This window comes from Phyllostomus discolor, chromosome 2, assembly GCF_004126475.2.
Source record: "Phyllostomus discolor isolate MPI-MPIP mPhyDis1 chromosome 2, mPhyDis1.pri.v3, whole genome shotgun sequence".
Taxonomy (NCBI): Eukaryota; Metazoa; Chordata; class Mammalia; order Chiroptera; family Phyllostomidae; genus Phyllostomus; species Phyllostomus discolor.
In genome coordinates, this window is record NC_040904.2 from 73,093,614 (window position 1) to 73,165,702 (window position 72,089).

At 34.9% G+C, this 72,089-nt stretch overlaps 1 pseudogene; it reads right to left on the reverse strand.

The window, feature by feature from the left end:
* Positions 1 to 39,670: 39,670 nt before the first annotated feature.
* Positions 39,671 to 40,439, reverse strand: LOC114491107 (annotated as a pseudogene).
* Positions 40,440 to 72,089: the final 31,650 nt, after the last annotated feature.

The window sequence follows — 72,089 nt, forward strand, 5'->3', positions numbered from 1 at the left end:
TTCTCCAGTCCTCCAGCCTGTGATTGTCACTCTCAGTCAGTATTGGGAAAGAGAAGCCTTCCTATCCAGAGGTTTCTGCTGTCTTCTCCTTACTGACATTGTCAGCATAACTTATCCAGATCATGTTCAGTTATTGTTAGTAAGTCCTTCACCTGACTTGATGATTTGAGCTAGTAATTCTCAAAATTAGCATAATTTAACCTTGTCATAAATTAGCTGAACTAGGGACCCCCCAAAATTCATGTACTAAAGCTCTAACCCCTAATACCTCAGAATATTACTGTATTTGGAGACTGGGTGTTCAAATAGGTGATTAATTTAAAATGAAGCCATTAGGGTGGGCTTTAATTCAACCTGACTGGTGTTCTTATAAGAAACAAAGAGAAGAGACACCAAGCAGAGGTATGTACAGAAGAAATACTATGTGAGAGATTGGCAAAAATGCCCCCATCCGAAAGCCAAGGAGAGTCAACAGCCACACCACTCTGAACACATTCAATCCTGTCTGAAAGCCAAGAAGAGAGGCCTCAAAAGATATTAACCATAACAATATCTTGATCTTGGGCTTACAGTCTCCAGAACCGTGAGAAAATAAGTTTCTGTTGTTGAAGCCACCAAGTCTGTGATATTTTGTCGTGGCAGCCCTAGCAAACCAATATGCCTGGGAACTTCTTACAAATGCAAAGTATTAGGCCCATGTAAATCCTATTGAATCAGAAATGCCAAAGAAAGAGTCCAACTATTTTTATTTTATCAAGATCTCCAGATGAATTTGAGAACCACTGATTTACTCTATAGTTGAGGAAGGGAATGGCTCAATCTCTAAGTCAGTTCATTGCAGCCAAGTTCAAAAACCCCAATGCAAGAGGAGAGTATTTGACAAGGGGATCTGATAGAAAACATCATTACATGCAGGGAAAATTGAACAAGTATGGAGGAAGGAGAGCTTAAAGAAAAGTTATAAGTCTATATACACCCTACCTCTTTTGCAGAATTTGATACACCCCATGCTTCACTTTATCTATGCTTTATTTATGGAAATTTTATATTTCATATTTCTGAAATTAATTTATTTATATGCATTTTTGGAAGTCACCCTAGATTCTGTGTGAAGAAGAATTGGAAAGGGGACATGAGTGAAGGCAGAGGGAACAGTGCAGAGGCCAGTCCACAGGGCAGGATGAAGAGAGCCCTGTCTGAAGCTGTGTCAGAGTGATTGAAGACACATTAATAGATTTGAAACATAAGTTGGAGATACAATTGATTGAGCTTTGTAACACATTTGATTGGAGAGTGAAGACAAAGTAAAAGTCAGGAGCTAGGAGGTGTCATTTATGGGTATAGAAAGCAAAGGAGAAGCTGCAAGTATACAGGAAAACACAATGCATATGTTTTAGGTATGGTGAGTTTGAGATGTCTATAAGACATTCAGGAGGAACTGTCTACTATGTTCTTTTACATATAGATCTAAGTATAAAGAAAATGTAATCAGCCATGGATGTACGTATGTGAGACTGAACATATATAATAACAAATAACTGAATTTTTGGCAATAGAGTGGATCCTCGAGTGAGAAGAGTAGTGTAAGAAGAGAGGAAGCCAAGCTCTTAGAGGTGCAATCATTCCATAGATAAGCCTTAACTCCTATTTAAGCATCATCTGTTCAAGCATCTGCAGTATTGCCCCAATCAATTTTTCTAAGCTCATCCCACTTGTTTTCATACAAAGATGCAATACAAGCCAGATTAATCTGTCTCAAACATAAATATCATATTTTTAAAACCTGCATAATCATTCTGCTATGTCCTTTTGGAATTCCACCATTTTCTAAGGTAGCAATTCATTTATTCACATTTTCATTAGGATACCTATTTACTAAGTAGAGTTATTGAGGGCATTCCATAGATATGTCACCAGGCTTTCTATAGCCCGATTCACACATTCCCATCAAGGCACCTTAAACTTAGTAACGTCTCTTTCAGCCTCACAGAAACTCATTCTTTAGCATCATCATTGACTCTTGGCTCATCTATACATACAATAAAGCTCAGGAAACACTTAATTCCATTCTGTTTTTGAATGTTCCTTATTTACTTACTTTTTTGTACATGTATGCCTTATCTTTTAGTAGATTGTAAGTTCCTAAATGGGAGGGATCATGCCATTTCTCACACCACCTAGCAAAGTGCTGTGTTATTAAGTACTTGTTGATTCACTGATTAATTTCCTGACTTATAAAAATAATATTTACTAGTTAGGGAAAGGAGAAAGGCAAGCTCAAAAGGACTATTTGTAAGTAACAAGTTTATTATATTTCATTTTTTCTGTAACACTTTTCAGTTGTATATTTTAAGAGAATTTTCTGTCTAACTTAATTGTAGGATGGCTTTTCCATGCCATCATCAGCTTTGGGGAAACATGGCCATTAATTTCTAACTTTAAATCATTTAGTTCATATTCAAGAAATGCAACTCATTTTAACAAATAAGAAACTGTCTGCTATGGCAGTCACCATCCCCCCAGTAGGAACCGTTAGGAGAGCTCGACTTCCCAAAAGCACCTCATTGAGTTCAACTTGGCCCAGGAAATTGTTGGCAACAGAAAAAATTCCCTCCAACAATGAACAATTCTTTCTTTTTTTGCAGTGTCTCAGAACTGCTCTCTTGCAGCTAGCCAAGGACTGTGAAATATACCTGATGACAAGTGTGAACTCCCTCCAATCCCCACCTCCAAAAATTCTACTTTAATAGAATAATTGCTACAAACAGAGGCTTTATCAATATTTCCTCTTTTTACTCTATAAAACATACTCTTCCCTGTATTACCTCTGAATTCCAGTATAGATGTGATCCCTAACCATAGTTGGCTACTCATAATTTATGAGTAAGTAGCAACTGTTAATTTTGTCTTAAACTTAGTTTGTCTCTAACACAAATACTAATGAGGAAGTAAGTGCGCTATATTGCATTTTAACATATTATTTAAATAATCCAAGTTAACACTAATACAAATTATAAGAAATTATAATTCTTTCCAGGACAGATTTTTATGGTCCTTTTGGTGGGAAGCATCTTGTTGTATATTCATTGATGTACATTCAATATATGTATTACACATTGGATTAGGGCTAAGTTTATAGTTTTTTAATTATTTGCAACGCAGATAAAATTTCATGGTGTTATTTTTCTTATACTATATGCTGATGCACTTGAGAGCATCCCTGGAGCACTTTCAGACTTTTGATGAGCCTTATTACAGTCTCAGATAATGGTTTTTGTTTTTGTCTAGAGATAGGTTTCCAGGCTAAACCGTTAATTTTGTAGCAATTGAAAGGTTAACACTTTCTGTTAAACAACAGAACTATATTGTGGTAATAAGAATCTATTGTATCTCTGCTGGGTAATGTCTAAATATAAGGGGCTTGACATGTCAGTTCATTGTGTAGAAGTTAATAGGAAAGAGTCTAACGCACATTTACCCTTTTATTTTTCTCTAGCTTTTCAACTGTATCCCAAATAGCTAACTGTTAACCTTTCAGGGCCTAATCCATAATTCATGTTCTGACCAACAGCTGATTGACTTTACTGAAAGTTTTGCTGATGTAAGGAGCAGAAGATTAGGCATTTAAAGGATATAGAGCAAAAAACTTGACTCCATGAATTTAAACCTACCTTACATTAGAACTTATGAGTTTATAGCAAAAAGATGTCAAGATGTTAATAAGAATTGGCAGGATTCCATATGATTAGATGACAGAATTATAGCCCCAAATGCCATCTTTTTGTTGGAAGTGTTAGAAAAACACCAAACAAGGTGCACCCAGGAAGATTACTATTGTAAAGACATCTGTCTACACTATATAAATTATTCCTTATAAAGCCATCAGTTACTTATCTTTCTACAATGAATCTTAGGCTACTTTGAAAGCATAGCATCAGAAGACACTAGAGTATTACAACAGGCTGCCCCATTCACTTTTAATGACCCCACATAGGAAAAGAGACACCCTGTTTTCAGATACTAATATACCTACTTTCTTGAAAATTAAAACTATTAAGAAATAAAATACAGATACTTCTTTATGTACTTTTCAAAATGGACAGGGTGATTTTAAAGGGATAGGCCCTTTTAATTTAAATAAAAATTTAAATTTGATTCTTCTGTATCTCCACTAATCAGCCCTTTAGTTTCATTTTTTTCACTATTTGTGTATTCAATACTTATTGATTTTAATACACATTACTTTATTAGATTATTAACTCCATGAAGTCAGGAATTTTGATTTACCCTCCGTTGTATCTTATAAGACCTAACAGGGAATTTATCAGTTAATTTTTTAAAGTACAATGAATAAATAATTAGATTTCCAGCCAATTGGTTTTTTGACTGTGGGAGCAGGAGGTGTGATGGGGGAAGGAGGGCAAAGGGGGGAAATTGTGCAAACTGTAATAGAATAGCAATAAAAATAATTAATAAAAAAGAAAGAAGGAGTTGAAATGCTTGGTAGTTATAACAGAGGATTAAATGTTTAATTTTTCCTGCTATTTTTAAATTTAAAATTGTGAATTTGTTTGAACATGATCTGACTGACCCCAGCAGGCTGACAGAGCCATAAAAAGAGACATAGTTAGGACTCAGAATCCTCCAAGGCCATGTCTGATGATTAGCGCAAAACAGTTTGTTGCTGATATTGTCAAGAGTCCTCTCCACTCCCTCAACTCAATTTCTCGCTTCATTGCTTTGAACCCCTATGGGGCAGCGGCAGTTTAAGGGATGTCAACAAGAATACTCTCGTTCTCTCAGGAACTCAGTACAAAAGGATAAACAGCTACACAGCTGGCCAGATGAATAGGTAGGAAAGTGTATGACTTAAGTGTTTAATAAATGCATGAACATTTTACAAGGCCCAGTGGACCTTCTTCAGAATTGTTGAATTTGATTGGTATATGTAGAATTCACTTGGAATAGGTCCAGTTTAAAAATAAAACTATAGATTTTTTATTAGTCACAAATATCATGTTGATGTAAGGCTCCAGATATAAGGTTATATTTTATCAAATATTTCTGTAAAAATAAAAAAAATTAAAAAGAAACTTTAGAGAAATAACTCTAACTCGGTCCTTTCTGTCTTATATGTTTGTGACACACTGTGTTTATGAGTAGTTCAGGGCCTGTAAACAGACAGTCAGAAAGCTCTACAAGCATTTTTTGTACTTCTCTTAATGTTTGTTTGTATAACTACTGAGTACTGTCTTAGTTAATAGCTATGCATGCTTTAAATAAGTATTGAAGAAGAACAAACAACCCATAACTTGGGTAGTAGAAATTTATGGGACATTAATTCACTATTTCTACTCTAGAGTGTAACCAATTACACTTTATCTTGCCAGCACATGCAGCTATAATATTCATTCATTGAATGGACATTATTTTAATGCCACAGAAATTTCTACTTAAACCCATGAGAGGCTCCAGTAATTTAAATGAAAATCAATGTGGTTGAATTACCACTTCTGCAACAAACCTGCCAAGAGCTGATCATGGTGTGTGGTTAAGGTTTGGCATGGAGCTATGGATGCTGGCTTTATACCCATACTCAGGTCTCTCAGATTGAGTTTATTACTCCAATTTTAATCATCATTCACGTCTTTCTCTTTTTACTAGTAACAGTGGTAAAACGTGCACCTGAAAGGCACAGGATATATGACACGGAAACCAGATGCAATGTGTTCAGACCTACTTGGGACTGTCTGCTTTGGAGAAAAACATTAAAATGAAAAAGTGAACATGACAGCATTTTGCCACTTCAACTTAAACTGTTAGAACTGACTTTGAAAAATGCAATTAAACAGGACTCCGCCTTAAAAATATGAAAAAGCATCTATCTTATCAATTAAAAACAAATCATTTTCTGAACTACAGCTGGTGAATATTATGTAGATACTATCTTATACTAATTAAACCCACGGGCAGCAGCAGATTCATTTTCTCTGGAAACATTACTTAAGCTTATTTATAAAGTATTGGAACATTTTATGAGATCAGGAAGAATTAGACTGTATATTTTTAGTTTCCTCACTCCACATATGCTATTACCATTACCAATGAAATCACATAGACTATGTCTAAAACACTTAAGGCAACCTACATATAACTTTTGTTTATTAGTGTATAGAATAAAAACCCTTTAAGCTTATACTATAGTTCACTTATCATTTCTAAAAGAGTTTTGAATTGAGTCCTAAAACCATAAAGTAGCCTAGGAGTAGCCTTCAGCAAAATTTTTGATAAATATAAAATTGTTCTCCCTTTTCTCTCTCTGGTACCCCTTTCACTAATTAGGCATACATTTCTCCAAGCAGTCCCCTGGCTTCTCCAAAGCCAGGTCTAATCTCCCATGATGTGCTCCATTTTCTGAAAGGACTTCTCTTTCCTTCCCTTTGCTATTGTGACCCCTATTAAAATGTTCATATTCTCAAAATACTTTTTACTGAGTCAGGACAAAGGAACTGGATGTTAAAAGATGAATAAATAATCTCTGGAAGTGTATAATTTTAAAAAATTAGGACAGGTTTTCTTTGAATATAAGACCTCTCATCAGTGTGGGTAATAATTCTTTTGACAGAGAGTTAAATTACTTTCTAATGCCCTTTTCCCTCAAGATACTAGAAAACAAAATGAAGTGAGCTATTAAACAATGAAGATAGATTTAGATAAGATATCTGATAAAAGTTAACAGGCATCAGTTGCAACACTTAGGAAACTACCCAGTTATCTTCTGAAGAAATCATACCTGCTTGGTGTGTTGGGATAAATAATAAGACATAAAATAAAAAGTGGGCAAATCCTGAACAGGAAAAAATGAAAATGAGTGAAAACTTCATATGAACACAAATAGACCACACACAAATGTAATACATTCTATTCTGGAATTACTAAAACTTTATATTATCTAGGCTCTAAGTCTGGATTCTGAAGATGCACTTTCTGTTTTAAAATGTTTTTATTTAAATACTTCTTAAATGTGCTTAAATACTTAAATGTGTTCCTTTAAATGTGGAGCACATGTTATGTTCAATATGTAGAGAGTGGTCCAGCTTAATTTAGTATTAATAATAGATTATTCTTGCTCTGGTAGTGTGGCTTAGTTGGTTGGAGCGTCTTTCCATACACCAAAAGGTTGTGGGTTCTATCCCTATTCAGGGCACATACCTAGGTTACGGGTTCAATCCCTAGTGAGGACACATGTGGGAGTCAACCGACAGATGTTTCTCTCCCACATCGATGTTTCTCTCTCTCCCTTCCTTTTTTTCCAAAATTAATAAACATATCTTTGGGTGAGGATTAAATAATAATAATAGTAAGTTCTTCTTATTAATGGAAGTTTTTCATATTGAGGAACCATTCTAGGTACATAAGGGAAAAAAGCAAAAGATGCCCAACACCATGCTTCACTGACTGCATATTTTTTTCCCTTTGCCCTGGCTGGTGTAGTTCAGTGGATTGAGTGCAGGCCCACAAACCAAAGTGTCACTGGTTCAATTCCCAGTTAGGGCACATGCCTGGGTTGCAGGCCAGGGTACCAGTATGGGTGCGCGAGAGGCAACCATACATTGATGTTTCTCCTTCCTTTCCTAAAAATAAATAGATAAAATCTTTAAAAAAAGATAAATGTTGCTGTTTATAAGCTTATTATTTAACTTTGCAGCTATTGTGTACTTTATGTACAAGAGAAGAGTGAAATGTTATACTCTCCAATTTCCCACAGGCTAGTGATATAAATAGCGTATTATTGCTTTTTAAACATATGAAATAACAAACACTTCACGTTACTTATCTATTTTGAAGCCACATCATTATATCTCATAAGAAACCCACAGTTGAATTGCTTTGTTTGTATTTTTAAACCCATTACCCCACCCTGCCCATGCCGACTTGCTAGGCAAAGTACATACCCATTTGAATTAGCATGTAGAATATAAAGTTTGCTATTTGGAATCATAATTTGGTTTGGATTTCTATTAAACATTGAAGTTAAAAATAGTTTCTCATAGGCCCTGGCTGGCATAGTTCAGTGGATTGAGTACAGGATGCAAACCAAAGCATCACAGCAGTCAGGGCACATGCCGGGGTTGAGGGCCAGGTCCCCAGTGGGGGCCACATGAGAAGCAACCACACATTGATGTTTCTCTCTCTTTCTCCCTTCCTTCCCCTTTCTAAAAATAAATAAATGAAATCTTTAAAAAATAGTTTTCCATAGGTGTAAAGATTTAGTTTATTAGCTTCCAATTGGTTGTTTTTATAAAAAAATAAAGTCAGAGTTAACTCTTTGAATTCTAAACAATATTTTAGCCATGCATAAAAATACTTGGTAGTACATTATTATTATTATTATTATTATTACTTGAATATATCTTGGTATTTCTTCAAAATTAATTTTTCAAACACTGTTGATAACTTCCCAGAAGATTTAACATTTCATTTGTTTTAGGGTACTATTCCATATTGCATCAATTATCAGAATAATAATTTAATTACTGGATAATATTTTTACATTTGCTTTATTTTCATAAGTGGTTTGTCCTGTGGATGTACTGAGTCATTGACTATTGTAAAATAGAAACTAAAACTGTAAAATTAAAAATTCCTAAAATAGTATCATTTGTAAATGAACATAGTTCTTCAGTTAGAAAAAGCAGATTCAATTTTCATTCTGGATCTGTAGACCACACCTTTATAATTTCAAATGTTAATTGAGAAAGATAATGAAAATCTGAATCCCTCCAATCTTGTTGGAGGCTTTAAAATTATGACATATAAACTTGTGTGAAATCCTGCATAAATAAAGATTAGAATCAGTGATGGCCCATTAGAAATAGGTATAGTAAGAAGTCACTGTCAGTCAGCCCCCAATATCTGAATGCTTACAGTGTGCCAGGCACTTTTCTCACAGCTGGGAAACAGTGATGACAAAGACAAAGCCTTTCATACAAAATCAGGTACAACCACTAGAAAGAACACTGTGGAGTTCCTCAAAAAATAAAAATAGAGTTGACATATGATCCAACAACCAATTTTCTGGGCATGTATCCAAATAAATTGAAAACATTTATTTGCCAAACTATATGTACCCCAGTGTTCACTGTAGCACTGTTCTCGGTGGCCTAGACATGGAAACAACCACAGTGTTGTTCAGTAGATAGTAGGATAAAGAAGATGTACATATAGGCAGTGGAATATTACTCTGTAATAGGAAAAGATTAAATACTGCCATTTGTATTTAATACTGCCATTGTGTCAAGATGGATGACACAGCTCCATCTTGAGAATATTTTGCTAAGCAAAATAGTCGGACAGAAAATGTCAAGAACCATATAATCTCACTAATATGAGGGATATAAAACTGAAAGTAACAAATAAACAAAGGAAAACAAAAAAATCATAGACACAGACCACACTATGGTGGCTACCAAAGGGAAAGGGGTGAAGGTGTGGTACAGAGAAAAGTGGGGCAAATACCTTCAATATATGGTGACAGAAGATGAGTTGGCTTTGGGTGGTGGGCACACAATGCAATATACAGATCATGTATCATGAAATCATATACTTGAAACCTATATAATTTTATGAACCAATGTCATATAAATTTATGAACTAACTTGTTAAATTAAAAAGAAAAATCAAATTAAAAATTATAAAAAAGAAGCTTACACAAATAGAATAAGGCTCAGATACAGTCAATAAAAATAAAGGAAAAAAGATTCTTTTGTTTTTTCTTGTTTTTTAATTATGCTATTACAGTTGTCCTGATTTCTACCCCCTTACCCTTACTCCCCTCTATCCAGCACTCCCCACTCCCTCAGACAATCTCCCCACCATTGTTCATGTGCATGGGTAATGTGTATAAGTTCTTTGCCTACTCCATTTCTTATATTCTGTTTTGTATCCCCCTTGGTTATTCTATAACTATGTATTTGTACTCCTTAATCCTCTCACTTTTCACCCATTCTCCCAAAGCCCCCTCCCATCTGGAAACTATCAAAATGCTTCCTGTATCCATGATTCTGTTGCTGTTTGTTTGTTTGTTTGCTTGCTTAGATTTTAGATTCAATTGCTGATAGATTTTTTTTGGCCGTTTAATTGTACATGGTTTTGATCTTTTTTTTTTTTAGATTTTATTTATTTATTTCGAGAGAGGGAATGGAGGGAGGGGGAGAGAGAGAGAGAGAGAGAGAGAGGCATCAATGTGTGGTTGCTGGGGGTCATGGCCTGCAACCCAGGCATGTACCCTGACTGGGAATCGAACCTGGGACACTTTGGTTCGCAGCCCGTGCTCAATCCACTGAGCTATGCCAGCCAGGGCTGATTTTCTTTTTCTTAAATAAGTCCCTTTTACATTTTATATAAGAATTGTTTGGTGATAATAAACTCCTTTAGTTTTTTCTTCTCTGGGAAGTTCTTTACTTGCCCTTCCATTCTAAACAATAGCTTTTCTTGGTAGAGCAATCTTGGCTATAGGTCCCTGTTTTTCATGACTTTGAATATTTCTTGCCAGTCCCTTCTAGCCTGCAAAGATTTTTTTGACAAGTCAGCTGATAGTTTTGTGGGAACTTCCCTGTAGGTAACTAACTGACTTTCTCTTGCTGCTTTTAAGATTCTATCTTATTCTTTAATCTTTGGCATTTTAAATATGATGTATCTAGGAGTGGGCTTCTATACATACATCTTGCTTGGAACTGTTTGTGTTTCCTGGACTTGCATGTCTATTTCCTTCACCAAATTAGGGAATTTGTCTTTCATTATTTTTTCAAATAGATTTCCAATTTCTTGCTCTTTCTCTTCAGAAATAAAAATCTATCAGCAATTGAATCTAAAATCTAAGCAAACAAACAAACAAACAAACAGCAACAGAATCATGGATACAGGAAGCATTTTGATAGTTGCCAGATGGGAGGGGGCTTTGGGAGAATGGGTGAAAAGGTGAGAGGATTAAGAAGTACAAATACATAGTTATAGAATAACCAAAGGGGGATATAAAACAGAATATAAGAAATGAAGTAGGCAAAGAACTTATATACATTACCCATGCACATGAACAATGGTAGGGAGATTGTCTGAGGGAATGGGGAGTGCTGGATAGAGGGGAGTAAGGGTAAGGGGGTAGAAATCAGGACAACTGTAATAGCATAATTAAAAAACAAAAAACAAAAGAATCTTTTCTCCTTTATTTTTATTGCTCTTCTGTCATCCCTATAATATGAATGTTGGACCCCTTGAATTTGTCCCAGAAGCTGCTTATACTATCATTTTTTGGATTTTTTTTTCTTCTCGTTGTTCTTATTGGCTGTTTTTTGCTTCCTTATGTTTCAAATAATCAATTTGATTCTTGGCTTCATCCATTTTACAGCTGTTTCCCTATAAATTGTTATTTCTTTTTTTAAGATTTATTTATTTATTTATTTTTAGAGAGGGAAGGGAAGGAGAAAGAGAGAGAGAGGGGGGGGGGGGGGGAACATCAATGTGCGGTTGCTGGGGGCTGTAGCCTGCAACCTAGGCATGTGCCCTGACTGGGAATCGAAACTTTGATGCCTGGTTCGCATCACGCGCTCAATCCACTGAGCTACACCAGCCAGGGCTTGTTCTTTATTTCAATTAGTATATCCTTCGTTTCTGACTAGATCTTTTTTTATGATGTTGAGGTCCTCACTAAGTTCCTTGAGCATCCTTATAATCAATCTTTTGAACTCTGCATCTGACAGATTGCTTATCTTCATTTTCCTTTAGCTCTTTTTTGAAGTTTTGATCTGTACTTTCATTTGGGCCATGTTTCTTTCTCTCTTTGTTTTGGTGGCCTCCCTGTTTGTTTTTATGTATTAGGTAGATCTGCTTTGACTCTATGTCTTGCTGGTGTTGCCTACAGAAGTAGGTATCCTGTAGGGTCCACTGGCACAGCCTTCCCTATCACCAAAACTGGTTACACTGGTTACTCAAGGTACACTTTTCATGTGGGCTGAGTACACCCTCCTCTTGTTGTTGAGCCTTGATTGATATTGTCAGGTCAATGGGAGGGACTGACCCAGGCCAGTCAGCTGCAAGGACTGGCTGTGACCACTTACCACCAACTTGTAAAGGAAAGTTCCATGTTAGGACTTTTAGAAACTACTATAAAAATTTATTTGTCTAAAATGTTTTCATTTCTAAGTGTGTTCTCTAAAGTCATTTTGCAGGCTTAACCATCCACTTATCAAAACAGGTGTAGTCTAATAAATCTTATTTTATAATTATAATGTGACACCAGTTCAATACAAAGAAAATTCGAGTCTCGCAAATCAAATCTGTAGTGAATAGATGAAGATGGCTCTGTATACGGCTGTATATACAAAAACAGGTAGAGTAGAAAACATGGGCAGCCTCTTGACTTTTAAAAAACAACATCTTTGCCTAACAGTTTGATTAGAAAAAATAAAATGCTTGCTGCTGGGTTATTTTGTTTTTCAACTAATCTAAAATCAACTGTTTAAATAAATGATCTTGCTTCACCTCCTCCACCATTTTAAAGACAATGACTTTTATTTTTATAATAACCATGTTATGAACATAAATTCTCAAAGAAAGAAAAATCAGTTATTTCTGAAAAAACCCCAAATAACTCTAGTTAGAACTCAAGTTTAGCAATATGTTAATTAGAAAAACCTATTCTCTTTTTTGAAGATGGCATCGGAGTAGGAAGGAGCAGATTCAGCTTTCCTCTGCTCAGGGGAGAAAATCCTGACCGATCTATGGAGTAGAGAGGCAAGCAACCAACATACTTCAGCATTTTTGAAAATAGGGGACCAAGGATTGTGGCAGAACCGAAAGACCAAAGAATAGACCCTAAGAAGAGTGCTGCAACAAGGTAGAGTCCCAGGACCAGCGTGTGGTCCCGGGGCCCGCTGCTGGGTTTGCCATAGGGTCCTTGGGAGAGAGCCAGGTCAACTGCTCCCTCCCCAGCCAAACAAGGTCTGAGCGGCTCTGGGAGGAATCCAGGTGCTGGCAAACACACCGGGGCTGTGAGAACCTTTGGAGGTGGTGGACAACGGAGGGGCTGAGTTGCGCAGCGGACCCGGACCCCTGCGGTCACTGGTCTGGCTGGAGCGTTTGGCGGTGGGAAAAGCCAGGCCACTGTGGAGAGTGGCAGGCTTGAACGGGAGGAATTTCTCAAGAGGAAGGAGTGAATAGACACAGACGCTGTTAGGGGAACTCTCCTAAAGTGGTCAGTGGCTCCAGCCTCCCCGCTACCCAGCCTTGGGCGCGGCAGCACACGGGGGCACACCGGCACGGGCGCACAGGCACGCAAGCAGGGAGAGCATCCCTGCACCCCAATCCACAGCAGTAACCCTGGGGAAAGATCTGATTCTCACACCCAGGGCTCAACGCTGAGGAGCCAGTGCGAGCTCCGCTGGCCAAGGAAGAAAAGCCAAACAAATCATCCTTTAGCCTGCCTCAGCCAGCAAGAGCAGAAAAACCAGTTTGGCCACTTCGAAACCAAGAGAATTTTTAATCTGATTCTATTTTTTTTAACAATTTTTAATTTTTTAATTTTTATTGTTTTTATTCTCTTTTGATTTCTTTTTCCTCTCTCACCTGATTTCTTGTTTTATTCCTTCCTCCTTCCTGTCCTCCAATTTTATCTCTTCTTCCTTCCTTCATCTGCCTTTTCTATTTTTACTTTTTAAAATTTTTTCTAAATACCCACAAGTGAGACAAAATCCTGGATCTGTGAAAAGACCAAAGTTGAACCCAAAGAAGGGGCATCACAACAGCTGGGACAGTGAGATAAATGTCACTCTGCTATTACAGAGAACCTGCAAGTTATTGCATATTTGTATTATTATTATTTTTCCAGTATTCCTACATCTTTTTTAATAGAATTTTTATATCCCTCTTCTTTTTGTATAGTCTGCTTTGCTAGGCTGGATATATTGTATTACCTGACAGCTTTGCCCTGATATCTCTTTCCATACTGTATTACTAATCTACTGTCCTTTCACTCACCTGTGTCCCATTAGCACACTACTCGAGGTTCTGTACTCCCTATTCTTGTTAACTAGATCTCATAGACTCTGTCATATGATTGTTGCCATAATATTATTGTAAATAACTGCTGTTCCATGCAATTGTAATTACTTCACAACACCCTACCCCCCCAGATCTTAGCCCATTTCAAAGTTTCCTGAACTCTATTACTGTAGTGGTTAACTCTATTCTCTCACACACTACACCTATTTACTATTGTTTACTCTCACCTTACCTCAGAATCTGACCTCCCACAACCTCCCTGCTTTCTAGATCCAACTCACAATCCTTCTTTCCCCAACAAGAGTCTTATCTTCTTTCCATCCCTTCTAAAAATCAGCTAGCTGGGTGGAAGATCACGGTTAACTCTATACATAGTCAAAGGATCTCCTATATCTTCCCTACTTGCTACTACTGTAAATAGCATAGAATTCTCTGCTGCTGTCTTAAACCATTTTGCCTTCCCCCTCCAACTGATGACAAAAAAGAATAGGTGGAGGAGGTGAACGCCAGAATACCCACTGGAAGAGGAAACCCAACAACAAAGGAACCACTAACTGATAACAATAGAAGAAGGTGAAGGAGGGAGTAGTTACCACACAAACCTAAATCCAGGACCTATCTGGAAATACAACTAAACAGTAGAGATAGTGCCCAGTACAAATAACTGAACAATAATTTTTTAAACCTTATACACACAGAAGAACCAGCTTCAACACAACCTGCCCTCACCAGCACAACAAAATACAGGAGGTGGTGGACAGAGTGACCCTCATTTAACCAGCTGGTGGGAAGGAACCACCAAAGAAAGACTCAACAACAATCAAAACACAAAGGCAAACACAAAGCCAACTTAAACAACAGCCCAAGACCAGTGAGCTTGGGAGATCAAGGAAACAGCACCACTGAAACTCACTGCTATTCTACTAAAGAAGTTCACAAGATAAACCCAGGGAGCCAGAACAGATCAATATAAGAAGCTGAGGCTAACAAGAAGAGTCTCACAAACAATGGGAAGACAAAGAAATAATCCCCAAATGAAAGGAAAGGAGGAAGCCTCAGAAAGAATGCTAAATGAAATAGAGGCAATTCAGCTATCAGATATTGAGTTCAAAGCAATGATTGTCAAGAAGCTCAATGAGCTCACAATGAGCTACCAGAAACTACAGGGGAGCTACAATGAACTCACTGAAAACTACATCAGCATTAAAAAGGAAATAGAAACTCTCAACAAGGGCCAAGAGGAAATGAAGAATACAATTTCTGAACTGAAGAACACAGTAAAAGGAATGAAAAGCAGGATCGATGAAGCAGAAGATCGGATCAGCAAGCTAGAGGACAAAGTAGGAGAAAACACCCAGAAAGAGCAAGAAAAGGAAAAGAGGCTCAGAAAGAATGAAGAGGGATTAAGAGAAATGCAAGACAATATGAAACGTAATAATATCCGTATAATAGGGATACCAGAAGGAGAAGAAGAACAAGGGATAGAAAACCTATTTGAAAAAGTAATGATGGAAAACTTCCCTAATTTGATGAGAGAAAAAGTCACACAAATCCAGGAAACACAGAGAGTCCCAATCAACAGGAACCCAAAGAGAATCACCTCAAGACACATCATAATTAAAATGGCAAAATTTCAAGACAAAGAGAGAATATTAAAGGCAGCGAGGGAGAAACAGGAAGTAACATACAAGGGAGCCCCAATAAGGCTAACAGCTGACTTCTCAATGGAAACACTCCAAGCCAGAAGAGAATGGCAAGAAATATTCCAAGTAATGAGAACCAGAGGCCTGCAACCACAACTACTTTACCCAGCAAGGCTCTCAATCAAGATAGAAGGCCAAATAAGAAGCTTCCCAGACAAAAGAAGTCTAAAAGAATACACTTCCACTAAACCAGCTCTGCAAGAGATGCTAAAGGGACTGCTTTAAGGAAAGAAAGGAAAAGAGAGAGTGAGAGAGGAACACACATACATAAAAGGCAATGGACAAGTACCTATCAATAATAGCCTTAAACGTAAATGGATTCAATGCTCCAATCAAAAGACATAGAATAGCTGAATGGATAAGAAAACATGACCCACACATATGCTACCTACAAGACACCCACATAAAAGGATAAAAGATCTGTACAGGCTGAAAGTGAAGGGCTGGAAACAAATTTTCCAAGCAAATGGACAGGAAAAAAAAGCCGGGGTAGCAATACTCATATCTGACAAAATAGACTTCCAAAAAAGGACCATAAAGAGAGACCCAGAAGGTCATTTCATAATACTCAAGGGAAGAATCCACCAAGAACACATAAATATTGTAAATATATATGCACCCAACATAGGAGCACCCAAATACATAAAGAAAATCTTAAAGGACTTCAAGAAAGATATGGACAGCAACACAATTATTGTGGGAGATTTTAACACCCCACTATCAAAAATGGACAGATCTTCCAAACAAAATATCAACAAAGATATTGTGGCATTGAACAATACCCTAGATGAAATGGGCTTTACTGATATATACAGAACACTCCATCCCAAAGAAGCTAAATACACATTTTTTCAAATGTACATGGAACATTTTCAAAGATTGACCACATGATAGGACACAAAACAAGCCTCAACAATTTCAAAAAAATTGAAATCATGCCAAGCATTTTCTCGGATCACAAGGGACTGAAACTAGAAACCAACCCCAAGGAAAAAACCCAAAACACTCAAATTCATGGAGATTAAATAGCATGCTATTAAACAATGAATGGGTCAAGAATGATATTAGGGAAGAAATCAAAAGGTTTCTGGAAACAAATGAAAATGAACTCACAACAACCCAACCCAAAACTTATTGGACACAGCCAAGGCAGTCCTGAGAGGGAAGTTCATAGCGATACAGGCCCACCTAAAAAAGTTAGAAACATTTCAAAAAAACAACTGAACCCTATGTCTACAAGAACTCGAGGAACAACAACAAAGACATCCCAGAGCAAGCAGAAGGAAGGAAATAACCAAGATCAGAGTAGAATTAAATGACATAGAGACTAAAAGCACAATTTTAAAAATCAATGGATCCAAGAGCTGGTTCTTTGAAAAGATAAACATAATCGACAAGCCTTTAAGCAGACTCATCAAGAAAAAAAGAGACAAGACCCAAATAAACACAATCAGAAGTGAAAGAGGAGAGATTACAACATATACCACAGAAATACAAAGGATTGTAAGAAATTACTATGAAGAACTGTATGCCAAGAAATTTGAAAACCTAGATGAAATGGAAAATTTCTAGAAAAATATAATCTTCCGAAACTCAAAAAAAAAAAGAAGCAGAAAGCCTGAACAAACCAATAACAGCAAAAGAAATTGAAGCAGTAATCAAAAGACTCCCAACACACAAAAACCCTGGACCAGATGGTTTCACAGGAGAATTCTACAAAGCATTTAAGGAAGAGCTACCCCTATCCTTCACAGACTATTTCAAAAAATCCAAAAAGATGGAAGACTCCCAAACGCTTTTTATGAGGCCAACATCATCCTAATTCCAAAACCAGATAAAGACACAACAAAGAAAACTTCAGGCCAATATCGCTGATGAACATTGACGCTAAAATCCTCAACAAGATACTGGCAAACCGCATCCAACAATACATTAAGAAGATCATACACCATGACCAAGTGGGATTCATTCCAGGTATGCAAGGACGGTACAATATTCGCAAATCAGTAAATGTAATACATCACATAAACAAAAGCAAAGACAAAAACCACATGATCATATCAATAGATGCAGAAAAAGCATTTGATAAGGTACAGCACCCATTTATGATAAAAACACTCAGCAAAGTGGGAATAGAGGGAGCATTCCTCAACATAATAAAGGCCATATATGAGAAACCTAAAACCAACATTATACTCAATGGGCAAAAATTAAAATCTTTTCCACTAAGAACAGGAACAAGACAAGGATGTCCACTTTCACCACTTCTATTCAATATAGTACTGGAAGTTTTAGCCACAGCAATCAGACAAGAAAAAGAAATAAAAGGAATCCAAATCAGAAAGAAGGAAACAAAACTGTCACTGTTTGCAGATGACATGATTGTGCACATAGAAAGTCCTATAGACTCCACCAAAAAACTGCCTGACCTAATAAATGAATTTGGCAAAACAACAGGATACAAAGTCAATATCCAGAAATCAAAAGCATTTCTGTACACCAACAATGAAACAGCAGAAGCAGAAATCAAGGAAAAAATCCCATTTGAAATAGCAAAAAGAAAAATAAAATACCTAGGAATAAACCTAACCAAAGAGGCAAAGAGGCTGAAGACCCGTATTCAGAAAACTAAGTAACACTGAGGAGACAAATCAAGGAAGACACAAACAAATGGAAACATATACCGTGTTCATGGATTGGAAGAATTAATATCATCAAAATGTCCATACTACCAAAAGCAATTTACACATTCAATGCAATACCTATTAAAGTACCAATGGTTTATTTCACAGACATAGAACAAACACTTCAAAAATTTATATGGAATCATAAACGACCCCAAATAGCTGCTGCAATTTTGAGAAAGAAGAGTAAAGTAGGAGGGATCACAGTACCTGACACTAAACTATACTACAATGCCACCGTTATCAAAACAGTCTGGTAGTGGCATAAAAACAGGCACATGGACCAATGGAACGGAACAGAGAGCCCAGAAATAAACCCAAGTCTCTATGGTCAATTAATATCTGACAAAGGAAGCATCAACATAAAATGGAATAAAAATAGCCTCTTCAACAAATGGTGTTGGGAGAACCGGACAGCTATGTGCAAAAAAATGAAACTCGAGCACCAACTTACACCTTATACAAAAATAAATTCAAGGTGGATAAAAGACTTAAATATAAAGCGTGACACCATTAAAGTCCTAGAAGAGAACGTAGGTAGGAAAATCTCACATATTTCACGCAGAAACTTTTTTACTGACATGTCCCCTAGAGCAAGGGACATAAAGGAAAGAATAAACAAATGGGACCTCATCAAAATAAAAACCTTTTGCACAGCTAAAGAAAACAGTATCAAAATAAAAAGAGAACCACCTGTATGGGAAAACATATTTGCCAAGGATACCTCAGACAAGGGTTTAATCTCCAAAATATATAAAGAACTTACACGACTCCACTCTAAGAAGACAAGTAACCCGATTAAAAAATGGGCAAAGGACTTGAACAGACACTTCTCCAAGGAAGACATACGGAAAATCTAAAGACACATGAAACGATGTTCAATATTGCTAGCTATCAGAGAGATGCAGATTAAAACCACAATGAGATACCACTTCACACCAGTCAGAATGGCCATCGTAAACAAAGCAACAAACAAAAAGTGTTGGAGAGGTTGTGGAGAAAAGGGGACCCCAGTGCACTGTTGGTGGGACTGCGGACTGGTACAACCACTATGGAAAGCAGTATGGAACTTCCTCAGAAAACTAAAAATGAATCTGCCTTTTGACCCTGCAATTCCACTGCTGGGACTATATCCTAAGAACACTGAAACACCAATACAAAAGAACCTTTGCACCCCAATGTTCATAGCAGCACACTTTACAATAGCTAGGTGCTGGAAGCAACCTAGATGCCCATCAGTAAATGAATGGATCAAAAAACTATGGTACATTTACACAATAGAATTCTATGCAGCAGAAAGAAAGAAGGAGCTCCTACCCTTTGCAACAGCATGGATGGAGCTAGAAAGCATCATTCTAAGCGAAACAAGCCAGGCAGTGAAAGACAAATACCACATGATATCACCTTTAACAGGAACCTAAACAACAAAACAAAGAAACAAGCAAAATATAACCAAAGACACTGAAATAGGGGACAGACTGACAGTGACCAGAAGAGAAAGAAGAGGGAAGTTCAGGGGGGATGGGTAGGGTTCACAGGAACAAATTTGGAGGATACATGGACAAAAACTAGGGATGGGGGGTAATGGGGGGGAGAGGGGAGTGTTGGGTGGGTGGGCTGGAATGGGAGTAAGTGGGAGAAAACTGTACTTGAACAATGATTAAAATAAAATAAAAATAATAATAATAATAATAATAAAAGAAAAACCTATTCTTACTTTTCAGCTCTTCAATCTTTGTCACTCCCTCTGCATTAAGACTGAAAATATCCAAAGTTCAACATCTGCAGAGTAGACTATTTAGGTAATACATAGACCACAAAAATATCAAATGTGAGCCCCCAAAAATGAATAGCTAGTTTTGAAAACATAAGAAATGTAAATGCTATTTAAATAAAGTTTATGTTTGTATTTTTTGTAAAACCCAAAGTTATGCCACAGTTCATCAAGACCTTTGATATTTTTCATTTATTCTTTTTTCTTTGAATATTTTAATATACGAGCTGAAAAATATTATTTTCAAACCTTGTTTTACAATATTTTAATGCTTGTGGCAAACATGTATTATGCTTTGTCAATAAGCAAAGCAAATTCCTGTGTATTAGAAAACTGAAAACATACTAGTCAATAAATTGACTAGTATATTGACTAGTAATACAAAGTACATTAACCAAAATGTTTTTTTCTCAACCACTAACTTATTTATTCAATTTCCATGTTTAATCTTGTATTTCCTTTTGTCTCTACTTTCCAAATAAAACCAGAAGTAGACATTTCCTACCACCTCATATAAGCTACCATTATCCCCTCTGCAATTTACTGTAATCTCCTAATCTTTATACAGTCTTTATCCTAATAGTAATAGTTTTAAAAATATTTAAATACAGGTCACATAACATTTTTCTAAAAATCTTCCAAGTACTCCTCATGATTTTATATATCTATGTTTACATCTATCTGTTCACCTTTCAATCTTCTACTTATTTTATTAAGTGAACATGGAAAAATCATGGTATTGAATTTTAATCTGTAAAGGCTTGAGGGGTGGGGAGAAAATACAGACAACTATAACTGAACAACAATAAAATAACAAAATACAAACACGTAATAAAAAATAAAAAATAAAAGTACTACTTGGGGACAAGTTAAAAAATAAAATAAAAAAGTAAAAAGACTTAAAGGTCAGATCTGTTAAAAAATCAAAAGAATCCCTCTTAATATTATACACTCTAGGAAAATTTCCCAAAGATTTTTGTATCTAATCCTGAAAGTACCATTCTCCCCTGCCAGCTCTTTGCCATGGCACAAAACACTTCAGTTGGCCTGGACTTGTTTATCTCTCAGGCCACCTTTCCTTTGGCACCTACCACACCAGACATGCTGCTTTTGCTTCAACAGCTCTGGTTTGTGCCCTTATCGGCTTTTGTGGCATCTTCCATCCTGACCTGGAGGGCATTCCCTCTAGATATTCACATGGCTTTTTTTTTTTTTTTCATTATCAAAATCCCTGCTGAAAGAATCTTTTCAGAGAGATGTCCAGAATAATTGTCTAAAACCCACTCTCTATACCATCATGCTTTATCTCTTTCTCTAGCTTGATTGTCTTTACACTTTTATTTTTTATTTTTTTATTGTTGTTCAAGTACAGTTGTCCCCATTTCCCCCCCATCCCTACCACCCACCCCAACCATTCCCACCTTCCACCCTCAGAGTAGGATAGAAGGTAGTAGGTCTTCACACTTTTAAAATTATCTGAATTATATCTTAAATGCCTTTCCTAATTTATTATTGGCCATCTTCCTCTCCTGTTTTGTCTTTTATTACATCACCTTCTTTCAGTTTTAATTCTACTACATTGGCTCTTCAGCCAGAAAACATCTGCTTCATTCTTTTTTGTTAGCCATTCCTCTATTATTTTAAATTATGTGTATTCAGAAGTCAGTCTTAGTTTTTCTTCTCTTCTCTATTAGTTTATTTCATGTGATTTAATAAAGTTTTAAACTTTGATAATAACATTAACTTGCTGATGTTTCAAAATGCATCTCGACACTCATATTTTCAAATTTCTTAATAATTACACACTGGCACTGAATTAGTAATATTGTCAAATGGAGCTGTTTAATCTCACCCTAACTCAGTGTATTCCTCCACCAACCTTAGTTTCCCCAGTTCTATAAATAGCATTCCATATGTTTGATGGTTTAAGCCAACAAATCTAGGAAACCATTTACTCTTTTCCCAAAATCCATCCATCACTGATGACTTTATGGTTTATCTCCAACATGTATGTATGTGTGTGTGTGTGTGTGTGTGTGTGTATATATCTTCTCACTTCTTCCATCTCCATTACTATCACACTCTCTATCTTTACTACTGATGATCACATCACACCTCTTTTCCCCATTAATGTAATATCTTCCCACCTCTATCTTACTCCCACATTCCATTTTGCACATCGTAAAGACGACAGAAAATTCTTTCACAGTACATCATGTCACTCTCTGGCTTACACTCCTTAAATGACTTTCCATTTTCCTTAGACCACATAGCAATCTTCTTATTATGCCCTACAGGCCATGAATTATTAGGTTCTTTCTAACTTTTCCAATTTTTATCACAGTTTTCTTCCCCTATTTACCAAGCTCTAACCACAATGCCCAACTTTTGGCTTCTCTGAAATTCCAAGTTTTTTATGCTTAATAGCCTTTACATTTTTCTCCTTTGCATAAACATTGACCTGATCTTCAAACAACTTAAAACATGAGGTTAAATAACATTGACCTGATCTTCAAACAACTTAAAACATGAGGTTAAATAACACTTCCTCAGAGAAACCTGCGAAGACTATCACTCATTCATTCATTTAAAAATATTGATCATTCTATGCAGCAGAAAAAAAGAAGGAGCTCCTACCCTTTGCTTCTAGATTTTCATGGCTGATGTGCTACCACTGAACAAAGATCCTGGAGGACTCTAGAGCAGGTAAAAGAAAAATAAAAATTTGTCTTCCAATGCCACCTACCAATAAAAAAAGAGAGACCTCTATTTGTCAACCTGCTAAACAGTTATCAAGTACTTAAAAAGAAAAAGATTTTATTCCCACAAAAGTCCAGGCAGAGGAGTAATTCATCAAACAGAATGAATAACTAAGGTAATAACAGAAGTCAGAAGGAAAATAGGGAAATTAAAAATATATAGAAAATAAAAGACATTGGAAGACTGTGAGAACTCAAGCATGAAGTTCTGAAAAAAATGCTATGAGATATAAAAAAACTCAGAAAAGCTATTCAACAAACTCAGAAATAAAATCAATAAACAAAAGGAATACACTGGAGAGACTGAAACTATAAAAAAAATAGCCAAACAGAAGTTCTGGAGCCAAAGAACTCAATAAGTGAGATGAAGATTGAATTGGCAAGCTGAGGAAATAGAGAAGACCAAAAGAAGAAAGAATTAGCAATATTAAGTTTATGAATGACTGTGGTGGAAAAAGAGATAGAGTCGAGTAAAAAAAAAGGAAAAGAAAGAAAAGAACTCTAAAAGAAATATCTGACCCCATTAAAAGAACAATGTGAAAATAATAGGTAAACCAGATGGAGAAAAGCAAGAAAAGCTAACAAAGAGTCTATTAAAACAAATAATCAACAAGAACTTCTCAAGTCTATGTAAAGAACTAGATCCTCAAATCCAAAAAGCTAACAGAACATCTAACTATCTCTGTCCAAAAGGATTTCTCAAAGGTGCATTATATTAAAACTGCCAAAAGTTAATGGCAAAAGAGAATTCTCAAGGCAGCTTAGGAAAAGAGGATAGTAACTATAAAGAAAGGTTCACTGGATTGTCATTGGGTTTTTCAGCAGAAACCCTAAAAGCTAGGAGAGGATAGAATTAGATATTCAAATTATTGAAAGAGAAAAATCACCAGCCAAGAGATACATCCAGCAAAGTTATCCTTTCAGTATGGAGGAGAAATAAAGGCCTTTCCAGACATACAGAAGCTGAGGGGATTTTCTGCCACAAAACCCTCATTAGAAGATATGCTGACAGATGTTCTTCTACCTGAAACAAAAAGATAAAAGACACAAAACTGTGCCCTGGCAGGTGTGGCTCAGTGGACTGAGTGCTAGCCTGGACATCAAAATGTTGCTGATTTGATTCCCAGTTATGGCACATGCCTGTGTTGCAGGCCAGGTTCCGTAGGGGGCGCATGAGAAGCAACTACACATTGATGTCTCTCTCCCTCTCTTTCTCCTTCCCTTTTCTTCTGAATAAAAATAAATGCATAAAATATTTTTAAAAGATACAAAATTGTAAGTAGGGTGACTTACAAACAGCTTGAAACAGAAAATTGCAACACTTCTTTAAAATAGAGTGTTAATAATTTGGTTTCTCTTCAGATCATACAAACCTTTCACCTTTTAAAATAAGGTGTTAAGCACTTAAATATAACATAAAAGTTAAAGGAGGTAAAAGCATTTTTCAAAAAGAAGACAATAGTTACTGCAACCTGGAACTGAACACACAACATAAAAAGAGATAATCTGTGACAACAAATGCATAAAAGGTGAGGGGGCATGACTGAACTCGCATAGGGGAATGGAGGTAATATGCAATTGGAAGAAAAAGAACTGTTGTATATATGAAAATTTCTTTTGCACAGACCTAATGATAACTAGGAAAATAATATATAGCTTGCACATGCAACATAAACAAGAGAAAATAGAAGAGAAAATCATAGGATACCACCAAACTAAAATAAGAGACAGAAACACAAAGGAAGAAAAACAGTGGAGAAACAGAGCAACTAGATAACAAAAGATAAAATGGCTATAAGAAATACTCATATATCAATAATTACCCTAAATATAAATGGACTGAACCCACCAATTAAAAAGCAAAACATAGTGGGATAGCTATAAAAACAAAACCCCAATACATCTTGCCCTCAGGAGACACATCTCAGCTGCAAAGAGAAACATAGACTCAACATGAAGGGGTGGAAAATGATAATAAAAGAAAATGGTATCCAGAGAAGAGTGAGTATAGTCATACTTTTATCTGGCAGAAAAGATTTCAAAATAAAAAATAAGAGAAAAAAACAGACATATTAGAATAATACAAGTGACAATACATCAAGAAGACATAACACATTAATATATATGCACCCAAACTTGGGAGCACGAAAACATGTAAAGCAACTACTAACATAACTAAGGGGAGAAACTGAAAAAAGAATACAAATACAGTAGGAACTAAACACTGCATTTATAGTTGTCAATAGACCATCCAAACAGAAAATCAATAAAGAAATATCAGCCTTAAATGATACATCAAACTAAATGGATACAATCAATAGTTATAAAGCTTTTTATTCCAGAACACCAATATGTACATTTTTCTCTAGTACACACAAAGAAACCATATGTTGGGGTACAAAACCAATCTCAACAAATTTAAAAAGACTGAAATCATGTCATGCATATTCTCCAGCCACAATTTTTTGAAACTATAAATCAACTTCAAGAAGGCTGAAAAAATCCCATAAATATATGATTAAACAACCTGCTACTAAACAACAACATGGTCACAGAAGAAATAAGAGATCAAAAGATATGCAGAGATACACGAGAATGGCAATATGCCATATCACAATTTTGGGGATGCAGCAAAAGTTATAATGATAAGATAGCTTATAGCATTACAGACTGACCTTAAAAAACAAGACAAATCACAAAAACAAAACAAAAACAACAACCTAACATTTCACTGTAATTCTTCAAGAATAAAAAAGAATGAATGAATCCCAAAGTCAGTAGAAGAAAGAAAATAATGAAAACTAGAGGAAAATTAAATGAAACAGAGAATAAAAAGACAATGGAAAAAAATAACATATCAAAGAGCTTGTTCTTTGGAAAGATAAATAAAATTGACAAATCTCTGGCCAGAGTCACTGGGGAAAAGAAGGAAAGACTATAAAATCACAAATGAAGGAGCAGAGGTTACAATGGAAACACAGAAGTATGAAGGACTACACAGGAATAATGTGAAAGACTATACACCACCAAGTTCAACAACCTGGAAGAAATAGACAAATTCTTAGTAATGTGTAACTTTCCTAGAATGAATCATGAAAAATTGGAAAATCTAAACAGACTAAGCCACAGTAAGGAAACTGTAAAAGTTATCAAAAATTTCCCAAAAAGTAGAAATCCAAAATCATATGGCTTTATTAATGAACTCTACAAAACATTAAAGAATGTAGTACATATCCTACTCAAACTCTTCCAAAAAATGAAAAAAGGGCCAATATGTCTTAACTTATTTTGTAAAGCCAACATTACCTTCATATCAAAACCTGGCAAGGACAACACAAGAAAAGAAAATTACACACTGATATCTCCAATAAATATAAATGCAAAAATCCTAAACAAAATACTAGCAAATCAAATGCAATAATACTTTAAAAAATAATGCATTATGATCTAGTGGTGTTTATTCAGGGGCACAAGAATGTTTTCACATATAAAAATTAATGTGACACATTATATTAAGATAAAGAGTTAAAATCATATGTTCATATGATCACAGTTGACAAGATGCAATAGCCAATTATGATTAAAAATCTCAGTAAAGTGGGTATATTAGAAAAATACCTCAACATAATAAAGGTTAAAAATAACATTAGCTAATATTATGATCAACTGAAAAATTGAAGTTTTCCTATAAGATAAGGAAAAAACAAGGATGCCCACTCTCATCACTGTTATTTAACATAGTACTGGAAGTCCTAGCCAGAGATATCAGGCAAGAGAAGGAAATGAAGGCATACAAAGTGGAAATGAAAAAATAAAATGGTCACTTTTAAAAGATGACGATTCTTTATATAAAAATCTCTAAAGACTCTACCCCTCCACACAAAAAATGGTTAGATACTATATACAAATAAAGTAGTAGAATTTAAAAAAGGCTCAAATATCTATTGAATTCTTATATAGTTACAATGAAATATCAAAAAAGAAATTAAAATTTCATTTGCAATTGCAACAAAAATAATAAAATACCTAGGAATAAGCTTAGAGAATGTGAACAACCTATATACTGAAAACTATAAGACATCGTGAAAAGAATTGAAGAACACACAAAAAATGGAAAGATAGTCCATGTTTATGAATTGGGAAACTTAAAATAGTTATAATGGCCATACTATTTATAGCAATATATGGAGTTAATTCAATCCTCCATAAGAATGCCAAAGACCTTTTTCAAAGAAATAGACAAAAAGAATCATCACTTTTGTATGGAACTACAAAAAACTCCAAATAGTCAAAACAATCCTGAGAAAAAAGAACAATGCCAGAGGTATCATGGTACCTAATTTCAAATTATACTACAAAAAAAAACAATAATCAAAACAGTACAGGATTGGGAAAAAAACAACAGACTGATGGAACAGAATTGAAAACCTAGGGAAAAACCCACATGTATATGGGGCACTAATTTTTGACAAAGGAGTCATAAATATACAAAGGAGAAAAGATAGCTCCTTCAAATAAATGGTGCTGAGAAAATTGGAAAGCCACAAGCAAAAGAATGAGACTGCTATTTGACACTGTACACAAAAATTAACTAAAAAATCTTTCAAAGACCTAAATATAAGTCTTGAAACAATTAAATACATAGAAGAAAACATTGATACTAAATTTATGGATCTTGGTCTCAGAAAGGATTTTATGAAATTGACCCCACAGGCAAAGGAAGTATGAGTAGAAATAAATGAATGAAACTATATGGAACTAAAAAGATTTTGCACAGCAAAAGAAACCATCAACAAATCAAAAAGGCAACCAATTGAATGGGAGAAGATAGCTGTAAAAAATACCTTTAATAAGGGGCTAATCTCCAAAATATTAAAGAATTAATACAACTCAACAATAAAATAATAATCAATCATATATTTTTTAAATGGGCCACCCTGCCTGGTCTCAGGAAGCTGTAACCCACCGTGACTTAGGCTGAGTGAGAAACCTCCAAACCAGGAGCCACTAAGGAGACAAAACTTATTTCCCTGGCATGAATGCTGCCTGTTCTGTGTCTGACCTCCTAAGCTTGATCAGTTAGCCAATGACAGGTAAGATTTCCCATGGAGGGAATTGCCTAAGACAGGCATGATCACGTGGAGGCTTCTGGGAAGAGACTTGGGGCTGTGGAAATGAAGGGGTGATGGACATCAACCCCTGCCCCCTTGGCTTTGTCAAAGCCTGACTCCTTGTTCTTAGATGTGAGTAATCCAAGTCTCCTGACTGCCTTTGTCTTCTCTGTTAACTCAGGCCTGCGGAAATAGCAGGGACAGTGAAGCCTAGACCAGAGTCAGCAGACCCCCAGGGTAATCAGGCCTGGGACATAGAGTATGCAAGATCCTGTGAGATCTGTTTGCTGGAGGATGTTATTAAATTAGAATTTGAAGGCATAGACAGGAAACCAAAACTGCCCTTTGAGCCCTGTTACTCCTTTCAAATATTAAAACTCCAATCTCTGCCCAGAATCACAGCGGGAGTTCTGTCTGCACCTTTGTAAGTCACCTACTTCTTTTGATCTTTTCTGACAGACTGTGAATCCACAAACTAAGTTTGTATTCTCAGTAAAAATCTGCTTGGGAATGGAGACGAGGCGCTCCCCACTAGAGAGAGTGGCCCTTCTGTCCCTGTTTCTGCACAGGACTGAGTTGTCTCTGTGTATGTTTTTCTCGTGTTTCGACAAGCATACACAGCTGAGATGGATACTGCTGGCCAGTATCCTACTCAATGGGCAGAGGACCTGAACAATCTCTTCCCAAGAAGACATACAAATGGTCAGCCAATATATTAAAAAATGCTCAACTCACTAGCTATAAAGGAAACGCAAGTCAAAAGTACAATGAGTTACCATCTCACACCTGTTAGAGTAGTTATCATCTACAGGACAAAAATAACTGTTGGAGAGGATAGAATCCTCATTCACCACTGGTGGGAATGTGAACTGGTACAGCCCCTTTGGAAAACAGTATGGAAATTTCTCAAAAAAAAAAAAGAAGAATAGAGTTACCACATGACCTAGAGGTTCTTCTTCATGGTTTCTACCCAAAAAGTCTGAGAGCATTTATTTATAAGGATACATATATACGCCTATGTTCATTTCAGCATTATACACAGTAGCCAAAATATGAAAACAACCTAAGTGTTCTTTGATGGATTTTTGGATAAAGAAGATGTGATATATACATTACATCTTATATATAATATATTGTATGTATTCACATATTATATATAATATATTATATATAAAACACTAATTAGCCATAAGAAAGGATAAAATACTACCATTTCTAACAATATGAATGGATCTTGAAGACTATCATGCTAATAGACATAAATCACATGGAAACGAATGACTAGCATATGATTTCACTCACATGTGAGATACAAAACAGAAAGCAACAAATAAACTAACAAAACAAACACACAAATTCACAGACACAGGCAACAGGAGGTGGTTACCAGAAGGGTAAAGAGTTGGGGGTCAAATGTATGGTGATGGAGGAAGACTAGAATTTGTGAGGTAAACATACAATGCAACAACATACAGGTGATGTATTATAGAATTATACCCTTGAAACTTATATGATATTAACCAATATCACCCCAATAAAGTAATTAAATAAATAAATAATATATTGATTGACTTCTTTCTATGGACCAAGCAATATGATAGATGGGAAAATGCCATTTATTTTTATTTTCTGAAGCTTAGGTTGTATTATAATTATTATAATATATAATTATTTAAGGAGTTCTTATAGTACTTAACTGTTACAGTTTTACTCTTTGCAATTTCTATTTAATATATGCTATTTTTTTGCAATATAGTTTTAACTGTTTAAGACTAGAAAGTGTAACTAAGAGCATGACTATATATACTTTTAATTTTATTTTAATCGTTGTTCAAGTACAGTTTTCTGTCCTTTACTCCCATCCCAGCCCACCCACCCATCCCTCCCCACCTCCCACACATTTCCATCCCCCCTAGCTTTTGTCCATGTGTCCTTTATATTTGTTTCTGTAAACCCTTCCCATTCTCCCTGAAATTCCCCTGAAATTCCCTCCCCTCTCTCCTCTAGTCTCTATCAGCTTGTTCTCTATTTCAATGTCTTTGGCACCAATCCAAAAGAACCTATGCACGCCCATATTCATAGCAACATAATTTACAATAGCCAAGTGCTGGAAGCAACCTAGGTGCCCATCAGTAAATGAATGGGTCAAAAAACTATGGTACATTTACACAATGGAATTCTATGCAGCAGAAAGAAAGAAGGAGCTCCTACCCTTTGTGACAGCATGGATGGAACTAGAGAGCATTATGCTAAGTGAAATAAGCCAGGTGGTGAAAGACAAATACCATATGATCTCACTTTTAACAGGAACCTAAGCAACAAAACAAGCATGACTCTATTTTTGATGTTTGACCTCCACATCTTTCAGACACACCCTCTCTTTCTTTTTCCTTTTGCCTCCCTTCCCTTTCCCTTGTGCGCAAGGTAATGAGAAAGCCCCGCTTGGCTACCCAGGGGAGTTCACCATGCAAATTGTCCCATTGGCCCCACCTTCTAACCTGAATAAAAACCAGAGCCGCCTGATTTTAAGTCCTCTCTACCTATACCTCTGTTTCACTCTGAACCTAACTCGGGTCTTTATCCTTAAAAATTATCCAATTTTATAAGTTTTTTTTTTCTATTTTCTGCCCATCAGTGATATCTATGTGTCATTCATTTTAACCACCATAAATTTTGGGAAGGCACATGAATCAGCAGAAGATGCTAAGTGCCCTAATAAAACAATTGGTACTGTGAACAGGATGGCATGGCAATGATCATAGGTGTGAGGTATCTTCAGTCTCTTTATTTTCATTTACTACTTGGGACTACACACACAGCTCAGTAGGTCTGAATGGGATCAGCCAATTGCTGAGCTTTTGTGCTGGTGTTCTGGGCTGTGCTTCTTTATGGTGGGTTGGCTAGATTTTACCAATCTCAAATTTACCCAATCTAAATTGGCCCTTGTGAGTGAAGAAAGTAGTAAAGCTTTGTTCTTTTGCTCTTCCTTAGAGGTAGGAAAGCAAAATGGAAAGGAGTCTGAGATGCTCAGAGAGCACAGAGACACTGTGTCTGACCAGGCACCAATTTCTGTTTTGCCAAAATACTATGCATTCAGGTCAAGTGGATCCCCTGGTAGTCACTAGTCACTGTGTCATTAAGACCTTGTGGTATGGATTTACAAGATCAAATGCTAGGTCATTTTTTTTCTCATTTTATAATATTTTGTTTCATGGTGGAATTTCCTCTCCCCCAAAATAATGAAATAATAATTGCCCTAAAATATTATGAATTACAAAGTTATACATAATATTATTATAAGAAAAAAAATGTGATGATGATTCAGATTTTGTTCTGCCAAATAAAACCCTAGAGTGAAATTCAAAGTTTAAAATAAGATTGCATAATAAAGCAGAAGGGACATAATTGTCCTTATACCTAAGATTCAAACCAGATACAATAAATTACCTATAATTGAATTTTCAGGCCTAGGGGTATATCTTACTAAATGGAACTCTAAATTTGCCATAGCAAGCCAAAAATACTAACTAATAAAAGCTACCAAATTATAACCCAGGATATAAAACCACTTAAAGAAAGGGATAATTAGTCCAATGGTTTTCCTCTTCAATAGTTTAAATAAGATAAAGCAAAACTAAATGATATCTGATTATGAATTATTATAGTTCTATGGTACTTCCTGTAAACCTCTAATTTCATATATTATTAAAATAACAAATTGAATTCAATTGATCATTGGAATATACTTTGGTGTCATATTTGGCTAATGTGTTCTGTTCACCACCTCTTTTAGCAACTTCCAAGTTGCAATTGCATTCACCTTCAAAGAAAAACAGTATGCCTTTCCTTGGCATTCCATGATACCTGAACAGTCCAGACATTGTATATAAACTATGCAGACAAGACTTTATCAAATCCAGCTGTGGCTCAGAATCCAGGTTATGACATTTATTAATAACGTGCTTTCTATACACACAACCACAGATATTTAGAAATATGTATGTATAACATATTTTAAATACATTTGTAAAAGTAAAGAATATAAATTATGTTTCTCCCGGGGTATCCTTATCAAATTAATGATGTAAAACCAAATTTTGGATTTTGTATTTCTTAAATTTTGGATTGAAGCAGTTTTAAATTTAGCTTTTTTAAAAATGAACTTAGTTTTCCTTCAGAATAATAACTATCCTTCAATGAGTTGTGCTGAGTTGACAGATGTTAACAATATGCATAACCAAATACATAAATAAATATTTAAGACTGCCATAAACAAACAGTCGGAGCAGAGGGAGGAAAGAAAAGAAAAATAGCAGATTATTTCTTATTAAACTCATCCAGAAAGGGCATGAATTTTATAACTTTAGGGTACATTTGCCACTAGATTAATGAAAAATTATTCATAAAACTCCCTAGGAACAAAGACGAGCATATACCATTTACATTTCTCATTTTACACATTATATATTTATGCATATCAATAAGTTATATACTTAAAAACCCAGGAGGAAAATATTTAATAAGAAATGATCTTTTGATCTTGATTTGGTATTTAGTGACATGTGGAAGAACACAATTTTACACCGAACCCCCAAAGTCACTTTTTGTTAAGGCAATAGAGACTATACTTAAAGAGTTCATGCTACCAATCTAATTTAGGCTAGTATTAATTTTGTTTCTGTTGAAAATATTATTCTTCTGGACAGTGAGGGAGATTTTTTACCACTTCTTCTGGATGAGAAATAATTTTCTACTAAGAATTTCACAAACAACTGTAGCTTTTCTTTTAACTTTAGTATTTCCTATATCAACCATTGCTTTCTTATAGAAAAGTTTTCAGATAAATATATATATATATATATATTTATCTGAAAACTATATATGTATGTATCATATATATGAACATATATATATATATGCATGTATCCCATTTACTTTTGTTTTATTTTTTGGATTTTATTTACCTTTAGAGAGAGGGAAAAGGAGGGAGAAAGAGAAGGGGAGAAATATTGATGTGCAAAAGATACATCCATTAGTTGCCTCGCCCATGCTCCCAACTGGGGACCTGGTCCTCAATCCAGGCATGTGCCCTGACCAGGAATGGAACCATCAACTCTTTGATTCACAAGCTGGCACTCAATCCACTGAGCCATGCCAGCCAGAGCAATAGAAATATATTTTAAATAAACTTTTTAGATTCTAATTAGGTTGCATTCAAAGGAGTACTTGATTACGAAAAGAGCTGATGTAAGACCAAGATATAATCAAAGATGTTTATAAGTCTATTTCTATTTTGTCAGGAGATGGGCAAATTAACCTCAAAATTGAGCAATAAGTTAACAAAGGCAAGTTAAGTGAGAGATTTTATTGATATTTACCTTTAGTACATTTCAATTTACTAAAGTGTGGTTCTAACGACACCAAACCTATGAGCTTGAATTTGAAAATCATAGTAAATCACAAATTTCCACTGGCGACCTATGGAACACATGTAGGAGTAGCAGGTGATGTTTCAGAAAAAGACAGGAGACTGTGAGTAGCTCTTTGTAAATATACTTAGAAGTAATCATCTCCGAAAAACTCAACATGTATATTGATAGTTGGTTCTCTTAGAATAAGAAGAGTAGAAATGCACTTCTTAGTTAAGATTATTGTTTTAAGAGCCCACGTTTCCTGATTTGCCTACTCAAGGACTAGAATCCTATAACTCCTGTCCACTTTATAGTCACATATCTCAATTCAAACATTTTTGGAAAAAGTTTCCTAGGAAAAAAATACTGTGAATGCAGTATTATAAATTGTGAAATTTCCCTTGACCAAAAGATTTAATAAGCTTTCCCTTAATTTTCATATTTTAGCAATAATGTCTAAGTATCTCTTACATGTTAAGATTTTTATGGAGAAGAAATAAATGGAGTTTGTGAGTTTCTACTTGAATCAGAAGATATTTTGACATTATTCATGTGGAAAATATTTATGAACAAATAAAAAACAAAATTAAACCATGCTGTTTTAGAAACAGCTTCAGTGTACTGCGTGACGGTTGTGTGGTTACTGATGTATTATGTGGCAACTGTTTTTCCCAAACAGTTAAATATTTTCCATATATTGTTTCTTTTTCCAAGTGAAAAATGCAGACAGCTCTAGAAAAGTTAGGGAATAAAAAAATTATGACCTCCAGATCAAACAATTTTATTAATGTTCAGTAACGTGAACACCCAAAGAACAGCCATCAGCATATTTTCTGCATTCCCCTGACTTCTCGTGTGAATAAGTAATCATCGCATATGCAAAATGAATATAACATAAAATATTACAGGCTTTGCTTAATCCACAGATAACTGAGAAAAAATACATTAACTAATAACTCACCACCCTCTATAAAGATAACATTACATCTTTTAAAAAATATTTTAATTTGACCATTATAATGGTTAGTTAAAAAACAACTTAGAAAATTTTGTTTCACAGGTATGCTCACAAATATAAAATGCAATGTATAAATTCACTAGACCTGCATATGACTCAGTTATTTTTCTCCCTTAATATCAAAATTATGAACATACCAGATGATAATTCAAAAGTATGTATTTGACCTACTTTTAAAAAGCCACACTTTTTGTTTAACTTCACACACAAAAAAATATTTTTGTGTAACAAAATCATGTATATTGTCCCTCCTAGGAATGCCATATACATTAGACCAATATATATTAAACCAATTGTCAAAATTTTTTTCTATGTTACAGAAATTTTTCAAGGAAAACAAGTCAATGTACTCGACCAATTCTGTGGAGCATTTCATTTCTGGTGCATGTGTGAAAAGACTGTTCTCTTCTGCTCATTCATTCAACACATACTTGTTGAGCAACAACTATGTACTACACTCTGAGCTGGTGATAATGGGAGTGGAGGAAAGCCATGATACCCAAACCTATCCCATCTGGAGATTGAGAATGCATAATTTGGAATCTACAGATGTAACAACCGAATGCACATCCGGCTGGCTGCAGCTATGGAAACCAGTATTCAAGAGGCAGTTGTGACATAAAGTGGTTTATTTTCAGGTGCTGGCCAACTGCAAGACAGGACTCATGTTACAAAGCCTATCCCCTGAGAAGATGGGGGACTCATATCTCAAAGCTCAACCCCATATCTCAATGGAAGTGGAGGTTTTTACAAGGAGGGAGAGGGGAACAGAGCAAAGAGATCAAGGAAGGGGGTTGAAAAGTTCTCTATGTGAAGATGAGTACAGTCCATTCTGAAAAGGTAAATGATGGTCTAGTGTGCATGATCCTGGTGTGGTCACCTTGGCTCCACATCTTCCTGGCTTCTTGTCATCCTGGCTCCATGGATAAAGGCCAGCAAATCTCCCAGAGCTAGGATGCTTGAAGGTAGGAGTCTATATCTTTTTTTAAATATATTTTATTGATTATGCTATTATATTTGTCCCATTTTTCCCCCTTTATTCCCCTCTGCCCTGCACCCCCCTCCCATCACATTCCCCTCTCTTAGTTCATGTTCATGGGTCATACATATAATTTCTTTGGCTTCTCCATTTACTATAGGAGTCTATATCTTTTGAAGGTAGTTCCTAGGATTCTTATACAAATATGCTGTACATCTATAAGATATATATTAGTCAGAGTCAGCAATTATAGAAACAATGTCAAAAGAAAGGTGGGGTGGGTTACAATTTCCCACCATTATAATTTTCTACTGTTATACAGAGAGAATAAAATAGACACTAGATGTGGAGGGGATGGGGCGTAACAATCTCTTTGAATTAAACCTGTTTCAAATACCAAGTCAAAAAGTAGTCTCTAGCCTAGAATTCCTTTTTATATTGTAAATATCCAAAAATATTTTCAGGTCTTTGGGGAGGAAGAACATTTCACTCCTTATAAAATAGAGTTTTGTCTTTGGATACAGAGAATTCATACTTCTGCTTATAATTCTGAGTCTTTTTACACTTCAAATTCACAGAGATTTTAGTTGCAGATACGAACTCCCAGTCTATGTTGAAATGTTTGTCCTTAAAGCACATGAACATGGTTTCAATGCATTGACAGGTTGTATTTTTTGATAGGTATAACAAATTATATAACATAGATCAAACAAAATTTCTTTGCTACTCTGTGATTAATTCATTTCCCTGGGCTTGAACTTTAACTACAATTCATATAAAATATCAAAACACTTTCCTGGGGGAAAAAAGTCTATTTATTATGGTCTACTTTAACTTTATGGTAATACAATATGTATCCCAAATTTTCAATGGTAAAGTTTGTCTCACATAATCATGAAGTAAGGTGTCGAGTCTAGGATACTACAGATTAAGTTTCCTGGCATATTGGCAGAATGGACAACATTCTACATAAATGTGCTGCAACTAAAGCTCACTTCCACCAAAACTCTCATATCTCATTTTGTTCACTAAGAATTTAGTTTCATGATATAGTGTATTACTGTGTTATTGTTTTTGTAAGCACTGCAAAAACATGGTGGACAACACTTTGCAGAAGCCTCTCAAGCTGGGATGCACAGACTTTTGAATCCAGAGTATTAGGGCTTTTTAAGAGAAGAACACATTATCTACATATTAAAATAAGAAGAAAATACATACTTTCTTAAATCATTAATGACTTAGGTACCTTCTAACATATCAGGAATCAAGAAGTATTCATTCATCTTCTTGCTGAATTTAAATAATTACAGTTTAATATTATGTGTTCAAAAACAGTTTCTAATCAGAATAACATACTTAGCTGGAAAGACTGACAGGGCTGCACACAGTGTCCCTGAGTTGCTGGACTTAGCAGTCAACAAAGGCGTTCAGGAATGGGGGAGCGAGTAGAGGGGTGATTCCTGAATTGAACTCTAAAGAGAGATTATATAAGATTCCATTGTATAGGCCAAATTAAGCCCACAGATACACTTTTTTTGTAATCATAGTGTTGTAATGTGTGTGCTATTTGTTAATTAAATTAAAATCCCTTTAGGACAATTACACTTTAACTGATTTGTCAGTGACCCCACCATCTCCTGTTCTATTACATACTACCTGATTCATACAACAGTGTTCTTTAGGAGCCCCTGTAAGTATTTGAATTTCTAGCCCATGCTCTACATAAACTATGCTACTTCTTATTTGAAACATTTTTCCCCTGGAAAACCTGAGTTCTTTTCATCAAAAATTTAGATTAAGTTTGCCTCTAAGTTTCATTTAGACATGAGGTAGTTTATAATTGAGTTGCCTACCTGATTGTTATTTGCAATGTGACAAATTTAAAATTTGTACAATAACATGCCCCAAATTCCATGTTATAAGTATAATTTAGCTTTGGCAAGAATGAAAAGTTTATATTTTTGTAAAGCATTGCTTAGATTACAAATAATAAAAGTGGTTGGATGACCAAGGTCTGAATATATTTGAATCTACAGATAATAAGCACCACTATGTTTCAGTTGAGTACATAATGTATATATTTGTCACACTGGTACCAGAAGCCTTTTGTTTGGATTCATGGAAGTTAAATGTCTATGGATATCCCTTGGACACCTGGAACTGAAGAATTTAACCAATTTGCTCTTCAGAACTGAAATACTTGATCCTTGGCCCCTGCTGTGAGTTAAATTGACTTAGATTACAAAATCTACAGTCACAGCAAGGGTCAAGGGCAAATCACATCATTGTTTGAGAGCGTCTCCTGTTAGCTACAAGCCAGTATCAAAGGAAAATAGAGAAGACATGAGGGCAGAAAATAAACAACAATGGAAACCTCAAAAACAATAACTACAAAAAAAGTGTGTTTGTAGTGGTTCAATTCTGTCTCACTACAGAAGCATTTAATTACAACCTGATCCTTTATTTGTCTAAGATTTTATTTGAGCAGTTTTTAGAAATATATTTAACACTTTCAAGAATTTTGTAAAACTGTAATCACTCAGCTTTCCATATTTATTTACCTCTCGTAAATTAAGTACAGAGACACCCAAAGTACATATAAAATGGGGGCTGTATTCTTCTGTTGGCAATACAACAAGCAAAACCAGAACAATTGTAATAATTTCTTTTCAAGAACCCCAGGGGTAATCACTTATGTATGCATGTGCATACACACAGAGCTTATTTTTGTAAATAATATTAGTCCTCTAGACACTAGTTCTTATTTCTAAATTAAATTAGACTTCTTATAATTTTAGTGACAACTTCCTTTTTTATTTCCACTGCATTTATTACTAATATAAAATATGTTAAAAAGAAAAAAATTCACTTTCAGTTCTTCAACAACTCTTATTCCTCCCTTTCACTCAAACTACTCCTGACCTGTTTCCTCAGGGCCAGTTCGAAACTGAGCCTGTTCACTATCTTTTTCACAGAAAACAACCAGTGCCAGGGATGTAGAGGACAGAGGTTGGATGAGGACGACAATACTGTCCAGGTTCCACCCAAAGATAGGCCAGGTAGAGATGCAGAGAATTCAAAACAAAAGTCCTGGTGGCCTCACAATGTCACAGTCTTAACTAAACTGGGCCATAGAGGGGATGGGGAAGCCCACCAGATGCTTTAGAGGAAATCTCATGAGGCTGGGGAGGCAGTCTTGTAGAAAAAGTTTCCCAGTTCTCCCCTGTTGGGATGTGGGCATCAAGAGGCTCACTCATTTCAGCAGAAATACTCTAGTATTGGGAAGCCACAGAAATGCCACAGACACTGAGAAAGGCTGTGAGGGAATGCACATTCCACAAATCGCAGTGATCACAGACCACAGCAGTGGGGGCCATGCTACTGATGGCGAAACTACAAAATGCGAAAGCAGGGAAAATGGCCTTTCAGGGACTGACTCTGAACCAGTCATCCAAACTTGTATCCAGGTCAGACATCCTGGGGTGTTTCACAGAGCAGCTGCCAACATTAGGGGTAAGGGGTACCACATAAAAAAAGGACTTAAAACAAGCAGCTAGAAGAAGGTAATGGTAGGAAACTGCTCCAGGGCTCAGGAATCGAGGGCAATACTGGGGCTAGATGGACAGATGCACAAGAAACAGCACAAAATAAATTTCCTGCTCAGCAGTCAGTTGGCAAGGGAAAAGAGGACCCAGGAGGCAGTTGAAGGGAGCAAAGATGGGATACTGAAGGCGAGTCTCTAGAGGCTGATCAGAAGAGTGCACACTGTGCACCAGTGATGAAACACAACTATTGCCCTGGCTGGTGCAGCTCAGTGGATTGAGTTCCAGCCTGTGAACCAAAAGGTTGCCAGTTCGATTCCAAGTCAGGGCGCATGTCTGGGTTGGGGGCCAGGGCCCCAGTAGGGGGTATGTGAGAGGCAACCACACATTGATGTTTGTTTCTCTCCCTCTCTTTCTCCTTCCCTTCCCCTCTCTCTAAAAATAAATAAATAAAACCTTTAAGAAAAAAACACAACACTGGACCCAAATGGAAGAGGTGGTGGACAGTGGTGGGCATCACTGACTGGGGTATTTGGTGGAACAGCACCACAGCAGCTGTCCCAGGGCTACAGGGAAATATGTGGCTACTAAGTCACAGAGGGCTCCTTCCAGATTGGATGGGAAAGCAATCTCACAGAGGAGGTTCATTGATGTGTGGGTGGTAGAAGTCACAGAGGTCCCCATATTGACAATGGCCCTTTTAGGCAAAGTGACAGCAAACAAGGTGGTCAGCTTTGTCTTCCATAACCTGGGGCTCAACCTTGGGTGGGCAGGTATTCTTGACATGTGACCAGCTTTTGAGCCTTCTAGGACATTTCTGTCGTTTGTGAAAGCTTCCCTTGGAGGGACTACTATGGCCTGGTCCAGGAACAGGAGGCTCAGCATTGACACCCCCCACCAACCACAGCCACATGGGCCAGACCTAAGGCCTAAGCTGCTCCAAACTGGGCCTCTGCCCCAGGAAGGTGGGAGAGTCAGCAGTGGCAGAATCATGAGTCCCATTGATCCCAAGGGACCTCTGTGAGGAGAGTCTGAATTCTTTTGTGTCCAGCTCCTTTTGGTCAACATCACATTTGTGAGATTCATCCAGGTTGCCTGTAGCAGCAGTTCACTTGTTTTCATTGCAGTGTAGTATCCCATTGCATGTGCACACAACTTACTCATTCTACTAATGGTGGACATGTGTGTGGATTCCAATTTAGAGCTGACTTGGGATCACCAGGCTTTCCATCAGCCATGGGGAGAGGGCCCAGAAGGCAAGGTGGTCCCATAGGACTCCCATCATCTTCATCTCTGGTCTCTTCCAACTTTGGCACATGTGGGTCCAGTGGCAGATGCTGCTGCTGCTGCTGATTCTGCTTCTTTTGTTTGGGCATCATGTTTGCTGCAATGGCTGCAGCAGGATTGCAGGCGACAACTTCCTGTTTTAAGCATCATCTTACCAATAGGCTGGAAATCCTATTGTTGGGCTAAAAAAGTACTGTCCCCTCTTTAGACAAAAACCTGTTTCTTAAGTGTTTAGTTTTTCCCAGCATTTAGCATTGTTTCCAAAAGCAAGGTCTAAAGATCACATACATCAGAATCCTCTAGAACAGTAGTCCCCAACATTTTTGGCACAAGGGACTAGTGTCATGGAAGACAATTTTTCCATGGACTCAGGGAAGGAGAATGGCTTCAGGATTATTCAAGCATATTACATTCAAACTCACAGCCTACTATGTGGCCTGGTGCCTAACAGAACCTGAGGTTGGGGACCCCTATTCTAGAATGCTTACTATTAATGCAATTCCCCCACAAATTTCATATCACAATCTTTGGGCACTGAAATCTTTATTGTTAACACTGCACACGATCCTATGGATATTATAGTTTAAGAATGATAGTTTTTACTGTAAAACTGCATTGTAAATATAAATGTAAATATTAGTAAAAATAGCTGTAATTCTACCATTCATTAACTGAAAAAATATATCATGAATATACAATGTTAAGTAAAATTTTAATGCTAATTTGTCACATAACTTATTTATTCACTTATTTATGTTACCATCATGTTGACACTGGTCCCTTCAATGAACTTACACTTGCATTGATTGCATAGTACAGGAAATACATATTTTATCTATAGATACTTTGCACAACTGCAGATTCATGAATCTTTACAAAAAACTCTCATCTCTCTTGAAGTTTCTTGGGTTGCAGTGTAGGAACTACTGTTGCAAATTGTAAGTAGTTTCCTTGCCCATTCTGCACCAAATAAGACTATTTACCCTTTCCTAATATCTATAGTTTCTTGTACCTGTATAATGTTCATTAACAGAATTATTTTTTTAAAAAAAATTGGGATTTATTTATCTGTGAGTTATCTTAAATCCAAGAGACATTTTCAGGAGAACACTGTCAATGGTTATCAATTACAAACATCAATTTTTAGATTTCTATTTTGCTAAAACCACCTTAAGTAAATAATTTTGGTGTAGAATGATTTTATTTGGGGAAAAGGAGATTTTCATAGTTAATTATTGAAAATAAAATTAATGATATATTTCCCTTGATTTATCAATACATAATTATTAACAAAACTTATAGACAAAAAAAATTAAAGCTGGCCTTTGTCTCCACCACTTAGTGATGACCAGAGTATTTGGGTGGGATTTATAGTGTGCTATATTTTTTTAAAGGTTCATAAAAGTATTTTTTACTAAATAATATATTATATTATAGATTATATGTTACTATAATACAATAACTATATATCATCTCATAAAGAATATTCTCCTTGCTATAGTTGGCTTTAGCATTATGGCATATTTAGGTATTTATATAATTTCCTATTTTTCAAATAATAAATGACAGTAAAATGAAGTCCATGGTTAAAGCACTGTATAAATTTTGAATTGTTTCCTTTAGGCAAAATTTAGGAGTGGAAATATATAGTCAAGGGTCATAAAATAGTAAAGTTTTGAACACCTACTTGGGAATTGCTTCTCAGAGCTTTTATTGACACTCTGGATGGCAATATGAAGGTAAGTATCAAATCTTTAAAATGATCTGTTATTCAACTTGACTATTAGGCATGTCTAATAAAATTAATAATAAATAAGTTGAAATATTTGGACCTATTTATTAATTCTAATAGGGAAAATCTAATAATAAGAGTCGGTTACCTGAAGTTTAAGAATAAAATTATATATTCATACCCAATAAAATAATCTTGAAGGAAAAATGATATAAAAATTGCTTTTGATAAAATGTCAGGTTACAAACAATTATCATATATTGTATTTGGTTATATATGTATATATTTATATGTATGGCTTTATATACATATATATATGGTTTATATACACATATAGTTTGAATATACAAATATATATATAGGCCTAATAGAAATTCATGTATTTTTAATGCTGTTTTTAGATCTTTTTATATATGTATTTATATGGTAAAAAAATAGTACTATGATCAGAAAAAACAAATAGATAAAGTTGTACCAATTTTATTTATACTAGCCTTTGGGGAGAATGTCATTTTCTATAGCTTTGTCAGCCATCATTCTAGTTTAAAAGTTACATGTACTTTTAAATAATTGTACATTATATGTAATGATGCAAAGTGTTTTAAACAAAATCAACAAAACAAACAAGGAAGCAAAATGTAACCAGAGACATTGAAATTAAGAACAAACTGACAGCAACCAGAGGGGCGGTGGGAGGAGATAATGGGGGAGAAGCATGGAGGGTTTTCAGGAACAACTGTAAAGGACACACGGACAAAACCAAGGATGAGGGGTGGGAAGTGGGAATGGCTGGGATGTGGGGAGGGGTAGGGGAAAAATGGAGGCAACTGTACTTGAAAAACAATAAAAAAAAGTTTAAAAAAATAAAATGTAAAAATGTTTAAGAAATTAGTATTAATATGCATATATATTTCTTCAGTTTAGAAGTCTTGCTGCCAGAAAGTGCATTGTATAAAAGAATTCATTATGTTACCTAAAGTTCAAAATTAGTAACTTTGCCTTGGAAAAACATTTATGAGTGACTGCTATTACTAGGATGATTAAGGGCTGCTTCCTGAGACTGGATGTCATTGGTTGGAGTATTTACTAGGCAGTCTGATGTCTGACAAGATAATATTTTGCTTCATTGGGTTTAATAAGTGGGTAGATATTTGTTTTCATGGGGAGAAATTTCACTTGTTTCCTCCTTGCAATATGCCTAATAAAGTGATATTTATTGGCAACTACATTTTGACCTGTGTAAAACAATTCTATATGTATAATAATGTTTATTACTTTTCAAATGATTTGACAACTGCTAACAATTTTGGAATAAATATAAATATAAATGAAATACAACATATGTACCACAAATGAGGAACACAAGTTTGAAAAATCACCTCTGTGATGTTATAGAAATACCTGTTACATTTTTAGTACCTGACAATTATTTCAAATAAAGAAATGAAATATTAGATGACATTAATTTCTATGCACAATTACTAAACTATATTAGTTCTTGCCAATATAATTTAAAATATGCTGATACAATACCTATTTCAGAAGAGGAGCAAGCTGATCCTGGGCCTATGAGTGAGCTGCTGTGCTCCCAGCACAGAATGGCATGTCAGTGCTTTCACTTCTTGAAATTTCAGTGCTTTTGAACTCTGGTGATTCCAACATTTTTCACTATGTTCTTTGGAAAAATGGTACAACTTTTAATCTATCTGCAGTTTCACTTTTAGGATTCTTATAAGCAGTAGTAAAGTTATCCACAGTTAATGTTGAAGAGATTATCTCCTATCAAAATGTGCATTTTATCCATTTATACAGTTTTATAAAAGTTGTAGTTTTCTTTCAGGTTATCATATAATGGTGTAAAAACTAGATTATTGATGCTAATTACATTAGGTTATTGATGCTAATTACATATAAGTAAAATAATCATTTTACAAATTAAAAGTAAAGAAACTAACGGACTCAAATGAGTAAACTCAACTTTCTTAAGGAAACACACAATAATCTATGTTTACTTTTCAACTAATGTTAAGGCAAAAAAAGCCATGTGTTTACATTCTTTTTATAATAACTCCCCTTCTTTTGTCACAACAGGTCATCATAATAGGTGTTGTCAATTGTCTCCACATTCCAGGAGATTTTAATATTTATATGTGTGAATTTTCATTACATTAAGAAAAGTTCCTTCTCTTAGCCACAGATGGCAATGAAAACCCAGTGAGTTTTTCACATGCACCAGCCTTTGTTCAAAAAAGAGAATGTATTGGGTAGGGCTGGAGATAAAAACAGACTCTTTTTCTGGGCAACATTTCAAGGGAAGTGTATTAACTTGTCAATATTATCTTTGAACATGATGAGTATTTTAAGTAGTCCATTCTACTGAACCTTTCATTTTGATGTGTTTGATTTTAGAAATGAGTAGCATTCTCTGTTTATGTCATTTATATTTAAACCACTTATAGCTACTTTCACTCATGGCTTCCCTTTCGCTGAAGAAGGCACACTCCAGCCCAGCCAGGAAAGATTGAAAGTGCAGCCAATAGTTTTTCTATCCTTCTAAATCACTTCATGTATTTTTTCTGCCCTTAAAGACAACTAATTCCTAAAGTTAGTGTTAGGACGACAAATAGTCAGTGAAACCATACGCATATTTATTCAAGATACGTACTATAAAGAACCAGTGCATGTCCTACTGCAAAAACAAAAACAAACCCCCAAAACCAAAAACCCTGCCACATGATAAGTGCTACACAATTACAGATACAAAACTACATGAGAGCTCTCTAGAACATTAAAATATCATATTATAGTATTTTACATTTCGTTTCTTGGGTGTTTCGTTTGGGATATTATGACAGAAGGGCAACAGCCACACCTAGCTGGAGCTAACCCTAACATCTAACATTTTTTAAGACACCTTTAAAAACTTTACAATCGACTAAGTAATATGTAAGTTCCATGTGATTTACACACTGACTTTCTCTTTTTGTTTTTTCACAACTTTGTATTTGTCAAATGAACTAAATATGTGATTTCAATTCAATGAAAGATTTACACTGGCCTTTTAAAAAAACATAGTATTGAATACACCACTAGATGGCAGGAAAAGATCAGAAAATTTCCATTACATACTCACATTAGAAAGTATGTATTAGAAAGCATTAGAAAGTGTATGAAGATCTTACTGGAATTACATATATACATTAAACATGATTTATTCGTGTTTTAATTATCAATAAATCATGCTTTATAAATTTTATCAATTACATTTTCAATATGGAGAGTTGTATACTTTATTTGGTATAGGCATACACACATATATAGCAATATGCAATACATTTCTGACACATATGTACCGTGTGTGTGTATGTGTGAGTACTATCAAACTGTGTATTCTGTATGGGACAATGCTTGAGAAAAAGCAAAATGAAAACCAACCCTTTGACACCTCACACAGCACATGTTCTCTGTTGTGCTTTACTCCTATATTAATTTATACTTTTATCTTTCTATTAATAATTCAATATTAACCATTATTATTTTTATAAACTCTACTATTATACTTTGTTATTACATTTTACATATATAAATGTATTTAAATGACTGTCTTTTATTATAAATTACAAATAAAATTTACTACACATTGATGACTTTCAAATTCTCTTAATTTTTATGTAGGGTTATTAATTCATCAAAAATTTCAGACAGTTTTTGCCTTTTGAGTATGATGCTGGCAGATGGTTTGTCATATATGGCTTTTATCATGTTTAAGTATGTTCCCTCTATTCCCACTTCACTGAGTGTTATCACAAAAGGGTGCTGGATTTTATCAAATGCTTTTTCTGCATCTATTGATATGATCATGTGGTTTTTATCCTTCATTTAGTTTATGTGGTGAATCACATTTATTGATTTACAAACATTGTACCAACCTTGTATTCCCAGGATAAATCCCACTTGATTATGGTGTACGATATTTCTAATACGTTGCTATATTCAGTTTGCTAATTTTTCTTAAGGATTTTAGCATCTATGTTCATGAGGGATATTGGACTATAATTTTCTTTTTTTGTAATGTTTTTATGTGGTTTTGGAATTAGGATAATTCTGGCCTTCTAAAATGAGCTTGGGAGCTTTCTCTCCTCTTGAAATTTTGAAATAGTTTGAGGAGAGGAGTTAGTTCTTCCAGGAACATTTGGTAAAATTTACCTGTGAAGCCATCCAGTCCAAAGCTTGTGTTTGTTAGGAGTTTTTTGATTTCTGCTTCAATTTCAACAAGTGCAATCTGTCTATTCAGATTCTCTGATTCTTTCTGATTAGTGTTAGAAGATTGTATGTCTCTAGGAATTATCCATCTTGTCTAGGTTGTCCAGTTTTTTGGCATATAGTTGTTCATAGTATCTCCTTACAACCCTTTGGATTTCTTTGGTGTCAGTTGTTATTGCTCCTCTTCCATTTCTGATTTTATTTATTTGGGTCCTCTCCCTTTTTTTCTTGATAAGTCTGGTTAAAAGTTTGTCGATCTTGTTTATTTTTACAAAGAACCAGCTCTTGGATTCATTGACATTTTGTAACTTTTTTAGACTCTATTTCATTTATTTCTGCTCTGATATTTATTATTTCCATCCTTCTACTCACTTTGAGCTTTATTTGTTGTTCTTTTTCAAGTTTTTTTAAGTGTAAAGTTAGATTTTTTTATTTCAGTTTTTCTGTCAACCTCACTAGTCATCAGAAAAATGCAAATTAAAACCACAATGAGATATCATCTCACACCTGTCTAAATAGCTATCATCAATAAATCAACAAACAACAAGTATTGACGAGGATGTGGAAAAAGGGGAACTCTTTTGCAGCATTGGTGGGAATGCAGACTGGTGCAGCCACTGTGGAAAGCAGTATGGAGATACCTCAAACAATTACACATAGATGAACCTTTGGCCCAATGATCCCACTTCTGAGAATATATTCCAAGGAACCCAAAACACTAATTTGAAAGAATATAAGCACTCCTGTGTTCACTGCAACATTATCTACAATCACCAAGACATGGAAACAGCTCAAGTGTCCGTCAATAGACAAGTGAATAAAACAACTATGGGACATTTACACAATGAAATACTACTCAGCTATAAAAAAAGAAGAAAGTTTTACCCTTTGCAACAGTTAGGAATGGACCTGGAGAACATTATGCTACATGAAATAAGTCAGTCAGAGAAAGACCAATAGCATATGATTTTACTCATATGTGGAATCTAATGAACAAACTGAACTAACAAACAAAATAGAGACAGACTCATAGAGAGAGAGAGCAGGACCACAGCTAAGAAGGTAGAGGGTAAGGGGAAGAAGAACTGAGCGGAAAGGAAAAAGGACTCATGGGCATGTACAACACTGTGGTGATTGTGGAGAGAGGGGTTATAAGGAGACTAAACGGTAATTGAAAAAAAAAGATTAAAAAAAATTCTAAACAGCTATGATATTTAAAGAATTGTTCCTGCTTCTATATTAGAAGAATTTGGTAAAAATTTAGAATATTCTTTGTGGTAATACTTATTCTTCATTTGATCAAAAAGAAGCACATTTTTGAGACAGAAGATTAGGGAATTAATTAATTAATATTAGTTAATAAATTAATTAATTTGAATTAGTAAACTTTGGATCAAGTGTTTTCTCCACTACTGATATGCTCTGTGATCCTTAGCAAATCAATATCCAGATGCCAATAAACAGGTGAAAAAAATTGGTTACCAAAAGTTCTAATGGAAAAGAAAAAATTATTTCATTGATGTATGAGTGATATTTTTAATTTCCAGTTTTTAGAAAAGCTTAGATGAAATGGTGTTGATTCATTTGTATTGCATTAACTCAATATTTGCTTAACCTTGCTTTTGAATTTTTACAGATTTATCCTTATGTTCAATCTCAACTAATTGATCTTTTCTTCTCCTTCCCATCCTTATCACTTATCACTTATCTTCCATTGTTCTCTCCCCATTTTTTCTTTTATTGTTTGGATGGGTGAGTTGGAATATAAAATTAAAAAAAAAGAAATTTAAAAATTGTGATTTCAGAGTTAGTTGGAGAAAGGGATTTTCTGTTTTTCTGAACGCCTTAAGAATTAGGAAAAATTGGATTTACTGACTTACAATTTAGCATAACTAAATAATGCTAGATATAAGTAGAGAAATATCAATCGGTTGCCTCAAGACTCAGAATTCTGCTGCCCAAATCCTTTTCTTTTGCATTCTAGGCTAGAGAATCAGCCCCATCTCAGTCTCATGAAAATGTAAAAGCAGAACATTTCACATTTTAATGTGGGCATATTTTTTATTTAATACACTTTGATATATAATTTGTTTTTATCTAATATTATTTTGGATTTGCTCCTGTAATATGATCAGACTGCTCCTATAATCATCCTAGAAAAACTGATCCTTAGTGCATGTCAATTTACCAACAGCTGGAAAAGTTTCCCACAAATTCTTTCATCTCAAAAGAAGAGCTTTCAGTGAGGAAAAACAATAAATATCTCTACCTAGTCTTTTCCTAAAAGATCATTCACAATATCACTTTAATGAGAAGAATAACCATCACCTCTTATGAATATTTTTTAATGTTTTTCCCAGATAAAGTTGAATGTTGAGAGATTTTAACAAAGAAAAAATTCACAAGCAAGAACACTAGGTTTTACTATATTCCACTAAACTTTAAATACGTGCCTGTTTTGTTTTGCTTGAAGTTAGAAGAAACTTAGCAACTGCAAATTCACCATTAAAAAGATTTTCTATTTTAGAAACTTCCTACTCTCTTTTGTATTGATAAGACTATCAAATTAGAAAAATACATTCTTATTGTCAAACTTATGTTCTACCTATAAAGTTTTATTTGATGTTCTCTGAACTTTCCACATCTGGTTATAATAAGAATGAACTATATGCAAGGATTTACTAAGACTCTAGCAAATGTATAGGAGAAAGAAATATGGTTTTCCTTCACATTCTGTATTTTCTATTAAGATATTCTCTTTCTTATACCACATGCTATTGTTAAGAAACATACTGTTTATAGCCCAGATGTTCTTAATGTCATTCTAAATAGATTGTTTCATAGTTGGCTCCTCACTGACTCTCATTTTATAGACAGTAAATATGGTAAATATTGTCCCTGAGTGTTTTGTCTGTTATTTCTCTATTATACTTTTGTATATTTATTAATATTTGTTAGCTTTTGACTTTTAAGAAAATTTCAAATTCCACTGAACACTAAGGTAGTGGTAATGCTAACCGAATAACATTATCTGCTTATTGAAATATACACAGGCCCTGGCTGTAGTGGCTCGGTTGATTGAAGCATTGTTCCATAAACCAGAAGATCACAGGTCCAATTCCTGGTTAGGGCACATACCAGGGTTTCAACTTTGATCCCTAGTCAGGGAACATAAGAGAGGTCAGCCAACTGATGATTCTCTCTCTCTCTCACGCTCTCTATCCTTTCCTCTCTCTCTAAAAGCAATGAATTAAAAAAACACACAGTATCATAATGGCGTAAATATCTAATTCTAGTTTGAGAATTTATCAATCTAGGAGTTACCTAACTCTTATGAAATATTGGCAATCTGCTTATAATTCTTCCAGATGCTGGAGAAAATATAAAGGAGTTATAAGACAATGTCCTCATCCACACGAAGTTTAGAGTTCAGCCATCTATATGATATCTCAACAGGCCAAAGTTATTTTTTCCTCTTTCTCTTATTCCCTGCCAAGTTCTCCTCAGCTGTTGAGAGTTTCTATGGCTTCTGTCCAAGAAGTTTTTGCTACATAATCAGCACAAAGTACTCTCTGAAGAGGATCGGTATACAGACCTACAAGAACAACTCCTGGACACACTGGTCAACAGTTTCTTGATTGTTTTCCCCTTTAAGGAAGAACGCTTGAGCTAATACATTGAAAAGACTGCCAGGCTCAAGCTGAGTACCACATTTACACATGAAGTAAATGTTTCTGGTTGCTATCAGATTATATTTGTTAATTAATTGGATTGGCCACAAAAGACAAGCCTTCTAGAAATTTTCTAGTCCTTGTAGTAATTCATATGATATCTGCTATAAGGTAAAAGGAGAAGCCTTCAAATTTTTGAAAATGAAAATTAGGACAGAACTTCAGTCTTTTTCAGGGACACTACTGGATTTTGAGAAGGGCAATCTTTTATTGTAAGGGGCTGTCCTGTGCATTACAAAGTGTTCAGCATCCCTGCCTCCAGCAGTAAATGCCAATAGCCTCCTTTTCTCAGTGATTGTTAACCATTAAAGCATCCCTAGTACAGGGTCCAGCAGAAGTAATGCCATTGAATGTGGCTGGTATGGTACAAGAATATCTTGTATAAGATGGACAGCAATTTGAATATTTCATCTAAAATATCATATGGTGTGCTTGAGTGTGATAGTGTTACGTTACAGAATTACATGCTTATGATTTTTAATAAAATATTTTTATGTAATAAAAAGTGATGTTATTTGTGCTGAACCCCGTAATTTACTCAGGTGTTTTGAGAATGAAAGAGGTGTTTACATGCCCTGAGAAGCACCTTAGTTACACTTAAGTTAATTTTTCCCATTGACATTAAATGTGATATTATATACATTATAAATTCCTACATTTAAAACATATACAAAATTAAGTAGAAGAAAGTTTCAAGCAAATACGATTTTCTAAATATCATTGTTACTAGGCTCAGATAAAACCTTAAGTATCATTGTTCATTCTTTAATTAGCCTAAATGATCTTAACAGATAAAGGGAATCATACTTTTTGTAGAGATACAAAGACTCTTGGAAATGATTACAGCCTATTCAATTTATTTTACAGAAAAAAAGCACCTAGGATAAGTTAAACATTGGATGTGGTCACACTTGAATTCTGAGTGTCTGAGGAGAAGTATTCAAAGCCATGAACACATTAATGACTTAAACATTCTAAGAAGAGAGAAGTGAAAGCTAGGCAAACCAAAAGATGCTTTTAATTAACTTCCCAGCCTATTCTCTCAAACTAAAACCATTTCAATGTTCCACACTTTTCTCAGCATAGCACCATTAAAACATCAGGTTAGGGCAAACTTTGTTTTCACTGAGAAAACGTTTGTCTCCCTTTCATTCTAATAGAAATGAATAAAGCCAAAACAGAACTTTCACACCTAAGTCTTATTTTCAATTAATGATATTAAAACTTCTTCGGTTGATGAAGTTTAGGACATGGTCTCCTAACTATGGTGTTCTGAACTATTGTAAATATTTCTTTGAACATTTTATTTCTAGTGACCCAATATTCTTAACTGAGTTACACAGTTCCTTCAAATATATTTGAACATAAAATAATAGGTATTATGTGATTGAGTCAGATTGTTCATGAAGTAACAACGACTCCAGATTGAAACCCATGGAACATGACGTGTGTACCACAGGTTGATATTTTTTCAGGTCTTACTTGTGATACAGAAGGTCATCTTAGATGGAAAATAGATCATTTGTGAAATTCAAAGATATTACTACCATTATTTCTTCTCTTATCTTGAAGCTTGTCATTCTTATCACAGAGAATAAAATTAGTTGGGCCCAACTTATTTTTCACAGAGCCCTGCTATTTTTACTGTCATCGTTTCCCTTTTTCTAGGTAATATCAAACTAATAATCATTGAATGACTCTTTGCAGGATTTTCCAAGAAATCAAAGTTAAATTGTCCAGGCTAAAATCATAGATTATTTTTATTATTCATTAAATAGAGAAGGTGCACCTGCTACTTTTCTATTTTTCATAAATTTTTCTTTTTTCTGTTCAGGATTGTAATAAATCAAAACCCTGTCTCTAAAATCTTACAATTTACTGTTTCCACTTAACCATATTCCCTTTCTACTAACTTCCACTCTTTTCCCTAAAAATCATACTGGAAAATTAACCTGATAAATTTGCCCTCAGAGTAACTTCACTTGTGATAATTCCATTCTTTTCTACTTATCATGTGATGGGGAAGAAACTGAGAGATTAGGAATCTCCTCTAATACAGTCCAAGTTTTCTTATTTCTGCTTCTTTTCTTTCTTTCCTAGCATTAATTCACATTCACACTACCCTCATTTTATTCTTCATCCCCAGTCTTTTGAGATCAATGTGTCCCTAGTGATAATAAATAGGTTGACAGCTGAAGGAGTCAGTAGACAGATACCGGCTTGTCATTCTGTGCATAAACTTGGGTTAACCAAAGGTGGGAAATATTTCTAAACATATCTAAAAAGTATGAAAAATATGGTTCTTTCATGCTTGAATAATTGAAAGGTAGCCAAACTGTTTCTATCAAACTTAAAAAAAATCAGATTGAGAGTAGCATGATAAATTTTGACTCAAATGTCAGTTTACTCAAAAGGTTACAGAGTATTTGAAATCAAAGAATTTAAAGAACAATGCCTTTTTCAATATCTGGAATATTATGAGAAAGCAAAGAGATCTCCAGTTAATTATAAATTCTGTTCATATAAATGGAAATATACAAGTAAAGGTTTATTCCTTTGTACCTGCTTAAGACTCTCATTGCTTTAAAACAGCATTTTGAAATATGTCCTCTGTGTAAAAGTCCTTTTTACTTCTACTCCTTGGTGTAATTTTCTCCCAGTGTATTAACTAGGTACCAGGAATAAAACTATTTTTAAGTTCCTGTGGTGAATTTTTAGAAATACTTTTTTTGTCTCATTTTGATCTATTTTGAGGAAGATGGACCTTCTGCATCTGTTGTCTTAGTAGACATCATCACACCCCATCACTACTCTGGAAGAAGTAAGTGTACCAATAATTTTGAATTATTTGTTGTGTCAATAACTCAAAATTTTAAAAGATTATAAAATTGGTCTGGTATAATTTTACAAAGAAATTTTAGATCTTTAATTGACATCCTGTATGAATACAAGGAAATAATTGTATTTCCTTTGACTGTGGAAAATAGATTTTGTTCTACAACTTGTTTTTATTCCTTTATATGCACACATATGCTGAAACAATACTCATAGTGAGCTGAATGGAAAATAAAACAATCAACTTAACATTGAAAATAGGTGCCAAAGAAATGGCTCTTGCTAAAGAAATAAGTGAATTCCCAGGCCCTAGATCCTCAAGTTAGATATTTGTACAGAATAAATGGGGTCTTGGGAGAAATCCAACTGCTAAGGTTGTATTGCTTTCACATCTTATTTCCTTCTGCTTACAAAATAGACTTGAACATATACTTGAAGCGCAGACATATACTTGAAGGTCTAGTTTTATACCATGGTAAAATGTCCAAAATTTGTGATGAAATGATTTTCAACATAAAAGAATGAATAGGAAATATAAACACAGAGATTAAACTTGTTTATGCCTGAGGCTTAGTTTGATTACTGAAACACGTGTGAAGACTCAAGAGTCTTGTGAATGTTGTCACCTCTACCTCATAAACTCCATGTCCTTGTCCTCCAGGAAAAATGTATTGTAATGACTCTCATTGTTAACCACTCAATAGTTTGATGGTTAAAACATTAAAGTGATAAAATAGTAAAGCTAAAGTTAGAAAAAAGCTCTGCAGTTGAGATATTTTCTTTTCCTTTTTTTTTCTATTTGAGATATGTTGGATTTTTTCTTTAAGAGAAAAAAGTTCAGCATGCCCTGCCTTTGTCTGTGCACCTTATTTTGTTTTAACGAGTGAGTATTAACGAGTGAGTATAACGACTTCCTAGAGAAGTCCACATCTCAGAAGAGCAGTGTGACTGGTACAGATCTCAAGGTATAAGATTTACAATAACTTCAGAACAAAATGTAATAAAGTGCTAATGAATGTTACCTTCCTAATTAAAATTTAAATTGAATAGCAGAATAATATGTTATATTAAGACTACTCAGATATGAAATTATAGATTGTTTTTATTAGCTTTTCTGTTTTTATTTCTGTTATGGAGGCACTGACATTTTTTTTTTTTTTTTGCTAATGAGTATGTCAACTGTGATGACTGATGAATGTGCCATAAATATTACAACCATGTTCTCTGAATTTCTGTATTCTTTCTATATTTTTTGGAGCTGTCACTATGGTTGAATAACCACACATCTATTTTTAATTTAATTTTTAATAATATTATAAATAACATCAAACATGTATGTATATGACTCCCTCTGTATACTTGTGACTATGTCTCAAGAATTAAATCCCAGAAAAAAAATTATTGAATTAAAGCATATTAACAATGTCCTCAAAAGTTTTATTGATTGCTCTGCCATCGACAAGATTCCCTCCAATCCTCATTCTTCACAAGGCATCATCACTTCTTGGGGATATTAATTTTAAAATGGGTTGGGGAAATGAACATGTTTTGTTTACAGCATTGCTCAAACAGAAATCTAAACCTTTATGGCACTTGAAAACAAACAAAAATGACAATGAAACCCAGAAATATTTCTATTTTCTTTAAATAAAAATTTAAACAAATGATTTCAACTTCTTTAATCTAAATAAATTCTTGCCCTGGGCAGGTAGGTAGCTCAGTTGGTACAGCATCACCCTGATACACCAAGGTTCTGGGTTCAACCCTCCAATCAAGGCACATAAAAGAATCAACCAATGAATGTGTAAATAAGTGTAAAACAAATTGATGTTCTCTCTCTCTCTCCCCACTTCTTCTCTCTCTACAAAAATCAATAATAAAAATAAAAATAAGTAAATGAATAAATTCTTAATTTCCACTTTAGTATCTTCTTTAAAAAAACTTTCCTGGATTGAGCGCAGGCTGGGAACCAAAGTGTCCCAGGTTCGATTCCCAGCCAGGGTACATGCATGGGTTGCAGGCCATAACCCCCAGCAACCGCACATTGATGTTTCTCTCTCTCTCTCTCTCTCTCTCTCTCTCTCTCTCTTTCTCTCCCCCCCGTTCCCTTCCTTCTCTAAAAATAAATAAATAAAATCTTTTTTAAAAATCACCTTTTTCTAAAAAAAAACAAAAAAAAACTTTCCAACTCAAGAATTAGTAAACCCTCTGCTCACAGATTAATAAAAGTTAATGATTACATAGCTTAAGGAGGTATAGAATTATAATTTCTAAAAAAATATTTTTGGCTTACTTATTTATTTATAACTTTAATGATAGTGTGTTGCCCCAGAATTAAGACCTTATGTACAATAGCTTCTGCAGTTTATATCAGAAGAATCTGTATGTCTCCAAGAGTAAAATTAAAAGTATGGTAAACTCTCTTAAATGGACCCATACTACTCATACATGCAAGTTATAAAATTTGTGAAATAGAATTTAAAGACACTGATGAATCACACTATCTCTCTCACAATTTATTTTTATATATAGAGAAACTGGAACCTAGAAAAGCAAAACATGTGCAAAGTGACATTGCACATTATAGAAAGCTGCGACAAGGTCCATGCTGTCCTGCCTTCTGATCTGACGCAGGCTAGTGACACAGATGTAAGGGCTAATGACACAGATGCAAGGAGCCCATTTTTTTCTGTGGGAAAATCATGATATTTTGGTATAATGAAATGCCACTTTATGCAACACATGAAAAGATGCCTGTTTAACTTGCCCTCAGCCCACATTTTTCTCATATTCCTACATGTGCTTGTTTCACCAATAGATGGCACACTTACTGCTTACAGTTTTATGTTTTAACTGGTTACTTATAGAAAGGCTGCATTATTAGGACTTTACAAATATGCTAGTATTTTAAAATAAGCTGTGCTTTATAAAAGAACTATGTAAGTTTCTTCATTAGAAAGAAGAAACATATTTAAAAATATTTAGAAATATTATTTAGAAAGTCAATCAACTGTCAATGATTATAGCAATGCATTATAAGTCAAATTAACATAAATGCCAATCTGGAAGTGAAATCTCCTTCTGAATGTGCTCTACACATGCCTTTTATATTCCTTTAGAGATGGAATGCTATCTGACAGCATATACAGCATAGTTTTGCATATTTTATCTTTCATAATATACTTTTTCATACCACCCCTAGCTTTATCTCTGGGCCTACCTGTGCATTGCTCCACTATATGCTTTTAGAAAAATGAATAAACTATTAATTAAGTGATCGAATTTAGTCCTCGATGTGAGATATGTTCTAGACTGCTTCCTCACATTTCTTGAAATAATTAAGTCAACTGTATTGTAGAGCTATTATTTCTTGACTTATTGTCTATTTAAATATATATATCCACTTAAGAAAACTTTCTATTCTAGGCTGAAATTATTCATTTTTTTTAAATTACTGCTTTAATTTTTCTTATAAATTAGGAAAGCAATTTTTCAAATAACATGCAAATGCCAGATTATTTCTGAGAAATACTCTCTCATTAAATAGACCAAAGCAGTTGGAAAGATCCAAATATGTATATATGAATCAATAACTCTCAGGTTTTCTCAGAAGCCTTTTTCAGGCATTTTGATATCATATACAAAGTCACTCCACATTCATAGCTCGTGTGCACTGTTTAGTGGGGTAAAAGCAGAATTTATTCACCCCTAAACATATCAGTCTACAATTTCTGGAAAGGCAGAAAAAGACAATGCTTTATTAAGATATAAAGAATCTCTCAAAGGCTAAAATTTTCTTTTTTATGCCTGAGTAGTATTCTGTTGTGTAAATGTCCTATAGCTGTTTTATCCATTCATCCACTGATGGACACTTGGGCTGCTTCCACATCTTGGTAATTGTACAAACTGAACTAACAAGCAAAACAGAGACAGACTCATAGATAGAGAGCAGGCTGACAGCTCTGCCAGTGAGGGGGCTGGTAATTAGGAAGTGGGGGGTCAAGCCAAAAAGAAAAAGGATTAGTGGACATGGACAACAGTGTGGTGACTGCAGGGTGAGGGGGTCTAAGGGGGGCAATTAGTAATGGAAAAAAATACAATAAAAACTAAAAAAAAATAAAGAACCTCTCACCCTTTAACATTGTGAGCAAAAATGCACAATACCCTTCATTTGTTAACATTAGTACTTAGCTCACTGATTTCTCCCTCACTAATCTGGTTATTCTTCATAATTCCAAGTGGATTCATCCAAAAACTTTGATCTCCCCACTTCTAAGCTTATTCCTTCCTGAATCTTGTGTTCATCTCTATCAATCTCACCTCAAAAATCTACATTTTAATTACTGCATTGTACCACCACATTCTAACTTTCATGTTCAGATACTAAAGTAATTGCACTCCAGTTCAGTGTCCACTTTCCAGAGGCCTCCAGTACTCAACCCTAGCTTTTCACTCAACAAATCCATCTTTTTTTTTACCTTTTTCCACACACACCCCTGTCCTTACAGTTCTCTTTACCCCACCAAGATTCTTCAGGTTCCTTGGATGACTGTACAGCACCATGGCCTTTGCTTTGCTAATGTCCTTATCCTTCTCTTCCTCTGATGTACTTGCTGGCAAATCACCTGTGGTTAAATCTGATCATTCACTGACCATACACAGACCCTTCTCCTCAGCAGCCATTTATGTCTGGAGAAGAAAAAAAGTCCTCCGTTGGGTGGACTGACCTCACTTGAAATTTATGTTTACAAATTGCAAATGGGCACTCAGCACACATAACAATTCTATTGCACTTCCCCAAGCTCTTCAACTACTCTTTCACACCTTTTCTTACCCCCCCAACACACTATTCTCTCTCACTTTACACTGGAGATATTATATCAAATGTAATGGAAAATAATTTGTCTAAGAGTAGATCTTATCTTCCTGCAACCAAATTCACTCATTTATCTGTGTCTGTGCTCACACAATCTCCTTCCTCTTACTAAAAAGAGGGGGATAAGTTTGCTATTATCTAAGGCCCATTTTTTCATATGTAGTCTGAAGATCTCCATTCACTCTTGCTCACTTATTGGCTTTGGTCTTTACAATTATATACACAATTCACCCCTTTTTTCTGCACCATTTTTTCCCACTCCTAAAGAATTTCCAACAGTAGAACAAATAACAATAACAAAGCCTTCATATCATCCCATCTTTAAAAAAATCCTAAGATTTCCCACCAGCCACCCACTTCTGTTCATTTTCTTTGTTTACTTTCTCTAAAACAACTCAGATTGTCCTATACTTATCACCTCAAACCACTCCAAGTGACTATTAATCGCCTCTTCATTTTACTAAAATTATTCTTTAAAATGTCTCTAGTGATCTCCATGTGTCAATATCTGTTCTGAATAAACCTTTTCCACAGATTTCCATTTCCTCCTTCTTCATGGATCTCTGAGTTCTTGTGATACCATACTCTTCTGGTTGTCTTTTGAACTCAAGATGGTAAATAACATAACCACCACAAAGAACTGTTTTAAGCATTAAAAAATTAATAAATCATAATACGTTCTTGTCACACAGTATGTGGTAATTTTATAATATAATTAGTACCATTACATTTTCTTATCTTTTTTCTTTATATTTTTCTATGTCCTATGTATTTTTCCATTGTGGTATTGTGTGTTTGTTTTTTCATTCTTTCTTCAATGATTCTCTCTATATGAAGAACAAAGGTGGATTAAGTAGAATAACTAATTATTCAGACTACTTGCTCAATGTGCAACCACTGTGTCCTAACCACGAGGAGTCCTGCTCACATGCTACCAAATCCCTCTGAGCCACAATATTCTCTGTTAACATGTGTAGTTTGATGCCATTCTGAATTGGTGGTCACATGGGAGTTAACAACAGGGAATTGTCATTGAGTACCTCCTATATTTAGTTATTGTTAATCTAAAGGAAGTTAAAAATGAACAAAATATGGCCTCTGAACTTAAGGAGTAAATAATCCACTTCCAGGTTAGGTGGGCAAGCTTGCTCTTTTTCTTTCCTGTAAAGGAACAGATAGTAATTGTACTTTGTGGGCCATATGGTCTCTGTTCCGGTTACTCAGCTCTGCAGTTGTAGTGTGAAAGCAGTAATGAACAACACATAAATAAACAAGTGTGGCTGTACCCAATGCATATTCACTTATAGAAACTAAACTTTGAATTTCATATAATTTCCACATGTCGTGATACATTATTGTTCTTTTGATTGTCTTCAATGACTTGAACATTATTTTGCAGCCTGTGGGTCTACATGAGAGCAGGCCTCATTTAGCCTACTGTCCATAGTTTGTCAACCCCTGACCTAGTTTTAAAAATAAAAAAATACTTAGAAAATATTTTGTGCCTAACACATGAAACTGAGTGGCATTTTTATGGCATAGCCTTTCTGTGATTTTGGTAACCTAGGGCTGTTAATATGAATATTTGTTGGAGTCTGCCCTGCCTGGTCTCAGGAAGCTGTAAGCCCCCGTGACTTAGGCTGAGTGAGAGACCTCCGAACCAGGACCCACTAAGGAGACAAACCTTATTTCCCTGGCATGAATGCTGCCTGTTCTGTGCCTGGCCTCCTATGCTTGATCAGTTAACCAATAACGGGTAAGATTTCCCATGGAGGTAATCGCCTAAGACAGGCATGATCACAAGGAGGCCTCAGGGAAGAAACTCGGGGCTGTGGAAATGAAGGGGTGATGGACATCAACCCCTGCCCCCTTGGCTTTGTCAAAGCCTGAGTCCTTGTTCTTAGATATGAGAAATCCAAGTCACCTGGCTGCCTTTGTCTCCTCTGCCTGACTCAGGCCTGCAGAAATAGCAGGGGCGGTGCAGTCCAGACCAGAGTCGGCAGACCCCTGGGGTAATCAGGCCTGGGACATAGAATATGCAAGATCCTGTGAGATCTGTTTGCTGGAGGATGTTATTAAATTAGAATTTGAAGGCACAGACAGGAAACCAAAACTAGCCCTTTGGACCCTGTAGTCCTTTCAAATGATAAAACTCCAAACTTTGCCCAGAATCACAGCACGAGTTCTGTTAGCACCTTTGAATATTACCTATTCCTTTTGATCTTTTCTGCCAGGCTGTGAATCCACAAACCGAGTCTGTATTCGTAATAAAAAGCCTTCTCAGGCAGGGGCTCGGGAAGCTCTCCACTAGAGAAAGTGGCTGTTCTGTCTATATTTCCCCACAGGACCTGGTTGTCTCTGTGTATGTTTTTCTTGTATTTCGACGAGCCACCCACAACATTCCGCGATCACTGTAGGTCAGAGGTCGTGTCAAATATTAACAATAATTCTCTCAAAAGAATGTCAAATGGGATATGATAGATCCTTCTATTCCTACCTGTTATAAGATTACTATGTAATTAGTTATAACTCTCATTTAGATCTATACTTCAAATTTCATGTCAGTCCAGTCTCTCATTCCCAGCTTGGTTAATTAGGTTTACTGCATGTTACAGGTAGGGATACCATTTGCCAACTGGAAAATGGCAACCCTCAGAGTGAATTCCTTTCTGCTTGGCATTCAAGAATCCCAGTTGTAAACCATTTCTTGCCCAGTGGGGGAGCAACCAAGTATTCAAATCTGGAGAGCAAGAGAGTGGGTGAAGCACAATCTTAACTATAAAAATTCTCTGAACTCATCTGATCGACAAGGTGCCAATAAATCTCCAGGTGTGACTGCAATTGTGAAAGACAGCTGTAACCTTTTAAGGTAACTTCCTGCTTTTGTTCATCTCACTCACCAAGACTTTACAATGCTGAAGTTGAGGTCCATAGTATAGAAGAGGTACTGCAGATGTTTAAACAAGTGAACACCCCCATGAGATCATGAACAGAAGCATTGAATCAGATTGAAAAAATTCCTAGTGAAAAAGATACCTGGGTAAAAGAATGTCTGAGTAAGTGGACAAAATATTTTAGAGAGTCCACAAATTATTCTATTTTAGGGCCCCAAATGCTTATGAATAAGCTGGCAGAGCAAGGTATGGTTGCCTTTTATTAACAGAATACGGCATTCATGCAGCTATGAATTAAAGGTTACTTGTTACAGAATGAAAAGTCCTGATTTGATGATACTAGCAATTTTAAAGTTTTAGAAGCTAAGAAGCATAAATTTATTCTTTAGACTGGGAAGTCTTTTTCCATCTTGCAAAGTAAATGTCTGTTAAAGACTCTACTCTAATTTATGTTATACAAAGTTTGCACATAACCTACAATCTTTAACTGTCGACTACAATTCTAGAGTTTAAAAATGAGCTAATAAATAAATTACCGTTGGAAGTACACATATGTTTTAGAAATATTTACTGAACATTGAGTGGGTAAACACTTTAATCCATAATTATCCTCATATGTCATGCAAGAAATAATGTCATTATTTAATATTTGGTCTTTTTAATAAGTGTTCTATATTTTTTTAAAAAATGATGCCATATTAATTTTGTAAATTAACTCAAATTCTTTTTGGAAGTAAACAAGGGACATAACAAGATAATTAAGAACATAAATTTAATTTTGTACTTCTGTGCCATTGATCTGTAATGTCAGATATGAATATGTAGGAAAAGACATAAGCCACATGACAATGTTAAAGTGATCATTCCAAAAACCAAAGTCAAAATTCATGTGAAGTTCCCATTTAATGAGTTTGCAGGCACAATTCATTTTCTGCCCAAATGTCTTGTATTTGAATATAATTTTTATTTTATTTTCAATCCCCTAATGTAACAGCAGAATGGCTAACACCATCACTTGTTTTGCATTTGTTTTGCTTCCTGCTGTTGAATGAACAATCAGTGTTTACAGATTAGCAGCAGTTGTAGTTTTCTGACTTTTACTCCTTTCAAACTGGCAAATGAGAAGCTTTTTATATTTGTTGCTCTGGCATTTTTGGAGTAGCTAGGACATTCACAGTGCAAACCACTGTTATTCATACTGTTGTAATTCCTCTGCAGTTAAGTCATTACTAGCAATCATAGCAGGCTTGTAGTACAATACCTTATTTGGGAATGTCATGTGAGATACCCAGCGCAGTACAAAAAATAAAGGCTAACTTGTCTGGCTGAAGAGGAATTTATTGTGAGCCCCCATCAGAGAGATCTTTTGGAAAGTATAATGTGCTTCTATGGGGCGGATCATATGAACCTCAAATAGAGCAGGTGCCCTGAACCCCAAAGGAAAGATGCTATAAAAATCCAAATGCATGGCCTTTCTTTCACAATTTGTCAAAATTTCATTTGTATTTCTTTTACACAAAACCTTTAGCAGAAATTACTTTGACAATTAAAATATTAACTAAAGTGAGCACAGATAAGCAAAAATTGCAAAGACAGCAAGACAACATGAGCCTTTTTGCTAGCCACACTTTCCCTGTACTTCCCTGCTTAGAGCAAACTGAAAAGACAAGATGAGTTCACTTTCTTGATTACAGACCTATCTCTCTGAGTGCCTACAATTTGCTCTGAGATACTTTATTTTGAAATGGTTCTCCACGACCTTAGTTTATCAACCCCAATGGCCTCAAGAATTTAATCTATGCTCCCCTAGGGCAATTTGATTCCTGGTCCTGCCCCAGACCTAAGCCCCATCTTGAGAGGATTAGGAATTTTTTAAAAAGTGGTTCTATATAAAGAAAACACCAGAGGGAAAGACAGCAAATGTGGAAGCCCTAGAATTATTTCTTAAACTGTATTGTTAGTTGAGTCATTTATTTTCTGTGCTTGCACATGCATGTGACTTGCCATTCTAATTAAAATTAAAATAATAATACTGTGTTCAAGTGTGAATTAAAAGAATAAATTATTAATAACATTTGTATAGCATTTTATTGCTTATAAATCTACTATCAGTGCATCTTACCCTCACACTTACATGATAAGATATGGTAGAATATATAAGTGAGAAAGCAAAGCATGAGAGATCTAATGAACTGACCAAAAAATATATAAAACAGAAAATATATAAAAACATCACAGCTAAGTGTTCTTTACTGTAGAATCTCTACTACTTTCAAAAACTTACTATACAATATTAAAAATTTAAGTTATTTGAAAAGAAAAAGCCTTGTCCAACTACAAAATAAAATTATTTTTAAGTGAAAATGTTTTCTGCATCCTCTTAATTGCAAGCATTGTCAAGCATTTTGGAGAGCATCCTCCAAACTGCTAACTGTATGGAACAAACCAGAGAATTCTGCAGACTTTTTGTAGAGCTAAAAGGCAACAGGTTATTTCCATACCTTGTGGCAGATTCCAGATTTTTGAGTCGAATCAGTTTTAAATTTCTGAATAAACTGAATAAAACTAAAGACCCAATCAATAACACTGAGAAGAACTGAAACAAAGATACCAATCACAATAACTGCAGTCTAACGTGCTTTAATTTTGTGCCGCATTTCTGCTGTGTAGTAGACAAATTAACGACCTCCCAAAGATATTCATACCCCAACCCTGGAACCTGTGAATATGTTACTTTATATAGCAAAAGGACTTTGTGTCTTGAAATAGGAACATCAATCTGGATCATGCTGGTTGGCTCAGTTTAATGACGAGTACTTAAAAGCAAAGAACTTTTCTAGGTTGGATCAAAGATAAAGATGTGAGAAAAGAATGAACGTGCAAGAGAGATGAAGATCCTGGCTTTTAAAATGGAGGAAAGTGTGGTGAGCCAAGGAATGCAGGTGGGCTATAGAATCTAGAGAAAAGAAAGACACAGAATCTTCCCTGGAGCCTCTGGAAAGACCAAGCCCTGCCCGTACCTTGATTTTGGCACAGTGAGACCTTTGTAGGACTTCTGAACAGCAAAACTTAAAGATAATAAATATGTTGTGGTACTTGGTTGCAGCAGCAATAACAATAAAAACATTAATATATGTTCTTTTTTAAAAAACCTCTGACTTGCCCTGGCTGGCGTAGCTCAGTGGATTGAGTGCGGGCTGGGAACTAAAGTGTCCCAGGTTCGATTCCCAGCCAGGGTACATTCCTGGGTTGCAGGCCATAACCCCCAGCAACCGCACATTGATGTTTCTCTCTCTCTCTCTCTCTCTCTCTCTCCCTTCCCTCTCTAAAAATAAATAAATAAATAAATCTTTAAAAAAAAAGTCTGCATTTCTTTAAAAAAAAAAAACCCTCTGACTTTACTGATTAAAACTGTAATATTCAAAGTTGCTTCTTATAATTTTGAATGAATCCAAAGATGGCATCAGAAAAAAAAAATATGGAAAGTATTTATATACTAGATGTGTGGTAAATACCACAATAAGGCTATACACAATTATCATTGATTCAAACTATTTTTTAATTAGTTGTTTTGATGAAATTTTTAATATCATTATGATGAAGTTATGCTTTTATGAGCAATTTTTATTCTTCTCTTCTTTATAGTCTTCTCTGAGAACTGTAAAAGTTATTAAATGAGTGTTTTATTCATTCGATGACTAACATTGGTTAACATTTTTAAAATCAAATTGGATGAATATATTTTATTGGATAAGCAATGATTTTGACATCATACATAGTGTTTCTATAGAAGTACCAAGACTGACCATTTCTCAGTAATATGATATAAAAATATGTGGAGGAGTGTGGCTGTTTACTTGGTCAGTGTTTTTGAGTTAAATCTGTCTTTTCTAACATAATGGACTTCTGTTTTCAAATTCTGGTAAGGCAGTACCTCTCATGTGAGGATTTTGGTAAAGAAGTTTTACTTGTCATCTGGCATTTCTGTCAGAATCTTTGATAAATTATACTTGCATAACATGAGAACAATACCGAAAATTATCAATGACATGGGAGGCCACAGTTAGAGTTACAGTTAATGTTGTGCATCACATTTATGGAGGGTTTTCTATCTTAATACACATTTGACTTGGCTGCTCACAGGTTGTATACAGTTTTTGATCCATTTTAATCTTGCTTCAGGACTAGAATGAAATGAACTTACTATTTCATGTGACACTTTTTCAACAATATAACCAAACATAAAACAGTTTGTTCCAGGACATTGAAATGTCACTTATATTCCTTTTAGTTACTCCTTACATTGATGAAATTCAAAAATATGTGGAATAACCTACTGCTACTGGCAAATTTATGTGGATTTAGAAAACTATCATGAATTATTCCTTATTAAATTAGTCTTTTAATAAATTACTCTTTTTTAATCTAGAAATACTATGATGTGCTTGCTCCATAGCCTCATTTAAAGACAGTTCACTTATTCCATCAGTATGCTTGCTTTTGCATTGCAAAAACCCGATTTTGTTCTAGTTCATCTAAAGCGAGGTACTTAGGGGAATTATGTCATGGTAAGTAAATTAACAGGACACTCATTACAATTAGGATGTGAATGAATTAATACATACTGAGAAATGTGCTCCCTTCCACTCTACAATAATGAAATTAACTAGTTAGAGGTTTTCTCATCTCTAAAGAACAGAGTGCTAGAAAAGGGGGTCTAATGGTGAAGAAGACCGTTTCTGTCAATACAGCAGAGTTTCTTTTAAAGACAAGATGCATGAAAGTTTTTCTGGTCTAATTCCCCACATAGTGAAAAGTCACAGACCAAAGATGTTAAACTTGGAGTATTCAGGAATGCCAGTTATCAACATCAACATTAAGTATTTTTGGTGGCTGACTTTTTATAAATAACCAAGTCATCCATTCAGAGTTAATCAAGAATCGAATGAGAATGAACTATAATATGTAAGAGTTTGGAATCAAAACTAATTTAAATACCATCTAATGTGTAATTCACTGAGCAAAGCATGAACTTGGTATACTTTATAAAGATCTTTTTCAGAGGAAAATTTATTAAAATCCAGCCTCATGATCATGGTGACAACATAAGTAATTAAAACATTTGCATATATATATATCAAATTGGCAGAATCACATACCAGTTACACTAAATTTACATCCATTGATCTCTGAACTACACACACACACACAAAATTGGACTCTCTTTTAATCTACTACCTAATATTAGTAAATTTGATAGCTTGGCATGTCTATCTCCACCATGAAAATATTCTCAAGGTAGATCAGCTAAAGGTAGATTAACTCTGGTTATTTTTCATGTCCTAGATTCCAAAAATACATATCTACATGGGTAAGCTAACTTTTTAAATGTAATGTGTTATAATTAATTAGTTCATAGCTTATTTCATATTAGTTTTATATTATTCTTACTGGTACAAGATTTCAAAGAAAAGTTAACCAGTTTTCTCAACCTAATATCCATTATGCCTCCTTATGAGTATAAAATTCTCATGTCCTATTGCCTTTAAAGACATTGAGAGGCCAAATTCTATATCCACTCTCCCTGCCTTTACTCACAAAACATGAGCCCAGTGGCCACAGAGCTATTTTAAAGCTTTATTTTTTCTAAAGTTGAATTTCTAAAATACATATTTTGCAAATATTAAATCACAGTATCAAGCTACATATTCTTACATATTCTGTCCTCTGCTTGAATCCATGGGGAGTGTTCCTCTCACTAGAACCACTGTAATCCCTTGATGGAATTTGTAAAGGGATCTAGTCTCATCAGCAACACATTTTCATGAATAGTGACAGTTAACTCCATTTATCATGCTCTTACAATGTATCAAGTTATGTTCAAACTGTCACATGTATGTGTTTGTTTATTTTACTGATGAGGACTAAAAGGTGTAGCAATGCTAAGTATTATGTCCAAGCTACTATGTAGCCAAGTCTATTTGGAATTGAGAGGACCACAGCTCAGCCCGGAACTCTAATGATTACCACAGTCAGGTGGTACAAGAACACAAAGAATCACATTATAAGTTTCTCAGCTAAATTAAGGCAATGGCCTCCTAAGAAATCTCAGGAATCTACCCTTACTCTTCTACAATTTAATGTTAATATTACAAATCTAGAGATCTTTTTTATAGCATAAATAATAAATATTTTTAAAATAATAAAAAAAACTATAAACCTGGCAGGGTCATTCCTCTAATCCAGATCTTCCAGTAGGTCCCCATGTCACTCAGATATGGCCTATCCATGTACACGGACCCTTGAGGTCTTCTGCAATCTGGCTCCTTTAACACTGTGACCCCACCTCCTACAACAGTCCACACTTTTTTTCACTACACACCAGCCATGTTGGCCTTCATGCCACTCCTTAACACAACAGGTGTTGTCCTGCCTTTACACTGGCTGCTTTTTTCTGCTTCAAACACTCCTACTCAAGACACTAGCATGGTGAATAGTCTTATCTCTTCCTCAACACTCTTGCTCAAGTACTACATTTTCCATGATGCTAAATAATCTGATTTAAATTTGCAACCTCACCCCGCCCCACATCCCATGAGTCCCTGGCACTCTCAACACTCTCTTTCCTACTCCTTTTCATTTTTAGCATTTGTCACCACATATTTTAAAAAATATTTACTGTTTACAATTCACTTTGTTCTACTAGATTGTAATTTCCATTAGAAAACCTTTCTGTTTTATTTTTTTGAGGACAATCTGTTTTGTTTAGTCATGCATACCAAATGCTAAGGCACACATAAGAACTCAATAAATGTTTTTTGAATTAATGAGTAATGATCTCTGCCCTTTCACTCCATATACTTCCTGGTTTTCCATAATGCAGTCAGAATCTTTGCAGCATTCATTTATACTATTTTCTAATGTCTTCATAAAGAGCTCTTCACATAGATTCATTTTTATCATGATTTCACCATTTAGAAATTATTGGATACAGTGATGCCATCTAATTGAATAACAATTGGGTTTCTGCACTAACATCTGTAAGTCAGAATCTTTTAATTATGCCTTGCTATTTTTATGGTGGGGGTAGATCAAATGTGATTCATATAATGGGGATTAAAAAAGGATGTATAGATTGTACCAACATTATGGAAAATAAACTTGATTGCACTATTCCACAGTCACAGATTGAAATATAGTCAATTGCTCACCTTAGTGTATGTGACATTCTCAAAAAGAGTTTTGCTAAAATTGTTCAAGGAATTCTGCAGAAATGTCAAATACTGTGGAAACTTGTGTGAGAAGAGTGTAGAATGACTGTATTTATCCATCACAAATACATAAACTTACAGTTTCTATTTTTCTAAAGAGAGTAAATATTTTCCAGGTGAATTTTGGCATTTTTAGTATGAGGCTATTAGAGACCAAATATGATTTTTATTCCCTATCACTACATAGAAATATGGTATACTTCTCTGAATCCTATTTAATACTTGCTGCTAATAAATCATTTGAGGTCATACTTCCATGGAGGAGAATCAATTTTAATTTTGTGTACGGCCAATTACCATCGATGTTATTAAATATTTTCTGAGATGAATTCATTCATAAATTTTTCAAGATTACTTTCAACCTTTGATATTGGATTTTTTAATTTTGTAATGATAACAGAACTCTGTTAATTTATTTGTTGCCCAGCTTCTGAACCATTTTTAGAATTGATATATTCATTACTCATAGTAGAATTTGAAAATGGTCAAAAAGTGTCATTGTTATACTCTTCTATGGTAAAGATATATGCATATGATCTAGATTTTTCCAATTAGATGCCTCTATCCCCGGCTTTAAACAATAGCAAAGACATTTGAGGTCATTCAGCATCTTGCTTGTGGTGAAAAGGAGGCGTGGCAATGGCAGTAGCTACATTCATTTTCCAAAGTCAATAATATTAACAGGCTGAGCACCAGAGTCTGGAGTTGGAGAGATGGACAATATGAGTGGCCCAGAGCCCAGTGGCAGTGACTGGTATCAACAACTGAATGACGGGTGAATAATAACTTTCAGCCTTGCTCTGTGGCCTTCTCTGAGGTTTTTGGAACCACTCTATGCCCTCTCCATTAGGTTTTTGTATTGTAGTTTAAGTCAACTAGAATTAGTTTCTATTTCTTGCTTCTAAAAATCTGCTAAATTAATAAATGTGCATTATAAGTATGTATAATCACTAAAATCAATTAATTCATATTTCTATATACTAAAATATTTGTAAGCTATATTTATGTCACTTCTCCTAAGATTATAAGCATGTTCTTGCCATTAGTTTTTTTAGTCTTCATCTGATGATATGTTTATTGATTTTTTTTTTTGAAACAGAGATGAATGGAGAGAGGGAGAAACATAGATCACACTCCTTGCCTCTTCCCCCTCCCCTAAGTTTCCTGACCAGGAATCAAACCTGCAACCTTTTGGTGTGTGGGACGGTACTCCAAACAACTAAACCACCTGGTTAGGGCTTCCTGCCACTATTTTTAATTTTATTATTTATTTAATATTTATACATAATCTAGTAAACTTAATTTTAAAATGATGTTCACCAATTGATGTTCACCAATATAATTGTGGAGGAAGCAGAATCTTCATGCAAAGTTTTATAAACACACAAATATATCGGATAGTGAGAATTTCATTTCTCAAAAGTGTGATCACTCTTAATAATATAGATGATAAGCTTTTATTGTCTTCAAATATCTTTTTTATTCTCTTGAGTCGTATGGGTTTCCTATATATTTTGGATTTTAATCCCTTATGAGATATGTAATTTACAAACATTTCCTTCCTTTCCATAGGTTGTCTTATTTGTTAATTAATATTATATATTAAATATAGTTATGCTCTCAATTCTTCATATACCCTTAAGGTAATACTTTACTTTAATCAATTTAATTAACTTTTAAAACAAATCAATATTGAGAAGAGAGTAAATACTGGTTAGTTACTTGTGTTGCATTTGATGTATATTGAATATTTTCAGAGAATGGGTTTGTACATATCCATTTTGCTGCAAACTGCCCGGTAGTCCACATATAAAGGGCAACTGTAACATGTAATGGGGATGTTTCACATACAAATAATTTAGCTGCCTTTCTATATTGTTATTAAAAAACTTTATTTGACAATATCTGATCAACATGTCTGTATTGTAATCATTCACAGAAATTTTATCCAAAATTCAGAAAGTTAGTTAACTTTGTGGCTCAGTTTTCTCCAAGTTAAAATAACAAAGTTAGATTCATGAATCTTTGACTTTCCTGCCAGTTTCAGAACTTTATAAATTAATAGTAAAATTACCTTACGCTTCTCTTCTTTCCACCCAAAATTAAAATTAATTCTACATAGTGCAATGTTGAATATTACTGAGTGAAGTGAATAGGCAGGTTAAGTAGATAAACAGGTAATAGCAGAATAAAAATAATATAGTTAAAAATAATCTATAATTTGTACCCCTTATTTATAGATAAAATTCATACCTTGTTATATAACCATATGAGATTCTTCAAACTACTCTTCAAAGAAACCAAACATATTTAAAGAATCAATGAGTTGATGAATATGTCTTTGAAAAAATATAATATACATGTTTTCCTGTCACCTGTCACTTAGAAAAAGAAGTACTCAATATTCTTATCATGAAAATACAATTCTATATATTTTATAATTTTAGTTTAGGGACAGTAAAGAAACTATCATTGGTCTGCTCAAATTAATGTTTTATGAAGACTACAATAAATAAAATTTATATATTTCTATTTTGCTCAAATGGTTTGTAAATAGTTGATCATTTATGAATAACAACTTGGGCAGTGATAATACTGCTAAAATGAGAAAATTAAATTATTTTCCAATAGATAGGATGAATCACTGAAGTTTAAATAGGATATTATCTTGGACATTTGGGAAATTCATTTTGTATTGTTTTTACTTTATTTTCCTGACTAATTCAGTTCTAACAGGTCAGAAAAATAAGTTTAACAACAAAAACATAATCTAAGTGATATAATCTACAAATTTAGTGCTAAGAAAATATTTTTGCTCAGTGTCATTCAAGGTTTTAAAAATTCTCATCTCTGCTTATATACATTATTAATTGATTCAGCTTATGAGAATTGTATATAATATATGTATGTATATATGTGTATGTATATGTATGTGTGTGTGTATATACACACACCAAATGTATTATTGAACTATGAAATCAGCTTATTCTAAGCTCATCACAAAGTTAATAAGTGATTACATACATTTTGTGTTAGTGTTAATAGAGTAATATAATATGAAAATGTCTTCTGTCCAATTAATATTTTCCAAACTACTTAACGTTCTGATTTTTGATCTGATGATGATGGGTTTCCAATATTATGTATTGTATTTGGGTTGGGGTAGGTACAATGTACACTGGGTCCTCATAACCCAGTTCCCTGGTCAGTTTGAAAAGATTCTTGGGACAGATCCTGGAAATGTGGCATGAGGGAGAATGTTAGTTATTCAAGGCATTCACAAATGTATGTAGTGCCACTCATTGACATCTACAAAGAATCCATTTTATAAGTCGTCAAAGAAGCTATTGTGACAGAGTGACACCAGAGTAGAGCTGTCAATTCTATTATTAAATTGACATTCCACACATGCTGCTTTCAGACGGAGGTCCTCAATGAACTTAGTTTCCCTCTTTTCCCCCCTACACCATTTAATGTCTTCTTTCTTATATGCTCTTCAAATAGACATCAGCTGATGTTAAAGCATTGTATAAGTGAGCCCTGCAAGAGACCCTTCTGGTACATTGACAGATCACCTGGGAGAGAATCATTCCCTTGCTCAAGGACACCACAATGATTTCTACAGAAACTATGACATCTCCTGGGGTATTGTCAATCAAGCACTTGAGGGTAAACAAGAACAACAAAAAAAAGTGTGTTTTAAGCAAGACAACAAATAGCACTGTAATCCTATTTGCAAAAAGGAAGAACAAGGCATTGTCTTTATCTGTGGAGCACAACACCCAGATCTTGGACGTTTTTGACAGCGCAAAGCAAGAGGCACAAGGCAGGCCTGAACCAAAACTGAGGGTTTGACACAAACTAGTTGTAAATTGTCTTGGTTCATCTATTGTCCTCCTAGCCCCTGGAAGCATGAGTGCTAAACAAGCACCCAACAAAAAGTGCTCTACCGTCCTGATTTGTTTGATTAGGCCATTCTTATTGTTATATGTCCCCCAAGCTTGGACTTCCCAGGTAGCTATCTTGCTATTCTGCCTGCTGTGAATCCTCTGTGAAGATGACAGGCAGGAAGAGATGGCTAACTTTTGTTCTCGGAGGTGTCTTGTTGTCCATAGCCTGTGACTGACAGCTGTTTGGAAACAGGACAAGGACATTTTTACA